General features: G+C 42.6%; 1 protein-coding gene across 1 annotated transcript; it reads right to left on the bottom strand.

The window, feature by feature from the left end:
• Positions 1–19,381: 19,381 nt before the first annotated feature.
• CFAP410 (cilia and flagella associated protein 410) lies at positions 19,382–53,347 on the bottom strand. The gene is made up of 7 exons (XM_030210413.1): positions 53,143–53,347; positions 49,288–49,306; positions 46,115–46,161; positions 33,684–33,913; positions 26,537–26,711; positions 22,244–22,340; positions 19,382–20,006 (listed from the first exon to the last, which is right to left on the bottom strand). The coding sequence occupies exons 1-7, from the start codon at positions 53,217–53,219 to the stop codon at positions 19,875–19,877; spliced, it is 777 nt and encodes a 258-aa protein (XP_030066273.1). The 5' UTR covers positions 53,220–53,347; the 3' UTR covers positions 19,382–19,874.
• Between the last annotated feature and the right edge of the window lie 18,742 nt (positions 53,348–72,089).

Genomic DNA, 72,089 nt, shown 5'->3' with positions numbered 1-72,089 from the left:
ATATGGAATTAGATCTAATTCCTTTTGTGTGATTATGTACATTGTCATCCACTGGCAAGTTTTTCTCCTCTTCCTTTTTTTCTCTAAGTTTTTTAAGTTTTTTATTTTAGTCAGATGTAGATCATATTCAAAATTCAAATAGCAGTTTTTAACCATAATATATAGATTATTGTTTTCAAAAAATGTTTTACAGTACAATATCAGGTACTTTTAATATCTATAAGAAACATTTTTATTTTAAAATGATCAATAAATAACCATTCTATATATACATGTAAGTCATTTTGTAAGATGATATATAACATCTTTATATATATTTTTATTGTGAACATGTTGTGAACATAAAAAATATATATGCACTCCGTGATCACACCCTTTGAGGTGACATCTTGTTTTTACCATTTACATTATATTTTTTTAGATTGATACCTTTAGATTAGTAAACAGTTGGCCTTTTTTATATTAATCTTATATTTTTCAAAAAATTAAATTTCCAAATAATATTATATTGTCAACCAAATATTTTAGATGTCATAAATACTTCTCTATTTTTATTATTATTTTTATTTATTTGTTTATTTTTTTATGTGCTATTATTTTGATAAGCTGACAAAAGAGAACAGACAAATTATTAGACCAACATTATTAAACAGACGAATATAGATCCAATCGTACTTTGACTCAGTCAGTCAACTCTTACTTTTTATTTTTTACTTCATCTAAATAGTCATATACTATTGTTTCATTCTTAAGGTTATCTATTAAACCAACATTATTAAACATACAAATAAAGATTCAATCGTACTTTGACTGAGTCAGCTAATTTTTACTTTCTATTTTTTATTTTCCATTTTTTATTTCATCTAAATAGCAATATACTATTGTTTCATTCTTAAGGTTAACTATTAAATTAACAATTGCTCCATTAGCAATTAACTATATATTGCTATCATTGAACGACGTCCAATATTTATGTTTATTATTTTATTCACAATTAGTCCGTTTCATCACCTATTAAACAAACAATTAAAATTCAATTGGTACTATAGCGGCACCATTGAATGACGTTCTATCTTCAAGTTTATTATATTACTTTTAATTATGAACATAATCAGTTAATTTAATTATCAATTGGATAATCAAAATTCAATGTATAATATAAGTATTCATTCAATAGTAATCATATTTAAAGTTTTAATGTGATTTCTTGATTATTTTACTTCATTTATGTTACATAAGAGAATTAATTGAAACGAATCATTTACATACATTACAATTTTTTGTGAGTATAACTGTGTGAATAGAAATAATCACTTAAATAGTTTAAGATAAAGGAAGTGACGGACATTAGCCACAGTTTACTTTTGGCGGGAGAATCTGTTTCAAACAAAACAGACATTAGCTACAGTTTACTTTTGGCGGGAGAAGCTGTTTTAAACAAAGCGGACATGACGTGGACAGTGACGTTTTTAGTAGTTTTAATATCTCTATAAAAGAAAAATGTATACGTCACTATAGTTGATTGCCAGCGAACGCAAGTATCTTTGGAACTTCCCTTGTTAAGAGATATACATATATTATCAACATCAGAGTCCTCCACAACGGTAAGACATTTAAGAATAGATTTAGAGTATACATCATTAATATCATATGAATTCACAATAACGCGTATATACTATACAAATCGGATAACCTTTAAGGAACTCAAATTTATTTGAGTTGATTTCATTTATCTGCCGAAATACTTATACAGCACAGACCACATAGACAAATATAGCAACATTGTATACCATTCAGCATCTTAGCTTCGCCGACAGACCTGTAATAGATATATTCAGCAAAAAATATCAGCGATAGTTACGAGACCCTTTTTATAGACACGTTACTCTGTCTCAGCGACTCCCGTTAGTTATATTATAAATACATTGAGTCTGACCATTACTTCCAATATCCAATGTCCCTCTATAAATAGAATTACGTAGAAGGCAGGAGACAATTGATATGAAATACATCACCTATAATAAGGAACAACAAGAATGATAGCAAAATTGAGAACATTTACCTTTATAGTCTATATCCACAGTAACGTGTATATACTATGTAAATTGGACAACTTTCGAGGAGCTAAAATTAGTTTATTTTGAGTCCATTGATCTGACCATACGAAATGTGGATACAGTATAGATCCCGCAGGCAAATACAGAAATATTCTATACCATTCACAATCTTAGCTTTACTGATAGACTTGCAATAGATATACTTAGCTGAAAAATAGTATCAGCGATGTTCACAAGACCTTTCTTAAACACATAGTATTTTGTCTTAGAGACTCTTGTTTGGTACATCATAAATACATTGTTTCCTACTATTTTTTCAATATTCAATATTCTCTTATAAATAGAGCTACGTAGAAGATAGTAGACAACTGATATGAGATATATTACTTATATTAAAGAACAACAAGAACTATAGTAAAATTGAGAACATTTATTTACATAGTTTACATATTGTTTCCTCTCTTATTATACAGAATTTTGTTCAAACTGTGCACACAGCCTTTTTAAAGGTAGAGTGTTACTGAATAAAAGCGTGTTCATTTGAATACTATAAGGACTTTTGATTGCCAGAGAAGACATATATGGTGCAACAGGTATATGGTGCAACAGGTAACAAAAATTTTTTTTAAAAAATTTTAGAATCAAAAATTACAATCATCTTCTTTTTCTGAATACGTATTACATATTAAAGTTACATATAACAATGACCATTAATCTGTATTATATCACATATATATATAATATATTTAGGATCAGTAGATAATTAGAAACTCTGTTAATTTAAATGAAATTATAAATATATATATTTTTTAAAGATTTAATTTCTTAGTGGCAATATGTAATTCATCGATAGACATAATTCAAAGTAGAGTTATTGGTACTCCTTTATTTGTTCTTTTAAAATAAGCACCTTCATATGCCCATTCTTAGCCACCTTGACAGTATATTCAGTTAGTTTTTATTTATAAAAGAATGTCTCACAAAAAGTATTGCACCAATGATTGTAGTACATACCTTTTTTATTGTAAAAATAAAAATAAATCTTTTTTCTTATTGTATATTTACATGTTAAAAATTTTTCTTATTGCACATTTACATGTTTAAATTAAAATTAATTTGTTTTATTTAGACTCCTGACGCAGGCCAGTTGGGCCGAAACACAGCTGTGTCGAGTCATATCACCTTAATAAATCCATTTATTTTTTATTCTTTTTGTGTCGTCTCCTTTTTTGATTTTTATATTTTCTATATTCTTGATTTTCATATTTTCTATATTCTTCATTTTATTTTAATCATCTTTTTTTCTTTGGTTCTCCTTTTTTGTGTCATCTTCGCTGTTTTTTGATTATTATTAGTATATATGAGTGCAACATCAAAGTATTTCAGTGACAGTCTATATGCATGGAGACAGGGGATGAGTGAAACATCAAAGCATTTCAGTGACAGTCTAACAGGATGAGGGTCGATAGGTGAGACTCAGGGAGACAAGAGTGCAAAACAATTTACAAAGGAATACAATTTTATGCTTTGTAATGGGCTCTCTTTAGTATGTACTGGTATCCCATGTAATTGGGGCGCTCATAGAGGATCCAGGGGCCACTCTCCACCTTGATGGAGTTGGAGCGGCTAAAGTAGGAACTCAAGTCAGAGCAATCAGATCTGCACTCGTAGCAGTGGGCCTGGAAATTTCTGTCCTCGTAGAAGATGATCTGTAGCGAGGAGAATATGGCAAACATGTTGGACTAAGTCAAGTTAGTGGAAAGATCAAAAGCATAGTGAATAGTTACTTTAAACCCCCACAGAGTGGAGGAGTAGCCTAGTGGTTAGTGTAGCAGACTTTGATCCTGGGGAATTGGATTCAATTCTCACTACAGCTCCTTGTGACTCTGGCCAAGTCACTTAACCCTCCATTGCCCCAGGTACAAATAAGTACCTGTATATACTATATAATCAATTTTGAATGTAGTTGCAAAAATCACAGAAAGGCAGTATATCAAGTCCCATCAGCTTATAAAAACACACATTACTAATTTGAAATAAGAATCTAATCTGAAGAAGTCATACTCTCCTGTACAATCTAAGGTCCCTGTTTTACTAGGGCACAGGCAATAGAGCTGAAAAGAACCACTATCCAAGAGCCTCTTTTACTAAACCATGCTAGCGATTCCTGGCGTGGCAAATAATATGAAGCCTATAGGAATTGACTGGGCTTCCTCTCATTTGCCACGTGGGAATCACTAGCACGGTTTAATAAAATAAACCCTAAATATGGTAAATGACACTGCAGAAATAAATGGTAAAGTACAATTTATACATACACAGGTCAATATTTAAACTCTATGGTCAACATTTCTTTTAAATGGTGACTATGGTGTTTACAAGAATGCAATAGTCCAGTAATCAAAACTAGAAACCACCAACCCAAAACAAGGGTCCTAATTAGTTTCCAAAGAGGTGATATTCTTATTTCCTTTAAAGAAATTTCAAAAACAATTTTAGTAAAATATAAACAACTCTTTATTAATCCACCAAAATATCCATATTTCAGAATTTATTTGGAGAAAATCGTAAGACTCCACAGCAAAAAAATGTCCTCCCTGGCCATTCCAAGAAAGGAATGATTGAAAAGAGAGTCTCACACAAACATTTAAAAGTGGATATTCCACAACATTCAAACTGCCATATCAGCCGCTCCAACCAGTTTCACCCTCCATGGGCTTCTTTAGGGAGAATCATAGATGTCACAAGGCAGCACCGCTCATCCCACTTACTGGGGCTGTAAATAGAGATGCTGAATATCTGCATATCCTGCCAACCACCAGTTATCCAGCTAACAGTGGAATCAGCACCACCGTCTAATAATTTTTAGCAAAGCTAGTTTTCGGCCTAAGTTATCTAGATAGTTATTTCGGATAGCAACAATGAATATCACCACTATCCAGATATTTTCCCACTCGGCCTTGGTCCGCCATGCCCCTCCCCCACCACCCTGGTGCTACCCAGATAGTGCCAGGGTAGTCTATAATGATGTCCAGAGGCATTATCTGGATAGCGGCACTGAAAATCAATGGATGGACTCGGTCAGCCATACTTATCTGGTAGCAGGTGTTGCTACTCTTGTAAGTGCTTTTGAATATCAGGATAAGCAAAACAAGGGAATCAGCAACACAGGTTAAACAACACAAAAAAGGAGTGCAGTGGTCCACCAACGGAACAGAAGAAGCAGAAACAAAGCAGAGGAAGCAAATTTTATTGAAGGACTGAAATGGCCCATATGTTGGGGAAATGCCTGCGCCGGGGGTCTATAAAATAATGAGTGGAGTGGAACGGATAGATGTGAATTGCTTGTTTACTCTTTCCAAAAATACTAGGACCAGGGAGCCATGCAATGAAACTACAAAGTAATAATTTTAAAACAAATCGGAGAAAATATTTCTTCACTCAACAAGTAATTAAACTCTGGAATTCATTGAGAGAGAATGTAGTAAAAGCAGTTAGCTTAGCAAGATTTAAAAAAGGTTTGGATAGCTTCCTAAAAGAAAAGTCCATAAGCCATTATTAAAATGGACTTGGGGAAAATTCACTGCTTATTTGTAGAATAAGCAGCATAAAATGTACTGTTTTGGGATCTTGCCAGGTACTTGTAACCTAGATTGGCCACTGTTGGAAACAGGATGCTGGGCTTGATGGACCTTCGGTCTGTCCCAGTATGACAACACTTATGTTCTTATAGTGATCTCATACACCAAGTGCTTCCTAAACCTGTCCTGAGGGACCTCACAGTCAGTCAGGTTTTCATAATATCCACAATGAATCTTCACAAGATGGAGACCCAGCATATGTAAATCTAACACATGCAAATTTATCTCATGCATATTTATTGTGGATATTCCAAAATCTGAGCAGTTGTGGGGTCTCCGGGAAGCCCTTCCATATAGTATATTGAAGAGAACTGTACCATTTGTTGAAATATCAATATTGTCACTTTGGATTTACTTTGTAGAAATGTGTGATCTTCTGTCGCTAGTGCTAATTTGGATAGTTTTCAGATTTTAGCAGCTAAAATATTAATGGATATGATGGTTCAAATCTCTACATTTAGTGTCCAGAAATATTATATGTAGATGATACTGTGGCATCGCTAGCATATATCTGTTCTATTCTGATGAACTGTCTCTTCATTTTTATATTATTTTTCAAATACACAAACTATCAAAGAAGAGAGACCAAAATGATAAAGGGGATGGAACTCCTCTCGTATGAGGAAAGGCTAAAGAGGTTGGGGCTCTTCAGCTTGGAAAAGAGATGGATGAAGGGAGATATGATTGAGGTCTACACAGTGCATTTTTTCTAGCAAAAAAGGTGCTGGTACTCAAATACTAGGCCACCTTTCGGGGGATCATTGAGGGACCCACCCCACAATAGCCAGGCCCCCTGCAACCAGTCACAGAATCTATAACAAGGCCGAATTGGTGTGCAGAACCTGAGCTCTTTCATTTTAAAACTTGGGGTCCATGGGTCAATTTTAGTAGACAATGGAAAAGGTGCCGGTACTCAGTACCCCCAAGTACCCCCTCAAAAAAAGCCCTGGGTCTACAAAATCCTGAGTGGTGTAGAATGAGTAGAAGTAAATTGATTTTTTACTTGTTCCAAATGTACAAAGACTAGGGGACACTTGATGAAGTTACATGGAAATACTTTTACAATAGGAGGAAATATTTTTTCACTCAACGGTTAAGCTCTGGAACTCTTTGCCAGAGGATGTGGTAACAGTGGTTAGCGTATCTGGGTTTAAAAAAGGTTTGGACAAATTCCTAGAGGAAAAGTCCTTAGTCTGCTATTGAGACAGACATGGGAAACATCTGCTTGCCCTGGGATTTGTTGTATGGAGTGTTGCCACGATTTGGGTTTCTGCCAGGTACTTCTGACCTGGTTTGGCCACTGTTTGGAAAACAGGATACTAGGCTAGATGGACCATTGGCTACTCTTATGTTCTTATCAGCATAGGGCTTGACATTCAGTACTCCTTAACCGTGTAGGCGAGGTTCTGGATTTTCAGCCTCATATAACCAGTGTTGTTGAAAATCTGGGCACACCACCACTGCACTGTCTGGTTACTGCTGGGATGGTCCAGGGCCAGATGTGATGTGACTTGATTCGTATAGTCCGCCAACTCTAAATTACTTCTTCAAAGCGGGTTATAAAATTAAAAACAAAATAATGAGAACAGTTTAACAGTAATATTTTTGAAATAAGTCTTCAAATTCTTATGAAAACTCATGATGTTGTCTTAAGAGGAACAGACAAGGAACACCAAAATTTGACAGCCTGATAAGAAAAAAGATAGTTCTAGTGATTTCTTATATTTAACACCGACTAAAAACTGAAAATAAAGAAGAGGATGATGGAAAAGAAAACAATCTTACCAAATAGTGGAGTGGCCTAGTGGTTAGAGAACCGGTCTTGTGAGCCAGAAGTGGCCAGTTCAAATCCCACTGCTGCTCCTTGTGATCCTAGGCAAGTCACTTAACCTTCCATTGCCTCAGGTACAAACTTGGATTATGAGCCCTCCTGGGACAGAGAAATATCCAGTGTACCTGAATGTAACTCACCTTCAGCTACTACTGAAAAAGGTGTGAGCAAAATATAAATAATCAGGACAGGAATTATCAAATAGTCTATAAATTAAGCAAGCCAACTTTAAAAGAATTCTAGCTGATATAGGAAGCCAATGTAACTGCACAAAAACATGGGGTTGCACAATCATCTCTCTTTTTCCCAAAATATTAACTTAGAAGTGGTGTTCTGCAAAATCTGTAATCTGGCAAGAGAAGTAGATGAAGCAAAACAGTATAAACCATTATAATAGTCTAAATGAGATACAATCAAAGATTGAACTAGAATAGCAAAATTTTTTACTGAAAAAATGGACCGAATCTGGGTGGAGTCAAGAATTATCCGGGTATCACTGATATTCAACAGCTGTGCCTGGAAAACTATATGATTAACTTAGGAGAAGCAAAAAGGCTGTGCTAACTTAAGAGGTCCTTTTACAAAGGCACGCTAGCGTTTTTAGCGTGTGCTAAAAATAAGCTTGTGCTAAACGCTAAAGATGCCCATATATTCCTATGGATGCGTCTAGTGTTTAGCATGCGCTGATTAACATGCACTAAAAATGCTGGCACGCCTTTGTAAAAAACCTCCTTAACCAGTTAGTTATCCAGGTACAACTCCTGAATATCAGCAGTACCCAGGTAACTCTAGGCAACCACCTTATGCTCAAATATTCAGTGCTGGAACCGACAGGGCCTGGCACTCAATATCTGGGCACAAGAATTTAAGAAAAACGCTGACTGCCACAAGCTGAATATTTCTCCCATGTAAATCATTTATAGTTAATATTTCTCTTACCTTCATCATGATGACTGGTTGTCTTTGTAATTGTGATACTTCCATGCTTTGATGGATGGAGACTGAATCCTTTGTATACATCCAACAATGTTTGCTTTACGTACAGCAAACTAACCAAAAGACTACTTTTATCTGTTTCAGACGGTAAATAGCTCTTTACTTCTACATTGTGCCTCAGCAAGTTTTTTTTTTTTTTTGCATAGTGTTATCTTTAGCTTTTGTTTATTGGATTAAACTCTGAAATTCGTTGTCAGAGAATGTGGTAAAGGCGGTTAGCTTAGCGGGTTTTTTTTTTTTTTAAGTTTGGACAGCTTCTTAAAGGAAAAGTCCATAGACCATTATTAAAATGACTTGGGGAAAATCCACTGCTTATTTCTGGGATAAGCAACATAAAATGTTTTGTACTTTTTTGGGATCTTACCAGGTATTTGTGACCTGGATTGGCCACTGTTGGAAACAGGATGCTGGGCTTGATGGACCTTTGGTCTGTCTCAGTATGGCAATACTTATGATCCAGGTTGCATTTCTGGTGTCAAAAATAAAAGATTCAGCAGGGTGTTGATCCACTGATCACTGTTGCATGGACACAAGAGAAAAAAGCTTGCAGCGATTCTAAAGCAGAGGTCAGTGAAGCTTTGAAAGCTTGTGTCCTACAACTGTTTTTTTTTTCTTGGGCCTTTCAAAGGTATCAATAAATCAGACATTTAGATCCATGTGTTTAAGAAAACCCTAGCATTTTATAAAAGGCTGGCTGAACACAAGAAGGGCAATTAATTCTATAACAGGGTGTAACTCAGGCACATAAAATTACACTAGCATGCAGGACACCTAAGCACTTTTCTGTAAGGACATAGGTAGCATAGTGATAAACACTGTTCCTGGGGGCAGCCCAAGGCAATCTACTGCCTGAGGCAAGGAAGAGATACCGCCCCACCCCCACCCGGCCACGGTCTGACATCTACCTCCTTCCCTCCTCAACCCTCTTCCCAGTGGCGTTCCGAGGGGTGCTGACACCCGGGGCGGATCGCCGATGCACCCTGCCCCCCCGTGCAGCATGACCCCCCACCCCGGTGAAAGAACCCCCCCTCGGGTGCACGCCGCTGGGGGGGGGTGCCGTGCGCAGGTCAGCGTCATTGGTTTCCATGCTCCCTCTGCCCTGGAAAAGGTTACTTCTTGTTCTGGGGCAGAGGGAGCATGGAAACCAACGACGCTGACCGGCGTGCGGCACCCCCCCAGCGGCATGCACCCGGGGTGGACGGCCCCCCCTTGGTACACCACTGCCTCTTCCCTGTGTTTCCCTTCTTTCTTTTCAAAAGGCAGCAGTGGCAGTGATTCTCATAGGCTGCCCTGCCGCCAGCACCATCCTCTTAGCTCTAGCATCCTGCCTCTGAGGAATCAGGAAGTTACATCAAGAAGTGGATTGCACTAGCGAGAAGAGGCCAGGGCCTGCAGCAGGGCAGCCTATGGGAATCACTGCTGCTGCCACCTTTTGGAAAAGAAAAATAAAGCAAACGCAAGGAAAAGGGTTGAGGAAGGAAGGGGGGAGATGCTGTTCCATGGAGAGTGCCAGCTGAGGCCCCCGCCTAAGTTGGCCTAATGGTAGGGCTGCCACTGGACTGTTCCCTGTTAGTTGATCAGGAGTCCTCCACCTACAGTCCTGCCAGTGTGTGTGGAGGTGCTGTTTTACTATCACATTTTCAATAGTGAAGGACATCAAACTTTGCAGGACTCCAGGGAACCTGCCTGTCCCTAAAGATTGAAAACACAATTTTGAAGCACCACCCCCTACTGGCAGGAATGCACTCCACTTAGAGGAACAGTGGTGGTAAATGCAAGGTGGCTGTACAAACGGGCAGAAAATGGGGAGAAATAAGGGGACATCAGGTAGGAGAAAGAAGGATGGTGTACTAGAGTCACCACCATTATTACTAATAAAGAATGGAGTGCTGTGACTCAAAAAGAATGCTAATTTCCATTTTAGCCTAGGGTCGGCTCTGAGATGCTCATGTCAGCCACTTTTTCTGTGACCTTTATTAGGGTAGGTTGTCACTCACTGGGTCAATATGCACCTTTTGTTTAACCAAGGATCTTCCGCTCAGAATGTAGTCTCTGGAGCTTTCAAGGCAAGCTGAAGGTAAAAAGCACCATGTGTAGTTGTGGGCTACTCAACACGGAGCTTCCAAGGTTTAGGCATAAAGGCAATGGAGCAGCTGCTCGGCAAGGAACTGCCGCTGTCCTGCAATCCATAATTCCTAGCGAAGTGCTGCAGGGAATGGAAAGACAAATTGTACCGAGGAACAGAGATGTTATGGGCTCTTAGAACTCTCTGCAAAGTACCTGAGGAAAGACATTTGAAACCTGCGGAGTGGGTGTTTTCAGGGGAAGCCTGTCAGTCAGTTGGAGAGAATGGCTGTGGAGAGTGGAATGTGAAGCAAGAATGTAATGTGCACATTGAAAAAAACGTTCAGAGATAAGTTCACGTTTTTTGATTTATTATTAAGTTATGTTGTAGCACTACTTAGATAGACGATAGCACATACACAAATTAAAAAGAGAGGCCCGATGAAAGAAGTGCTATGCCACTTGGCAAAGAAATGTACTTGCCTAAAATAAGTGGTTTTTGCTGAGGGCACTCTTTAATAAAAAAAAGAAGAAAAAGAAAATAGTAAAAACAGAGAAAAAGTTTTTGGCAGTATTGCTGTTAGCTAGTTTTTGTGTAGCAGCAATTAGTCTTGGTTCTAGTTCAATATATTTCTATCAGTTACCAAGGACTGTGGGATTTAATTTTGCATAGAAATATTATAGGCATCTACACGGTTAGTGCATGATAAAAACATTAGTGCACCTTTGTAAACAGAGCTCCCAGTGATTATTTGGATTGGTAAATAATCTAGGGGGTCTTTTACAAAGGTGCGCTAAGTTTTAAACACAAGAGACACCCATATGTCTCTAGCATTTAGCGCATGCTAAAAACGCTAGTGCACCTTTGTAAAAGGACCCCCTAATGAACACATAAGAGTTGTTAATAATAAATTAATCTTCTCAATCAGCTGAAGAACTAGCTCAACATTTTACTGTGAAAATATTTTAATATTAGACATTCTTTGCCACAGTCTTGTTGTGATCCATTGGATTTTATAGATAATCAGTTTTAACAGAAAGTAAAAGAGGGGACAGATCTTGGTCAACTTTAACACACCCCTCACTTTCTACAGTAAAGTCTTGTTTAGCAAGATGGTCTTCAGCTTCTTGTCAATTGGACGTTTGCGCCAGTAATTTTTTGAAAAAGGCCCCTTTAGAATACGTACTCCGTATGTGGTTAACATGTTATCCCAAGGAGTTTTCCCATGCAAGAAAGGTGACATTGTGCTTACACATATTCCTAAAAACCCAGCAGCTAAAAGGTAGCTAATATATCAACCAGTTGCCTCCACTCCCCTCCTGATTAAAGTGAGGAGGGAATAGTAATGCAGCAGCTAATGGAATTTCTTGATGGTCACAAAGTTCTCAATCAGGTTTTAGACCAAAATTCAGCATTACTGTACAGCTCGACATGTCTAGTGCTTTCAACATAGTGGACCATAATATAGTGTTACATCATGTTACATCTTCTAGACTTTATTAGTATTAACAATATGGTTTGGTTTAAAGGATTTTTGGAAAGCAGATCCTACTGCGTGAAAATGCCTGGGTCTTTTTCATTGGAGCGGAGGTCAGAATGTAGTGTTATCACAGGGCTCACCAATTTTATAATGATAGCTCCCATAGGGAAAACATTGGCTGCCCTGGGGATTCTGCCCATTCATCTACACCGACTACGTCACCATATGCATTACTTTGAAAATTACTACTACTACTAATCATTTCTATAGCGCTACTTGACATACGCAACGCTGTACATTTTGTATGCAGGTACTTTCTCTGTCCCTAGAGGGCTCACAATCTATGTTTTTGTACCTAGGGCAATGGAGGGTTAAGTGACTTGCCCAAGTTCACAGGGAGCTCAGTGGAAATAACAGGTCGCAAGATTCAAAGCCCATTACACTAACCATTAGACTGCTCCTCCACTCTAAGGAAGCAGAATTGCATTGGCCGGGAAACAAACCCAGGTCAACTGCCTGTAAGGCAGCTATGCTCACCACAATACCACCAATGACATTAGTAATATATTGGCAGTTATTAAACAGGAGCTAGAGACACTGGAATTATGGGCTGCAGTGTTTAAATTTAAACTAAATAGGGATAAACCAGAGAGACCCAAGATGGCATCGCAATAAAGATGCAGTGTGTATCTGCTCCTGCTGGCGTGTTCGTTTCGCTGTTTTTTTTTTTTTACCTATACTGAAGAGGAAAGAGAAAGTTGCTGCTTCTGCCCGGCAATATCGGACCCCCAGACTGCAACAGGTGGAGATTACCAGCTTCATGTCTGCCTCCATTCAGGGTGTTCTGGCTGGCCCAAGCAGGAAGGAAGGTTCGGGTTTCAGGACAAAAACATCATTCAGCCCGTCAAGGCTGCTACCTCTCCAACTTCCACGAGATTCTGCAGCAATGGGATAACCCAAAGACCAGAGATGCATCTCACAGGATGTTTGAGGGCATGCCAAAGGTGCCGAATCTTTCTGGTGTGGAGCTTGAGGCTGGAGACTCGGCTCAAAGATCTTTGGTTGACACTGATATTCGAGAAGGTGGAGAAGGAAGAGAGAACTGTGGAGGTGACACTGGATACAATATGGTTGGCACTGGAATCCCTTTATGTGGTATGTACTGGGACTTCAACCTCACTGAATCAGTTTTCACACACAATTGGGAAATGTGAGGAGGAATTTAAAACAACTCAGAGAAAACACATACCCTTGAATCCCAGGTTCAACAGTCCCAAACCATACAATCCAGTATGGTTCAGGACAAACTGATTATTCACCGTAAGCTGGAAAGCTTTGATAAATATGTGAGAAATCTTAATCTCAGATTCCTGAATTTTCCTAAGCTTTTAACAGCAACACCAAAGGACTTATTGTTTAGATTTTTGAAGGATAACAAGCTTCATCACCACCAGATCCTATCAAGTCAAATCAACCTCATCTGTATCATCTGTGTGGTCCTCACAATGCGGAGTCCCCCAAGGATCACCTCTATCCACGATCCTCTTCAATCTTATGATGATTCCTCTGGCTAAATCCCTATCCCTATGGAGTGGAGGAGTGGCCTAGTGGTTAGGGTGGTGGACTCTAGTCCTGGGGAACTGAGGAACTGAGTTCGATTCCCACTTCAGGCACAGGCAGCTCCTTGTGACTCTGGGCAAGTCACTTAACCCTTCATTGCCCCAGGTACAAATAAGTACCTGTATATGTAAGCCGCATTGAGCCTGCCATGAATGGGAAAGCGCGGGGTACAAATGTAACTAAAATAAAATAAATATCCAAAGCTGGTCTAAATCCCTTCATCTATGCAGATGACGTCACCATATTCATCCCTTTCCAATCCAACCTAAGAAATATCTGAAAAAATAATCACTGGCACGAACATCTTAGCCTCCTGGGCCAATGCCTTCAAAATGAAATTGAATAAAGAAAAAAACCCAATGCTTAATCCTCTCATCAAGACATTCCACTCTACTCCCAACCACCCTGATCACCCCTGACGTCACAATCCCAATATCTGACAATCTAAAAATCCTAGGAGTAACGTTAGACAACCACCTAACGCTAGAAACGCATGCAAAAGCCATGACAAAGAAGCTGTTCAACATGAAGTGGATACTGAAAAGAATAAAACCATTCCTCCCCCAAAACACTTTCCACAATCTGGTACAATCCACAGTACTCACCCACGCTGACTACCACAACAGCATCTTTATTGGTTGTAAAGCCCAAATCCTGAAAAAACACCAAACCACCCAAAACACGGCAGCCAGATTCATTTTTGGTAAATCACGATTTGAAAGTGCAACACCACTCCGTGGAAAAACTCCACTGTCTCCCTATCAAAGAACGAATAAACTTCAATGTCCACACATTGATCCACAAGATCCTCCACAGAGAATCTCCAAATTACATGACCAACCTAATTGACCTTCCAGCCAGGAACGGGTCCATATTTTCTTGAACATATCTCAATCTTCACCTTCCCAATTGCAAAGGTCTCAAATACAAAACCTACTACGCATCCAACTTCTCCGTTATAGGCAGCCAACTCTGGAACGCCATACCAAGATATATCCAAACAACCAACGAACATCTACCCTTCCGAAAGCTGCTGAAAACGTACCTCTTCAAACAAGCCTATCCAAACAACCCAACTTAATTTACGAACCTAATCCACACCATTAACATTAACATACCTGAATCCTTCCCCCCACATCTCTTCCTCTTGTTCTTCTCTATACAATTGTGTTATTCTCTGTGATACTTTGTACCCATACATCGTGTTATCTCTGTGATACTTTGTAATCACACATTGTGTTATCTCTATGACACTTTGTACCCATACATTGTATTATCTCTGTGATACTTTGTACCCGTACATTGTAAGCCGCACTGAACCTGCTATCGAGCGGGAAAGAGCAGGGTATAAATGCTACAAATAAATAAATAAATTATCTTCTTCCTGTACCTCTTCAGTGTTTAAGTTCTCCTGATGGCAATTCTGGTGTGCATGTTTCTTCTGACACTCTGAATATTACCCAGATTTTTGAATCTTAGGGGGTCTTTTACTAAAGCTTAGCTCAAGTTATCTGCAGAAGGGCCCATTTTATTCCTGTGGGCCCTGCTGCAGATAACTCGAGCTAAGCTTTAGTAAAAGACCCCCTAACTCTGATGTAGTCTCTAGGTCTATTCTTCTGGTGACTTTTGTGTTTCTACAAGATAAAGAGGCACTTTTATGCCTCTTTTTTAGACTGTCAGATACCATTTTTCTGGGGGGTGGAAAATTTCTATATTTCCTGATATTTCAAAATGGACTCAAGAAGGAAGAAGTTTTTGGCATACAGACAGCATGTTGTATCTTTGGAAGCAAAGTTTCAACTTAGATTTCCCTGTAAACGTGTAGTCCATTTAGATCAACATGTCTATGTTTTTAATGAACCTTCTCAGTTACATTTTTTTTCTGGAAGGAAGAGGGGTAACAATGTCCGTTCCATAGACTGATCTGATTTCATCTTCAGCTATAATCGGTAATAAAAAAAATTTAGGAGGAGACCCACTACTTTACTTTAGAGTATCTTGTATGATAGCTTCCTTTGGCTTTGTGAATTGGGTTCTTCCCCCACATGTTGTCTAAGTAGAGATCAATCAAGTTTATTTCTTATTATATTTGTTTTCCTATTGGTTGATTATTTACCAGAATATTGTATCTCTTGTGTTTCAAGTATTTTCTTGATGTATTATTTTCAAAATGAATAAATAAAAAAATAGGGATAAAACCAAATTCCTGATGGTAAGCAGCCATGACAGTTTTATGACTAATACTATTACCTATAAATTGGAGAGCTGCCTGAACGTTCTGGGAGTTATAATTGTTGATCATTTAACATTTGAACTTAAAGCAGCAGCCATAAGAAACTAAATATTTAGAACATTGTGAAAATTGAGGCTTACTAGGGCCTTTTCTTCTACTTAAACATTCTGTGTATTAGTTCAGGCATTAGTATTGTCTAACATCGGTTACTGTAATATACTACTACTTAACATTTCTAGAGCGCTACTAGGGTTACGCAGCGCTGTACAATTTAACAAAGAGAGACAGTCCCTGCTCAAAGAGCTTACAATCTAATAGACAAGTGAACGGTCGGTCCGATCGGGGCAGTCAAATTGGGGCAGTCTGGATTCACTGAACGGTAAGGGTTAGGTGCCGAACGCAGCATTGAAGAGGTGGGCTTTAAGCAAAGACTTGAAGATGGGCAGGGAGGGGGCTTGGCGTAAGGGCTCAGGAAGGTCGTTCCAAGCATAGGGTGAGGCGAGGCAGAATGAGCGGAGCCTGGAGTTGGCGGTGGTGGAGAAGGGTACTGAGAGGAGGGATTTATCCTGTGAACGGAGGTTACGGGCGGGAACGTAAGGGGAGATGAGGGTAGAGAGGTAGTGAGGGGCAGCAGACTGAGTGCATTTGTAGGTAAGAAGGAGAAGCTTGAATTGAATGCGGTATCTGATCGGAAGCCAGTGAAGTGACCTGAGGAGAGGGGTGATATGAATATATCGGTTCTGGCGGAATATGAGACGTGCAGCAGAGTTCTGAACAGACTGAAGGGGGGATAGATGGCTAAGTGGGAGGCCGGTGAGGAGTAAGTTGCAGTAGTCCAGGCGAGAGGTAATGAGAGCGTGGACGAGAGTTCGGGTGGTGTGTTCAGAGAGGAAAGGGCGAATTTTGCTGATGTTAAAGAGGAAGAAGCGACAGGTCTTGGCTATCTGCTGGATATGCGCAGAGAAGGAAAGAGAGGAGTCAAAGATGACTCCGAGGTTGCGGGCAGATGAGACGGGGAGGATGAGGGTGTTATCAACTGAGATAGAAAGTGGAGGAAGAGGAGAAGTGGGTTTTGGTGGAAAGACGATAAGCTCGGTCTTGGACATGTTCAGTTTCAGGTGGCGGTTGGACATCCAGGCAGCAATGTCGGATAAGCAGGCCGATACCTTTGCCTGGGTCTCCGCGGTGATGTCTGGTGTGGAGAGATACAGTTGGGTGTCATCAGCATAGAGATGATACTGGAAACCATGAGATGAGATCAGGGAGCCCAGGGAAGAGGTGTAGATTGAGAAGAGAAGGGGTCCAAGGACTGATCCCTGGGGAACACCAACAGATAAGGGGATGGGGGTGGAGGAAGATCCATGAGAGTGAACTTTGAAGGTGCGGTGGGAGAGATAGGAGGAGAACCAGGAGAGGACAGAGCCCTGGAACCCAAATGAGGACAGTGTGGCAAGAAGTAAGTCATGATTGACAGTGTCAAAAGCAGCGGATAGATCCAGGAGGATGAGGATTGAGTAGTGGCCTCTGGATTTGGCAAGGAACAGGTCATTACAGACTTTAGAAAGTGCTGTTTCTGTCGAGTGAAGAGGGCGAAAACCGGATTGAAGCGGATCAAGGATGGCATGAGAGGAGAGAAAATCAAGGCAGCGGCTGTGGACTGCGCGCTCAAGTGTCTTGGAGAGGAAGGGTAGGAGGGAGATGGGGCGGTAGTTGGAGGTACAGGTAGGGTCTAGTGATGGTTTTTTGAGGAGTGGCGTGACTACAGCATGCTTGAAGGTGTCGGGGACAGTTGCAGTGGAGAGAGAGAGGTTGAGGATATGACAGATGGAGGGGGTGATAGTAGGAGAGATGGTGTTAAGTAAGTTGGTGGGGATGGGATCAGAGGAACAAGTGGTGCATTTTGAGGAGGAAAGAAGGCGGGGCGGTTTCCTCCTCGGAGATATCAGGAAAGGAGGAGAAAGAGGTCTGGGTTGGTTGGTTGAGGGAGAGGGTTGAAGGGTGAAGAGGAGGAGGTGGCTTGGTAGTGAACTCAAGGTTGATCTTTATCTTTATCTTTATCATATATGTTGGCTGCAAAGAGGCAGTGTTAAAAGCTCCAGATAGCTGAAAACACTGTGGCACATTTAATCTTCAGAGTGTCTAGATATGAGAAAACAATATCTTTGTTGATTACATTGCATTGGCTGCAGGTTGAGGCACGGTCCATTTTTAAACTCTGTTTGCTAGTCCATCAAACTATATTTGGAGTTCCCCAACGACATGCAGGGACTAATACGTTTATCAGAACAGAATGTTAAATCACAATCTAGGAAATTTTCGATTCTTCATTTCCCTAAATGCAGTAAGATTGATTATAAGGTTATCCATTCATCCCAGTTTTCCTATCAGACTGCTAAATGGTGGAATCAATTGCCTTCAGAAAGCAGGCATCAGGAAAGTTATGTACTGTTTCATCCAGTGTTGAAAACTTTTCTGTTTCGTTAATTCCTGATGCCCCCTAGTGGGATGTTATTCTGTATTTCGTTTGTCTTTCAAGTTTTGGTTTCCTACACTTACTATTTGATTAATTGAATTCTATACATTGTATTTTCTTCTGATTGTAAGCCACATTGAACTTCATGGCTAATGCAGGATACAAGTGTTGATTAATGTAAAGTAATATGCAATCTATACATATAAAACGTTGTTATTTACACCTGGAAATGCTTTTAAAATAGAGGCCACACTGTCATATCTTCTAAAATCTCTAATGTAGCATTATTTTCTTTGAAATAGGAGAGGGAAACAAATATAAATTCTTAGAAATAACACAGTAAGATGGCTACATCATACATGAAATAACACAAGTATCTTGAATATAAGCAGACATTCCTGATCTTCATAATTTGGTTTATAGAACTGTACGTAACAGTAAATGATGTCAACTAAGCACCAGTTAAGCTTGTGCTTTTGGCCTAGTTGAGATTCATCATTTCTTTTTTCTACCATTATGTATAGTTTAACATATAATATTCATATGCAACTAATACCGGTTCCCTCATCTCTCAACCCCTTTCCGCTCTCCTGGGCAATTCAGGTTTATGAGCCTGAAGGATGATAGCAAACACTTTCTTAAAGCCAAGTAACCCAGATCCAGCATACACACTTGACTTAAAAAAACAAAGGACACCCCAAGTAATATCTTTGTCTCTCTAAGAATTAACTCACGAACCCTTGTTTGCAAGGCCAGTGCACCGATTTCCAAGCACAGAGCCTATTATGTACGGTTCCCTGTACCTAACTTTATAAGATTGCTGTTGTTGTTCATGACCATAGTAAAAACAGTGACTCTGAAGCAACACTGACAGACACACTTACTACTGCTTTTGACAAGTGCATTGGAAAGGAAAACAATATCGGACAGAATTATCAGTTTCTCCAATGTGGTGTTGCAGAAGAAATTACCAATCACATCTAACTGCAGGGGTTCTGCAACCGGAGAATAAAGTTTATTTAGAATTTTTCTTTACAACATAGATTTCATCCCCCCAAAAATGAGTGAAGTTATACCTATGACCTATTTTCCTATCAATTGCATGCATGTTGTAGCTCCAAAAATATTGCTTCCCTTTGCCTAAGTAGTCCCTATGCTCATATCTATCCTACATTTTTGTTGTGATGTTTATTTCCTTATAAGGAAGTGACCGTTTTGAGAAATTAACCATATCTGGGTTGGGTCCTGGTGTTTAATTAGCCTTAGATAGAATTGTTAAGCATGTAACTGAACCTTAGAAATATTTGAGAGAGTTGGTAAACAAAATTCAGGCAGAGCTGGCAAACAGTCACTCCCATTTATATTGGGCCTGGAGATTTAGGATTCAGTCATGAAACAAAGTTTGTCTTTTTTTTTTTTCCTTGAATTGAGTCTTGTCCGAGTGCAGAATCTGGTTTTCTTACAAGCTGCTCCAGGAGCTATTTTTTGTCTTGAAGTACTACTTCCTTCTGTAATACGTGGAGTCTGCTGGCAGTGGTCCTATGGACAATCTCCAGGCCCTCCTTGTCTAGGTCCTTGAGGAGCAGTAGAATAGCATTGATGATGTTACTCTAACAAAAAAAAAAAGTAATAAAAAACTGTTAAAGTTTACATTAAATCACACTATAGACTTATTTTTCTATTCAACCACTGAGCAGTCAGCCGGCTTCCTCTATACAATCACAGTGTATGCAAGTCAGGGTTGAGGCAGTGAAATTGAGGCAAGTCAAAGTGAATATTTGGCAATTACAGCTCCATTCAATGGACAAAACTGCAATTCCACAGCACAAGTATTTCTGAACTGTTAAGATCAGGGGTGATTTACTGAAAAGAAAATTAGAGATCCTACTGGTGAGAACAGCAGAGATGAGGAGTAGAGCTATGGACCTGAACAGTCCAAATGAAAGAGAAGGCAATTTGTCCTTGTATGGAAGGCTGGCCCCTAGAAGTATTACTGTGAGATTAATCACTAAGGGGTCGCTGCTGCCATCTGGAACCTGAAACCAGAGAGGCAGAAGCAGGAGGGGACTGCTCCTGCTCTGTCCCACTAGTCTACCAGGGAGCACACCTCCAGGTAAGCCCTGGAGGTGGCACTGAGCCCACTGAGCGATTGGAAAGGACGGGGGGTGACAAGGGATCTGTCATGTCAGTAGCTTTAAAGGCAGCTCATGGGATAGGCCTCAGCTAATCGTCAGCTGGGACCTACTTTTTGTGTAGTCCTATTTGTCCAGTTAACCTATCTGGGTCCCGTCTGAAAATCAGCTCACACTCAGATAAGTGCTAACTCTGCCCATATGCCATACCAGCATAATCCAGACTGCCTTAGCCAGTGGTTCCAAACCTGTCCTGGGAACTCCCCAGCCAGTCAGGCCTTCATAATATCCACAATGAATATTCACGAGATTTGCATGCACTTGCCTCCACAGCATGCAAATCTTTCTCATGAATATTCATTGTGGATATCTTGAGGAGTTACCAGGACAGGTTTGGGAACTACTGGCCTACACAGTCTGTACTGATATTCAGCAGTACTACCCAGTTAAGTGCCACTGACTATCACTGGATGGCCGGATGGGCATGTGGTTTGGGGAAAAATGTTAGCAGAATGATTGACTGATTAAGATGGAACTCCAATACTATCTTAGGAAGGAACTTGGGGTGTGTGTGCAGAGAATTCTATTGTGGTGAAACTTGGTGTAAGGTGGATCAGCTACTAGAACCTGAAGCTCACTGACTCTGCGAGCTGAAGTGACCACCACCAAAATCACAACTTTCCAGGTCAAATACTTCAGATGACAGGAATCAAGTGGCCCGAAAAGAGTTTAATCAGCTGGGTGAGAACAAAGTTAAGATACCATCAGACAGAGGTTTGACAAGGGGCTTTATCAATACCAAAACCTCTCATGAAGCAAACAATTAGAGGCTGTACAGAAATGGACCTACCTCCTACATGGTGATGATAAACACCAATTGCAGTTAGACAACTCTTACAGAGTTGGTTTTCAAACCAGACTCAGAAAGGTGCAAGAGGTATTCAAGCAGATTTTGTGTAGGACATGAGAGGGGATGTAAGGTCTTGCCCTCACACCAGATGGCAAACCTCCCCCACTTAAATGAATATCACCTTTTAGTGGATCCTTTCCTGGAAGCCAGCAAAATGCAGGAGACACCCTCCAGCAAATCTAAGAATTTGAATTCTATGCTCTCAACATCCAAGCCATGAGGGCCAGGGATTGGAGGTTGGAATGCAGAAGGGATCCCTCATTCTGCCTGATGAGGGTCGGAAAGGAATCCAGAGGTGATCAGAGAAACTTCTGACAGGCGAGCCCGACATCAATGCCAGACAAAATGGTTTAATGGATTTAGCTAAGGAAAGTCTTGTCTTTGGTCTGAGGCAGTCTGGCAATTCTTATGTTCGCGAGGAAGGGAGGAAAGCAACTGAGCCTCTTAGAAGAGCCATTCCATTCCCAGCGTAGTCACTTAATACTTAAGTGGCTCTCAACCTGTTTGCCTTCAGAGAATGGAAGATTTATGGTTTATCTGTGTAATGAACTTCCAATTATGTTGCTTAACCTTGCCCATTACACAGCTTACATGTTTCTGTCCCTTGTCCTGGGAAAAGATATAAACAGCAGCAAAAATCCATGTAAATCCCAAAAAACAATGGCTCATAACTTACAAAAGAGCAGGTCCCATTTTAATCGAATGAGACGTATATAATATGCCTTTAGCTGCATTAGCACATGGTAACATACTTCAGAAAATCTAGTCCTAAGAAATTTCTTTCAGTTTTTCCAAACATACTCACCCTTTTCTTCTTGCTGCCATTTACTTCTTTATATGATGAAAAGGAAGAAAACTTATCCTTAGGAAGAGGTTTCATGCCAAGCTGCTCTCGAATTTTACTGAAAAATATAGAGGGCCCCACAGGCACATTTAATACAACTCTACTTTAAGCAATGCTTTGAGAAACAAGTCATGTTCAGAAACAAGTCATGTTCAAGTATACTGTAACCCCATGTTGCTCCCTGAAACAAGTAATATAATTTTTAACCAGTTGGGTACGTTTGCTCAAGACGTCAGGCTTCTGGCCTCTGTCTGTTACTGCCTTGGGTCTATGGAGAATGCTGGACGAGCACCTCACCTTCTGCTTTCTCAAGTGTTCAGTAGCTAAGTATAAGGGCAAAAAGGATCCATGAAAAGGACTAATAGGAACCAGTGCCATGGGGGTTCTTTAGCTTGCGTGGCCAGTCTTCTGTAAATTTTTACTATTTTCCTTTCTTGATAGATCCTATCAAAGGGACTTCTATTACATTTGCATCTGATCTGTACATAGTTTGTTCTTTTTTTGTAGTTAAAGAGGTAATATTCAGACAACAGTGGTCAGCAATTTTAAGTGCGGACCATCACCGGCTAGTTAGACCTGAATATTCAATGCCAGGTCATGTCTGGGCACTGAACATCCAGGTCTGCACCTGAAGTTATGCGTGTGGGGCCAATATTCAGTGCCATACCCATATATCAAAATTTGTCAGTTCCCAATTAATTGAATTTGTAGGGGTTTAATAGCTCAAATACGCCAACAACCTAACACGCAAACTTCTCATACACTTTTCAAATACAATTTAGATATACAGAAATAGCACCGCTGTGGAGAAGCCTCGGTAGCGACTCTTTTCACAAAAGCAGGGCCGGTCTTAAGGCGAGGCGGCCGCATAGGGCCTCGCGCTCAGGGGGGCCCCGCGCAGCGCGCCTCAGGTCACCCCGCCCCGACCGCCCGAGCACCACTCTCCCTCCCTCCGAACTTCGAAGTTGAACAACGCGCGACGGCGACGTGGTGGTGGGGGCGGTCCGCCCCAGATGTCAGCGGGGGGGGGGGGGGGTGCTCCGAGTCCGCTCCCGGCGCTGCTCGTCCTGTCTTTAAATACCCAATTTGAAGCGCTGGAGTAACAGGCAGCAGCGCCTGGCGTCTGCCTTCTACTAAAAATCTCTTCGACGACGTCATTGGGCCTTCCCACATTGAGTCCCGCCCTCCTCTGAGGTAACTTCCAATTACCGCGAGGGCGGGCGGGACTCAATGTGGGAAGGCCCAATGACGTCGTCGAAGAGATTTTTAGTAGCAGGGCAGACGCATGGCGCTGCAGCCTGTTACTCCAGCGCTTCAAATTGTTTTTTTTTTTAAAGGCAGTGAGGGTGGTGGGCCTGGGCGGCAGGAGAATGGAGCTGGTAGGTGGGGAGGGACTCAGATGGGAGAAGGGTGTGGGGCTCTCAGGTGGGGGGGAGGGGGTTCTCAAATGGGAAGGAGACTGAGATGGGGAGGGGGTTCATGGATTGGAGAAGCTTAAGGGGGTGGGGAGGGGGTTCTTGGATAGTTGAAGGGGACGGGTGGGGAGGGGACTGGGGTTCTTGGATGGGAGAGACTGGGGAGGGGATTCTCGGATGGGAGAAGGGGACGGGTGGGGAGAGGACTGGGGTTCAAGGATGGGAGAAGGGGAGAGGGTTCTCAGATGGGAGAAGGGGACGGGTGGGGAGAGGACTGGGGTTCAAGGATGGGAGAAGGGGAGGGGGTTCTTGGATGCTTGAAGGGGACGGGTGGGGAGGGGACTGGGGTTTTTGGATGGGAGAGACAGGGGAGGGGGTTCTCAGATGGGAGAAGGGGACGGGTGGGGAGAGGACTGGGGTTCAAGGATGGGAGAAGGGGAGGGGGTTCTTGGATGCTTGAAGGGGACGGGTGGGGAGGGGACTGGGGTTTTGGATGGGAGAGACAGGGGGGGGGGTTCTCAGATGGGAGAAGGGGACGGGTGGGGAGGGGACTGGGGTTCAAGGATGGGAGAAGGGGAGGGGGTTCTTGGATGCTTGAAGGGGACGGGTGGGGAGGGGACTGGGGTTTTTGGATGGAAGAGACAGGGGAGGGGGTTCTCAGATGGGAGAAGGGGACGGGTGGGGAGAGGACTGGGGTTCAAGGATGGGAGAAGGGGAGGGGGTTCTTGGATGCTTGAAGGGGACGGGTGGGGAGGGGACTGGGGTTTTTGGATGGGAGAGACAGGGGAGGGGGTTCACAGATGGGAGAAGGGGACGGGTGGGGAGGAGACTGGGGTTCTTGGATGGGAGAAGGGGACTGAGGTGGAGAGGGGGTTCTTGGATGGTTGAAGGGGACGGGTGGGGAGGAGACTGGGGTTCTTGGATGGGAGAAGGGAACTGGGTCTGAGAAGGGGCAATATGGAAAAATGGGGGCCATGCCTGGGGCTGGTGGGAAATGGGGTATGCGTGGGTCAGGTGGGAGAATGGTTCTGAAAAGGGGGGGCCCTAATACAAGGCATGTGGATGAAGGGGGCTGGAACTGGGGGCTGAAAAGGAGGTTAGGTGGGATAAGAGGCTGGAGACTGAAAAGGGGCAGGGGCTGGGACTGGGGGCTGAAAAGGGGACAGGGAGAAGTGGCTGGGGCGCTGAAGCTCGGGACTGGTGGGAGAAAAGGGCTGGGGCTGAAATGGGGGACTGGTGGGATAGTGGAGCTGGAACTGGGGGCTGAAAAAAAGGGGCGGAAAGAGGGGCAGATCCTGGATGGGGGAGCAAGAGGAAGGGCAAACCCTGGATGGATGGGGAGGGAGGGCAAATGGTGGATTGAAGGAGCAGAGAGAAAGGGCAGACAGTGGATGGAAGGGACAGAAAGAGCAGACAGTGAATGGATGGGGGAGAGAGAGAGAGGGCAGACAGGGACAGATGGTGGATGGAAGGGGCAGAGATAGAGGGCAGATGTGGATGAAAGGAGCAGGAAGAGAGGGCAGACATTGGATGGAGGGGACAGCAGAGAGGGCAGACACTGGATGGCAGAGAGAGACCGAAGACAGATGCTGGATGGAAGGAAGACAGTGAAAAGAAGATGAGGAAAGCAAAAACCAGAGGCAACAAACTGTAAATAAAATATATATTTAAATTTTTTTGCTTTAGGATAAAGTAGTATTGTAGATATGTTAATAAATGTTTATAATAGAACATGCAAACAAGGTAATCTTTTTATTGGACTAATTTTAATACATTTTGGCTAACTTTCGGAGAACAAAACCCCCTTCCTCAGGTCAGGATAGGATACTGTAACAGTACTATACTGTATTGACCTGAGGAAGGATGTTTTGGCCTCTGAAAATTAAATATATTAGTTCAATAAAATGGTATTTTATTTTCTATATTTGTTTTATTTCTATTTGTTAATTTGTAAAGTGGTGATTGGTATTTGGTTTTTTTTTTTTTTCAAATTTACATCTGCTGTCTTTATATTTTGCACAGTACTAGGGGACATTTTCTGTTTCTGTGGTGTTGCATTGTATGCAGAGTCTGGCATCTTGGGGTTTCATTTTATTTTTTGTCTAAATAGAAAGTTTATGATTACTTATTCTATAGTGGATTAGGGTGTATCTGTGTTTGTCAAAAAGACATGGCTTTCAGTTGGCACTGACTGCAGGATCGACAAGCCCTGGAGCTGGGGGCCTTGGAGCTCGGAGGGAGGGGTGGCGGGCCCTGGAGCTAGGGTGGGGGCGGAGTTAGAGTGGGGGCAGGGCTAGGGTGGGGCCCCATCAAATTGGTCTGCATAGGGCCCCGCACTTGCTAAGACCGGCCCTGCACAAAAGGACTTGGCCCAGTGTTTCTTATTTATACTTTAATATTTAACTCTTCACATTGATTGTCTAGGACCTTTGCCAACATGAGCCATGATTCACAAATGCTGCACAGACTATGGTCCTAGTATTGACACTGCTGTCCTTCACTGAATATTGCTGGTGCTCACATAACTTCCGAGACTGCCCCAGCACTGGTCAAATTCCAGCTAAGCAATTAGAGGCAATATTCAGCAGCACCGCCCGGTTAAATGCTGTGAGTATCAACCCCCAAATCATTACATGCATTCTGCTCTCGTATTAACAGGTTGGAATAAAATGACAAACCTACTGAATTCAAAAATCAATCTATATACGTCTTATGGGTGGAGGGAAGAGATATTATAGTTGCTCTTTTTAAAAGCAATGGTTTAGCAATGAGATATATGTACTCAGTGGAAAGATAAATCCTACTCTAGTTCTGGGCATAACTACTAGTATGTGCTCACTTTGTCTCCTCCATGCTGAAATTCAGCAGGTCGCTGTCCATTTCTGTTGTGAGTTCAGGAGTATTGATGTTGCCATTTGATGATGGGCAGATATTATCCATGCACTTAAGGGTTGGAGGACCTGCAATCTCATCTCCATCCAGGAGGGCCTGGGACAATTCTTCCTCTGTCACTGCTGCAGGAAGAAACATTGGTAAGTTATTTGCTGGGAAATTGCTTTTAAACTTGGGAAAGGTAGATTTTAGAGTTAAACAGGTTATCTCAGTGTCTTTATTTTTAAGTTACTCTATGTATTTAGCAAAGGCAGTTTAAAGAACTTTGGGTTTTGTTTGTTTAGCATTTAAATTATCTATTACAATTTCATAGGCTAGCAATTAAGGGGCTATTCAAGAGTTTACCATAGCAGCAGTGTACAGCAGAACTGATAGTCACAGGAAACCCCAGTATAGAGTTTTAACTTTAGTTTTGCAACACAACTTGAGCCTGCAAAAGGTGGGAAAATGTGGGATACAAATGTAACAAATAATAATAATAATAACAACTTAGCCAGTTCAAATAAGGAATACAGAGGCAATAGTCACAGGAAACCCCAGTTTAGAGATTTAACTTTAGTTCTGCAGCACAGCTTAGTTTTCATAGTTTCCCCTATAATTTTAAAACTTTAAAACTTGAACTTTGTCACGCCCTACAACATTAAATGATAGACTCTAGAAGGCAGAGCAGAATTTAGTCTTCAATCCCACCCACCCCCCCAACTCCCGCCCACCCCTAACACAACTCTTCGTTTACAGTCAGTTATTTTAATTAGGATAACAAGGGAGGAGTGCTCTTTCCGAGTTTTAATTACATTTCATTACTTTCTTAGAAGAAAACACTAAATAAATCACACAATATACCATATAAGCTAAAGACTTTTTTTAAATATTAGACTAATATCCTTAATACCTTAGAAAGTTTTAGATGATTGAAAAACTCAAAAATACTAAGATGGAGACAGCAGTCCAGCAGTGAGAGGGGTGCTATCCAGTCTTTTAGATTGAGTGTCACATGTATGATTATCTCCCAGTTGGTGAGCGGTTTATATGTGTGTGCCCGAAGCAAACAGCTTCTAGCTCTCAGAGAACGGGTTCGTTCACTTGAGGCTAGAGTAGCAGACGAAGGAGCTGAGGGAGACAGAGAGGTCCATAGAGGAGACCTACAGGGATGTTGTAGAAAAGTCCCACTTCCAGTCTTGTAGCCCCTGTGCTGCCTTGGAGGAAGGAGGTCTCCTAGAAGGAAAGCATCACCCTGGTGAAGTACTCCACTAGCCAGGACCTGCCCCCACCAGGGGATGCACTATCCTCTTGCACCAAAGATATGTCTGAGAACTTTTGCCTGGTGCACCGCAGTGAAACCCTCTGGGGTGCCACGGCAAATGCCAAGCGAACCGTTACTGCAGACAGCAGCGGCAGAAAAATAAAAACAAAAAAAGCAAGCACGGGGGGGGGGGGGGGGGGGGGGCCTGTCAAGATGGCGGTGGACTCGGATGCTGAGTGAAGCGCTCCTGAGAAGCTGTTACGGGAAGACGATTTTTCTTCTTTTATAGAGATGCCACATACTAAACGAAAAGCGGTGGTGAGGACGGTTGCCCCGCCCCCCTCTACCTTTACCCCGAACATCGAGCACTTCCTCATCGCTTCCTCGACGAGAATAAGGAAGCCGGATCCCATAGCGCTGTCGACCGGAGAAGAGTAGCCAACGCTGGGAAAGGAAGTCTCCCTATCACCTCCACCGAATATACTGCCTCCATGTCCGGCGTCGACTGCGGAGTTGGGGGCGATCCAACAACCCACCGGAAGTGTGAGGAGTGAGACGCCAAGCGAGGGACCAACCCCGCAATACACGCTGTGCTCAGAGGAGATTCCCCGTTAGAAAATGGAGATAAATCTAGAACTGATTTAGCGGATGCTGAATAAAATGGACAAGACATTACAAAAGACATCAGGTGAGGTAGCTACCTTTAATTCTAAGATGGAAGAATTAAGAATGATGGTTGAGTCGGTAAAACAAGATTTGGCAACACAAGTTACTAAAGTGCAACAGGAAGTAGAAATGCTTCAAAAGTTTAGAGACGCTGTGATAAAAGATAATACAGAGTCTCGTCGAAAGATTGAACTATTAGAAAACCATAATCTACGGTTAAATATTAGATGTTTAAACTTTCCTAAAATCCCAAATTCCACTTCATTGGATCTTTTTAAAAGATACTTGATTGAAAATTTAAAATTTCCTCAAGAAGCCATACCGCCTACAAATAAGCTGTATTATATTCCTAGTGCAAAAAAGGAAGAAGGAGAGAATAAGTTATCAAAAGATTTAAACTTGGAAAATCTTTCAGACTTGTTAGAACAATCTCTAGACGAGAAATCTGAAAGAGCTACTCTTATCATCTCACTAGTATTCGAACAAGATCTTAATGCAATAATGAAAATGTACTTTAAAAACAACAAAACCCTCTTTGGAGGCAAAAAAGTTTGGATCTATCCTGACGTCACAAAACAAACTCAGCTAAGGAGGAAGACTTTTCTTGCAATGAGAAAGAGAACTGTGGAGTTGGGGGGTTCTTTTCTATTGGCTTATCCGTGTAAATGTATAATAAGGCTGAATACTAAAATCTTTTCTGGACTCGAAGCAAGTATGAATCAACAACGAACATAAATGTCGAGGAAACACCATAAAGTTTATTATATTGATTTTCCTTAATAATCTTCTCTTTTTATAACGCCCCCCCCCCCCCCCCCCAGGTTCTTGGGGTCTAAGGAAGCTTCTAAAAAACAGTATACTTATTTTTCCTCTGTATTATCTTGAAATTTGGTTTACTTGTATTTTTGTTTGTATAAGATTGTTGGAAATAAGTTTAAAATGTTTCCTTTAATTATGGCTGTATTTCTGAGACAAGAAATTCTTGTTTTTCAATTATAAATTTCAATAAATTAATAATAATTAAAAAAAGCAAGCACAGGGCTGCAGCAGCCTTCAAGTTTATGCTGTCAGTTCTGCCAGTCCTCTGCCACTGGAACTGGAAGTTGATGTCAGCAGAGGCCCAGCAGAGCCAACAGCAAATGCCTGAAGGCTGCTGTGGCCCTGCGCTTCTTTTTTTGTGTCATGGCCACTGGGCACAGGGAGCAGACGGCCTTCAAGACTCACAGAGGCGACTGCTAAGGAGGTTGGATGAAAACAGGAGATGGATGAAGTCAAAAAGTTGAAGCCAATAGGTCAGTCTCTGTTTCTCTTCTTATTCAAAACAAAGCAAGCAAACCTATGAGCTGCTGAATCCAAGTTGTCATTCTTTATTGTTGGTAGCATTTTTTATTTAATCTCATTTATATTTTTAAACATGCTGGCTTGTGCAGCATACAGATGTACAAAGAGGAAGTGTAATTACAGAATACGTTTTCATAGGTAGAGTAGTAATTTGTTATAAATTGGAATCAGTGTGTCATTTGGAGGGGCTGGTTATAGGAACACTTTAGCACTTTTATATTTGTGCAGAGAAAAAGATGTAGACCTGTGGCCGGGGGGGGGAGACCTGTGTGACCGCGGAGATGGGGGGGTGCAAAAAATTGCTCGGACACGAAGGGTGCCGTGAACTGAAAACGTTTGGGATCCACTGCCCTAATCTGTACCGTTCCCTCAGGTATTTGCAGCCCAAATGCATAACACTGCATTTTTTATTATTAAATTTAAGCTACCAAACTCCAGACCATTACTCTAGCTTCACTAAGTCCTTCCGTGTGTTATCCACACCATCAGATGTGTCTATCCCATTGTAGATTTTGGTATCATGCACAAAGAGGCAAACCTTACCAGACAACCTTTCAGCAATATTGCTTACAAAAGTGCTAAAAAGAACTGACCCAAGGCTTGAACCTTGTGGCACACCACAGGTAACACTATTTTCCTCAGAATGAGCTCCATTTACTACTACCCTCTGTCACCTTCCACTTAACCAGTTCCTAAACCAGTCAGTCACTTTCGGGCACTCAAGTTTATTTATTAGTCGTCTATGTGGAACTGTGTGAAAGGCTTTGATAAAATCTAAATAAACCACAACTAGTTCTCTTCCTCCATCTAACTCTCTGGTCGCCCACTCAAACAAATCAATCAATCAATCAGATTTGTCTGACAAGACCTGCCTCTAGTGAAACTATGTTAGCTTGGGTCCTGTAATCCATTGGATTACAAAATTTTTACTATTTTCTGTTTTAAAAGTGTTTCCATTGATTTACTTACCAGCCTGTAGTTTCCAACCTTTTCCTTACTTCTGCTGTTGTGGAAAGAGAGACCACATCAGTTCTTCTCCAGTCCTCGTCTAGGACCACTCCCAACTCTAGAGAAGCATTGAAAATGTAACTTCCCTAACATTCTTCAGTGCCTTCAGATGTATGCCATCTGGCCCCACTGCTTTGTCCACCGTTAGTATAGCTAGCTCCTCATGAACACAGTCCTCTGAAAATCGTTCAGGGACTATCACCCCTCCATTCCTATTTCTGAAGTCCTGCTTCTGGCCTTTCAGCTGTGAACACAGAACGGAAATATCTGTTAAGCAGTTCCGCCTTATCTTTATTAGTTTCTACATATTCCTCCCCTTCACCTTGGAGTCTCACAATGCCACTTTTGCACTTCCTCCTATCACTTACATATCTAAAAAATGCCTTGTCCTCCCATATTTCCCTTATCAGTGAATGGATCAGTATTTCTCATTTTAAACTGAATCGAGATAAGACCAAATTCCTTTTAGCTGGGTCTAAATTAAACACAAAATCTGGAACATTTTTTTTGATATAGACAACACAATGTACAAGCTAGAGTTCTTCTTGAAAATATTAGGGATCACATTTGACTGTAGTTTAACTGTGAAGATACAAGAACTCATTGGTAAAAAGCTGTTTTGGGATTATGCGCAAATTGAGAAAGATAACAAAATACATCCAACAGGATAAGTTTATTTTTTATTTTTGTTACATTTGTACCCCGCGCTTTCCCACTCATGGCAGGCTCAATGCGGCTTACATGGGGCAATGGAGGGTTAAGTGACTTGCCCAGAGTCACAAGGAGCTGCCTGAAGTGGGAATTGAACTCAGTTCCTCAGTTCCCCAGGACCAAAGTCCACCACCCTAACCACTAGGCCACTCCTAGTGCAATCACCGATACTGTCCAAATTGGACTATTGTAATATCCTTTATTTGGGCTGCACAAAATACCTTTGGAAAGGCTTCAAACATTGCAAAATGTTGCTGCCTGCCTAATATTTGCCCTTAATAAATATGACAGGGTGATCCCATTGTTCAATGAGCTACACTGACTCCCCGTTGAAGCTAAAAACTCTATAGCTTGACATTTAGGATTCTTCAGGGAACAGCACCTTGATATATGCCAAAGCCATATTTGTTTTTCTTGTTTCTATAAGAAATATCCCTGTTGTAACTCCATCATTTTCATCTTTCCAACCCCACAGGTATTAAGTCTATAAAAATCTTTTCTTCTTTATTCCCTTATAAAGCAGCAAAAGCTTGAACTTGCTGCCTTCTAATATAAGATCTATGGTCAGTTATGCTGTTTTTTAAAAGGGCTATTAAAACCATTTTATTTAGGGATTATGTTTTGTTCTAGAATTTGTAATAACTATCTTACTAAAAATGAGTAGCTGGACAAAAGCCTAGCTCTTGGCATTTATGGCATAAATGGAATAGAAGAGACAGGTATGTAATGTAACGGACAGGTTCCTAAAAGGAAAGTCCATAAACCAGTGGCTCCCACACCAGGTCCTGGAGGCACCCCAGCCAGTCAGGTTTTCAGGATAACCACAATGAATATTCACGAGATAGATTTGCATGCAGTGGGAACTATTGCTATAAACAATATTAACCTAGGAATGAGCAACGAGGAACATCTCTATATGATCTGCAGCACAGCAGCCTGACCCAGATTAAGCAAAATCAGACACGATGCTGACCCAGCATAGCATATTTTAGGTTCTAATGTGCTTATATACACAAAGGGAGCAATTCAACACCCGATAGGAGCCTATTCTATAAAAGGAATGTAAGTGGCTACTTTACAGAATATTAGCATATTAGCAAAATGCATACCTATAATTCAAAGGGGGTAGGGAGAGAATTGTAAACAATGGTGGAGTGAGGACATTGTCCAGTTACACCTCAATTTGATAATGTTTGTGTATTGTAGCACCATGTATGCAGCATAATTGTGTTGTAAATATCATGTTTACTGCTGTTGCAGTTGCTTGCTCTGCCTAATAAAAATGATTTAAGCATAATTTAGGTGCGAACACCTAGCCTAATGATTAGAGCAGCAGGCTGAGGCTAGGGAAACCTGGGTCAAATCCCACTGTGGTTCCTTGTGATCTTGGGCAAGTCATTTAAACTTCCATTGCCTTAGGTAAAAACTTAGGTTGTGAGCCGACTGTATATTGCTTAGTTAGTTTTCAAGCTTGCAGGAGGTATATAAGAAATTAAATAAATAAAATAAAGGGCCCTGTTTACTAAGGCGCGTTAGCGTTTTTAAGGCACCTACAATTAGTGCTAACCGTGTAGGCGCAAACACGCCTATAATGTGGCTTAGTAAACAGAGCCCTAAGTGTGTGCATCGAAGTGCTGGATATACAAGCATAAGTGCGAGTCCCATGCTCCACCCAGACACCATAAAAGATGCACACATATTTTTAGAATAGCGCTAGAATTGTACCGAACAGCATATTTTACTATTAGGCTGAATACGAATAATGGACATTGAGCTTTAACATAGCAAATAACAAAAGCAGCAACGTGAAATCAGAGATCAAATGTTTATTTCAGTAGGATTTAACATAGTAAAGCCCTGGATTATTCGTATTCGATTTTAAATCACTAATCATCCAAATATGAATAATGTATTTGGGGCTGAAACAAATCAAATATTCGATACAGCCCTAGCACACACATACATACCATTATTGTAATAACATACATGCGTACTTTATAGAATTGCCCCATAAATGACTAATATAGGGAGACAGAGAGACATTCTTTCCTTTTCTCTTGGCATGTTCTAAATGATATTCCAATTCCTGCTTTACACCTGAAACTGTCTGCTCTTGGGCACTTACTTTTGTTGTCAAGCTTTCGCAGGTTGGGAAGATTGCGAAGTACTGTCATCCTGTACCTCTGGGGGTCTTGCTCACAACAGGGGTTCTCTGCTAACCACAAAATTTTTAGGTGGGGTAGTTCTTTCAGGTAAAAGAGCTCCGCTAGGCTCTGGATGCTGTTCTTTCGCAAGTAGAGTTCACACAAGTTTTGGCACTGGCTCAAAGGTTCCAGAGTCGAAATATCATTCACGCTGGAGGGAGAGAGACATCACAATGAAAGTAGCAACAGCCTATGTATATAGTGTAGTGTAGCATCTAACTGAATACCATCTTACGAACTACAGTCTCGATTATCTGACATAAACAGGACCGAGTCAAAAGAGGGAGTAGCGTGATCAACAGGACTCTTCCAAAAATCCAAGGAGACATGATAATGGAGTAAAAGTCTTTAATCAATACTGAAATAGGACTCGACACGGCATTGTGTTTCGGCAAAATGCCTGCATCAGGAGTCTGTGTGAAGTGAATAAACGTACAAAAAAGGGGAAAAAGCAGGATCGAGTCTTTAGAAAGACTAATGATACCGATCGACCATTAGAGGTCACAGTAGCAGCTGAAGTACAACTCTGGGTAAAGCAATATTGTTCGAAGACGCTGAGAAGATGCCTCGGACAACATTGCCGTGTCGAGTCCTATTTCAGAACTGATTAAAGACTTTTACTCCATTATCATATCGGGTTGGATTTTTGGAAGAGTCCTGTTGATCACGCTACTCCCATTTTTTGACTCTGTCTCGCAGATCCTGTTTCTACACCTCAGTGGTTTGTTTGGTAAAATGGGACCGACTCATTGTTTTGGGTAAGTGAAGAATCAGATAATATGGAAAACAATGGTAACCCCTTAAAAAATGCACAGAAAACATACTTTATGCATAAAAGAACAGGTATAAGGTATGTGTATTTAAAATATTGTTTATTAACATTAATCAGCAACAATTTGTTTTTAAATTGTACAGTATAGGGCATGACTATTCATCTTGTATAGCAGGCAATTTGAGCACAAATACAGAACAGTATACTGTATTTCACAATACAGCAATTGTACAGAGGCAGTGTGAACAAAAATACAGAACCAAGCAAGGGAACCACATTTATCTACTGCATGTTCAGCCTCACTTGAGTTATCTTCTACAGCAGGCAATTCGAACAGAAATACAGAACTGAGCAGAGCATGACCTGGAGCCCCATTTCTCAAGCTGACTGCTTTGTCTTCTCCAGTCAACAACAGTATGAAGCAGACATCAAGACAGCAGAACTGAATCTGAAAACTCTCCACACTCCAAGTTCACAGGCAAAACAGATCTACGAAAGAGTAAGAATAAAGAAAGTGCTGTAAGGAATTGGTGTACATACAGTACTGCATAAAACTCATTGTGCACAAGAATCTTACCATGGTTCCATTTCTGCAAAGCATGGTCTCAGATCAAAAATGGTTCCTTGGCAGGAAAAGCAAGGGCTCAGCTCAAAATCTCTCTAAATGTTCACTTTCTTTACCATCATCCAATGCTCAAACAAGCATTGTTAGAAGCATCATCTCAGATCAAAAATGGTCCCTCGCTGCAAAAGCAGGGTCCCAGGTCCAAAAATGACTGCTCATACAGTACAGTACTGGAACACTGGAAGAGAAGCCACACACTTAATGGTAATGAGGGGTGCATGAAGGAGTATCAGCTGCAAACACGGTTCCTTTGCAGGAAAGCAATGTCTTAGATCAAATATGGCTTCCTTGCAGTATGTGAAGCCTGAAAAAAGGAAGAGAAGCCACGCACTTCTTAATGGCAACGCAATCACCGGAGGGTCTGTCGGATATGCCAGAAGGTCGGATACTAAGACTGTACTGTAGTTATGAGACAGACTTTAAAACCCTCCTCCCTTATGTGGGAGACCTTGGCCTATTCTTTCCATGGTGAACTGAAACTATTTGCACCCTTCATAACTTTTCACCTCATTTTCAGGAACTAAAGCAAGAGTTTGTCTGTAACTGAGATGCTATTCATATTTCCATTTGGATTCAAGAAGCGCTAAGAGAAAGGAGAAAAGAGTTTCGAAGAATAATCCAAACTATAACTACAAAATGATATTTTCCATCATAGGAGTCACCATCCAGGAAAAACGATCAAGGCATCACCATGGGCAATATGTTGAAATCCTTGGCTCAGTGTCCAGTTGCAAACAAAAAGAAAACAGAATTTTAGGAATTATAAAGATGACAATGGGAATAAATCAGAGAATACTGCGATACCTTTGCTTTGTTCCATGGTGCAACTACACCTTGATTACTATGAACAATTCTGTATCTCTAAAAAGATAGACCAGAACTAAAAAACGTACAGACAACAGAGCAAGCAAAATGATAAGAGAAGATGGAATGTCTCCCCTATGAAGAAAGGCTAAAGAAGTTAGGGCTCTTGGAGAAGTGACAGCTGAGGGGAGATATGAGACCTATAAAATGACTTCCATGGAATGAGTAAACTTGGTTTGTTTGTTTACTGTTTAAGAGTAAAAAGGCTAGATACTCCATAAAGTTAGTAAGTAGCACAGCTAAAACAACTAGTTTTTTTTGTTTTTTTTTAATTCATGCACAATTAAGGTCTAGAATTTAATGCCAGAGGATGCAATAAAATCAGTGTAGCAAGTTGAAAGACACACATTTATAAGTGTGGCAAAATGGTACCTTTCCTCTTTCCTCCATTTACAAATTCTCTTATGTCTTAGGAAGGGTATGGAGTCCAGGTGTGCGGATGTTATAATGCCGTTGTATCGCTCCATGGTGCGACCGCACCTGGAGTATTGTGTTCAGTACTGGTCTCCGTATCTCAAAAAAGATATAGTAGAATTGGAAAAGGTACAGCGAAGGGCGACGAAAATGATAGTGGGGATGGGACGACTTTCCTATGAAGAGAGGCTGAGAAGGCTAGGGCTTTTTAGCTTGGAGAAGAGACGGCTGAGGGGAGATATGATAGAAGTGTATAAAATAATGAGTGGAATGGATCGGGTGGATGTGAAGCGACTGTTCACGCTATCCAAAAATACTAGGACTAGAGGGCATGAGTTGAAGCTACAGTGTGGTAAATTTAAAACGAATCGGAGAAAATTTTTCTTCACCCAACGTGTAATTAGACTCTGGAATTCGTTGCCGGAGAACGTGGTACGGGCGGTTAGCTTGACGGAGTTTAAAAAGGGGTTAGATAGATTCCTAAAGGACAAGTCCATAGACCGCTATTAAATGGACTTGGAAAAATTCCGCATTTTTAGGTATAACTTGTCTGGAATGTTTTTACGTTTGGGGAGCGTGCCAGGTGCCCTTGACCTGGATTGGCCACTGTCGGTGACAGGATGCTGGGCTAGATGGACCTTTGGTCTTTCCCAGTATGGCACTACTTATGTACTTATGTACATGGAGGCGTATTTTCAAAGCACTTACAAGGTTCCATAGTAACTTACAGAACTTTGAAAGTCTAAGTGCTCTGAAAATCAGCCCCATGGTAAAGTATCTCATTAGGGTAGCAGGGGCTGTGGAGCACTTTAGTGAGTGTTTTTTCTGTGTATATCCTCCTCTAGAGTGTGTTGGGGAGGGGGAGAGAGGAGTGTGTGGGAGGGTAAGTGTTATGAGTGGGGTATGGCTGTGTGGTAGCTTCCTGCATGCTCCTTTCTTTTCCTCTGCTTTCTACTGCCAGTAGGAGATGGGGTCCTCAGAAGCAGTTTTTGACCCTGTTTAGTTATGCTGGAGGGGACTGGGTTCCACACCAGTAGCCACTGCTACTCTTTGCCCACCTCCTTTCATCTACCAACAGAATGAGGTCCCCACTGGCATGCTACTTTCTTCTTCACTTGTACCTGCCCTGTTTTCTACTGTCAACAAGAAATGGTGTCCCCCACTAGCAGGCTAATGATAGTTCCAATAAAGGGAACTCCCACAGTGGCATTAAGGGCTCCTTGCCAAATCCAAAGGTCACTACTCCATCCTCGTCCTCCTCGACCTATCCGCCGCTTTCGACACTGTCAATCATAATTTACTTCTTGACACACTGTCCTCATTGGGGTCCAAGGCTCCGTCCTCTCCTGGTTCTCCTCCTATCTCTCCCAACATACCTTCAGAGTATATTCTCATGGATCTTCCTCCACCCCCATCCCGCTTTCCATTGGTGTTCCTCAAGGATCTGTCCTTGGACCCCTTCTTTTCTCAATCTACACCTCTTCCCTAGTCTCGCTGATCTCATCTCATGGCTTCCAATACCATCTTTATGCTGACGATACCCAGCTTTATCTCTCCACACCAGACATCACGGTGGAAACCCAGTCCAAAATATCGGCCTGCCTATCAGACATCGCTGCCTGGATGTCCAACCGTCATCTGAAACTGAACATGGCAAAGACTGAGCTCATTGTCTTTCCACCCAAACCCTCTTCTCCTCTTCCTCCACTCTCCATTTCTGTTGACAACACCCTCATCCTCCCCGTTTCATCAGCCCGCAACCTCGGAGTCATCTTCGACTCCTCCCTCTCCTTCTCTGCCCATATCCAACAGACAGCCAAGACCTGTCGCTTCTTCCTCTATAATATTAGCAAAATTTGCCCGTTTCTCTCTGAACAGACCACCCGAACCCTCATCCACTCACTCGTTACCTCTCGCCTTGACTATTGCAACCTACTACTCACTGGCCTCCCACTTAACCATCTATCCCCCCTTCAATCCGTCCAGAATTCCGCCGCGCGTCTTATCTTCCGCATGGACCGATATACTCACATCACCCCCCTCCTCAAGTCACTTCACTGGCTCCCGATCAAATACCGTTTACAGTTCAAGCGTCTCCTACTAACCTACAACCTACTCAATCTGCAGCCCCTCATTACCTCTCTACCCTCATCTCCCCGTACGTTCCTACCTGTAACCGCCGCTCACAGGACAAATCCCTCTGCCCCTTCTGCCTCGCCTCACCCTAAGCTTGCAATAAACTTCCCAAGCCCATACGCCATGCGCCCTCCCCGCCCATTTTCAAATCCTTACTCAAAGCCTACCTCTTCCTGTAGCTTTCGGCACATAACCACTTACCTCTGTTCAGGAAACCTACACTGCCCCATTTGATTTGACTGCATACTTGTCCTTTAGACTATAAGCTCTTCTGAGAAGGGACTGTCCTTCCTCATTTAAAATTGTACAGCGCTGCGTAACCCTGGTAGCGTTTTAGAAATGTTAAGTAGTAGTAAGTAGTATATTGTACAGCGCTGCGTAACCCTAGTAGCGCTTTAGAAATGTTAAATAGTAGTAGCAGTAGTTCTGACCTGGTTTTACAGCCTGCCTCACTAACACAGCACTAACACAGACTACTCAACAATTACTGTGGATTCTTTTGGATTCATATTAGGTAAATTAGACTTTTATTAGAGGTTCACTTCAAACGGAGAGTCTAAGATACACTGATTAAGATATATACACAATGATTAACTGAAAAGAAACAATATCTATCTTTAGTTAAAAAGAAATAATCATTACATCACTGGTCACTACATCCAAGCAAAGCCAGGAGTTTCTATACCAGGAAAAGCAATAATAAACTAGACATAATATACATACATCACTGATCATTAATCTCTACATCCAAGCTCTTATCATCAGCTGGGGGGGGGGGGGGGGGCATTCACAGTGAAAGCCATACAAAATATGCTTCAGCATGTGGGAATGTGGTCACATGTTTCTCTGTTCAGGTGGCCAGCCTGAACTCAAAACATGCTCCACCTCCCCCCGCACATACCTTTGTCTTATCTTCTTACACATTCCAAATCATTTTCACAGAAACAGAATTATACACTTTAATGAGAAAGTGCACTGTCGGTCACTCAGAGTTGAAAAGCAATCTTTAAAATCCTTTACATGGCTGGATTCAGTAAATGGTGCTGGGAAAAAATAAATCTGTGTCAGCGCTATTCTATAAAGGGCGCTCCAGGATGAGTGGAGTGGAACAAATAGTAAACAAGTGGCTCACATCTGTTTCCCAAAATAAAAGGACTACAGGGCACACAATGAAGCTATTATGTAGTAAATTTTAAACAAATCAGAAAACATATTTCTCCATTCAACTTGTAATTCTGGAATTCATTGCTAGAGAATGTGTTAGAAGCAGTTAGCTTAGCAGGGTTAAAAAAAAAAGATTTGGACAAATTCTTACACGAAAACTCCTCCTGAAAAAAAAAAACTGAAGAGATTTCAAAAGTGACAGTTACCCAGAACTGCTGTTTGCAGACTGCTCCCTCGATGGGAATAAGGCCATAACCAACTCATATTCTACTCAGAGAATACAAATGCCTTGCCCAAGATCTTACAATATCATGAAAAACAGCAATAAGAAAAACCAAAACACATACAGATAATTGTATATAGCAAAAAGAATACCAACAAAACTACAAGCACCATATATACTATACTGGAAAAGTGATGATCCAAGGAAGCAGCACCAGCCTGGAAAGGTTTTAGCAGCAATTTAGAACTTTTAGAACAAACTGCCTCATCCTGCATATGAAATGACTGTGCATCTTCCAGCCCTCTCCCAATCTGCCATCTCTGATAACCCACCACAAAATATAGAAATGAACTAATCTTCAGGAGAAAAACCACAAAGCTCTCAAATCCTGAAGGAATGCCACTGGCTTCTCTAGAGATGCAATTTGCCAAATTAAAAGAAAGAAAACAGGAAGCTATTTAAAAAATAAATTGTGAAAGTGAAAAATGAATACAGGTGAGCCATAAAGTGAACTAAATCACAAAACCACAGACCTAACAGGCTGAATAAAACCCCTCAGGGGGACCTCTGAAAACATGCAACAGCAAGAATTTAAAACACTGAAAAGATTTAATGTTGGCCCAAGAAATCTACAGAATGTAACAATTTACAGCACAAGAAATCAAAAATAAAGAATGAATCTGAGACGGTATAAAGCCTCAAATGCAAACAGAAGAGATTGAATTACCAAACAAATAAATCTGTCTCTGGTTAGTGCGGTGGATGGAGAACCCGGGGAACTGGGTTCATTCCCACTGTAGGCTCCTTATGACCCTGGACAACTCCACTTAACCCTCCATTGCCCCAGGTAAAATGTGCACCTAGTAGGGATGGAGAAAGTACCTGCACAGAATGTGTAAACCACTTTGGCTGTACCACAGAAAGACAGTACATCAAGTCCATGAGATTAACAAACTGTCAGAAAGCAGACAGGCCGGCATAGAAGAGTTTAACTGAGATACAACATAAAATCCTGCCACAGTTATTAGACTACGTTGGGTACGAGATATGGATAGGCCCAACCTTTCTTTGGATTTCAACACACTAACCTCCTGGATCCCCACTTCAGCTGTCAGTGCAGATCTGAGAGAATGCCAGTTCGAATATTACACAAGGCATATCTCACCAAAGCTCAATTTTTTAAATGGGGAGTGCCGACACGCCTTTATGTACAAAACGTTGGCGCAGCCAAGGCTCTTTCTTTCACTCTCTCTGGGATTGTTTTTTTAGTACTGGTGTTTTGGACTGTTGTTTCAGTATTTGGAAATTTTATTAGGCTTGCGCATTCCACTCACCCCCTCTTGGAGCCCTTTTGGATAAATATGAACTTTTTGCATTGCAGGGTAGAGATGCTCAGCAATTGATCTGTAAAGCCTTTATATTGGGCAACCGTATTATTTTGAGCCTCTGGAAAAGTGATTCACCTCCAGATTATTGGTACTGGCGTAATAAATTTCATGGTGTTATGCTACTTGAGCGCCGGGGAGCATGCTTGTCTCCAAGACGTCTGAAGCATTTCCTCTGCATTTGGGGGCCTTACATACATTCTTTGTATCAGGGGCATAGCTAGGTGGGGCCATGCGGGCATGGGCCCCCATAGATTTAGCCCTGGCCCCCTGCTTTCACCCCCACCGCCGCCGTCAGGTACCTTTGCTGGCAGGGGGTCCCCAACCCCCGCAAGCCAAAGTCCTGCACGACTCACAGAAACAGAATCCAGATCAGTGAACGCGCCAGACTCAGAGACCGGCGCTGAAGGGGACTTCGGCTGGCGGGGGTTGGGGACCTCCACCAACAAATGTACCTGGCGGTGGTGGGAGAGGGTTGGCGGCGGCGGGAGGGGGGGTTGAAAGGGATGGGTCAAAAGTGGCGGGGGAGTCATCGGCGATGGTGGGGGGGTGGGCTAAAATGTGCCCCCTCACCTCGGGCTCTGGACCCCCCTCTCGCTGAAGTCTGAGTACACCCCTGCTTTGTATACACGGGGACGCAGCTTAGCGGTTAACTCTGTGTGAGGGTTTGGGTGCCCACGATATACTATAAAGCAGTTTCCTTATAAATTGATTTTCTATTCTCCTACACACAGTGTTTATCATTTTAAAGAGACTGGGTGTGGGTGGGAGAATGGGGTATATTAGTTTAGCAGTGGTAGTGATGATTAGATGGGGGATTTTAGTTGTTCCCATCTTGATAGTTTGTTCCATTGCATGTTTTGATTCGACTACTGATACTTTGTATCTCTTTCTCATTTGTGCAGTCTGCTATGTGAGTTAGAGGATAGCTACCACGAGCATTTAGTGAGATGGGGTGGGATACTTGTAATATTTGATGATGGATTATTTTTCCCTTTTCGCTTCTGCTGTATATTTCTCATGTGTATCTTTGCATATACATTAGATTGGATGTACTCTTTTTTATGGTCATCAATAAAAAAAACTGTTAAATTAAACAAACAACAACAAAAAAAATCGCACCACACAGTGCACAACCCAGCCTTAGGGCACAGAACAAAGCACACAGCAGAGCTTGCTTGAGACCCAGTAAAGCTATAAAAGAGCAGGTAACCCAGTTCGAGAGCACAGTTCACTTGGGACCCAGAGAACAAATTCTATCAGACAGCAGTTACATTCAAAGAGAAGCAGGCAGAACCAAAAGTCTATGTATGTAAGCGCATTCCACAACTGCGTACCAGCAACTGCAAATGATGACGTTCTTGTTTCTGCATAATCCCCCGGTTTCTATATAGTGAGCTTAGATTTAGGTGCCAAAATCAGTGTGGATTAACACCGCGCATAACTTAATTGGCTTAACAAGCTGAGTGCTGATAACAGCACTTAACAAGCTATAATGAGCACTAATTGGCACTGATTAGAATTTAGGCACACACTTCGTTAAGCATATTCTATAACAATGTGCGCCGAACTTCTAATGCACGCAGGCAAAAAGAAGCGTGGTTATGGGTGGGAAAATGGGTGTTTCATGGGCATTCTGAAATGCAGGCGCCTAGTTATAGAATATGGCCCAATGCATCTAAATCTACATGCCGGAATTTATGCCATATTTTAGTTGGTGTAAATGGATGCATGGAGATTTAGGCGCTGAAATATCAACTGGGCTTATTCTATAAATTGGCGCCTTAATCTAGGTGTCGATTATGATTTCAGCACTGATTTTTTTAGGCACCATATGGAATCTCCTCCAATGCATCTGCACAAGGAGGTCCAGCAACAACCAAATGCCAGTATCCAATCTTAAAGCTGCAGGCGAGCTCTCAGATTCCCAGTGTTCACATTACCCACCATCTATATACTCAGGCTTAAGTAAGTTTGATGATTTGGTTTAAATTATAGAACTAGGTCTTCACTTATTGGTAAACATGGCTCTGATGAAATTTGTCCATTTCTGTTTCCAGGTCTAAAGTGGTTGAAATTTTTCCTTTACAGCATATTTGAGGAAGAGAATCAGATGCTTCCCCAATGTGTTCTTTTCATTTCTACCTCTGTCTGTTTTAATTAATTTGTTGTTTGTAATTAAAACTTGGTTCAATGCATGTGGCAACTAAGAAATACATCTTTAAACAAGATGTGAAAAAAAAATCACTCTACAACCAATTTTATTATTTCAGAGTGCTTTCTTTATTCCATCAGACATGTTATTGAGGTAAAGAAGTACAGACTTCACTACAGGCATAACAATAGAAAGAATTTACAAGGAATTACATACGTCATGGGTAAACTGTTCAAAAGGATTTAACAGAGAAACTGTTCACCACAGATACATCGTTAAACATTTATTTCTCTTAGCACCATCCAGAAACGTAAAGCACAACGGAGTAGATTCAGTAAATGACACCCAAAGACAGGTAGCAGGATGATCACACTAAGCACGAATAATACAAAAGCAATTCTGCACAGAACTATCCTTATAGAATACTAGCTTAAGTCATTTTCTGGCTTTAGGCACGAGCATTTATGCCTGCCAATGGCGGGTGTAAATACTTGCACCTACCTAACTATTGTCAGTTAGGCGTAGAAATGGAAGTACTCTATAACTCCATGCCTAAATCCTGGGAATGCCCTTACTTCCGGATTCTATCACTTAACCCTCCATTGTCCCAAGTACACAATCAACACCTGTACGTAATATGTAAACCACTTTGATTGTACCCACAAAAAGGCGGTATATCAAATCCCATCCCCTTTCCCTTTCTCGTTCCCCAGGTCATCCAAATTTGGGTGCAGAGGGCAGGTGTGTGCAAATTAGTTAGTTAAAAAGCTGTTAATTATTGGTGTTAACAAATGTCACCAATTTGGACTTGCACGCACATCTGCCTATGCACTACATTGCTGTGCACCCAAGGGTCAATCAAAAAAGGGGGGAATGGCCCTGGGAGGGGCATGGGAGGGTCAGGAGCATTCCAAAAAATTAGGCGCAGACTTTACGGGTTGTGTTCCCAACTTGCACCCCAGGATTTACACCAGGTTTCAGCAGGTGTAAGTCCTCACACAGCACAGGAATTAGTGCCAAGTGCTATTCTGTAACAGGCACTTGGCCCTTTATAGAATACAAGTTTAGGGGCCCTTTTACAAAGCGGCGGTAAACCCAATGCAGTCTTACCACACTCTATCTGGACCTACTGCCAGCCAAATGTGGGCACCAGCGGTAGTTCCAGCCCTGGAATATGCCATTTCCCGCGCTAGGGAAAAATCAGGTGGTAATCAGGCAGCGCCCCGCACTATCTAGTTACCGCCAGGTTAGCACAGGACCCCTTACCGCCACCTTAATGGGTGGCTGTTAGTGCTCCCCCTCACATAGCCACAGAGGAAGTGCAGTCTTACCGCATGGCCATGGCTGTTTCCAGCCTTTTTTAACCCACTCTGGTAAAAAGGGCCGTTAGCACAGGGCCCTTTCTACCACAGCTTAGTAAGAGAACCTCTTAGTGTGGATCTTTCTAGCATCTAAATTTGGGCACCATTTAATGAATCTGGCCCTTAATGCCTTAAATTTAACATTAGACCAGGTAGCACAATGACTCTCGCCATAAAATTGCTCTAAACCCTTCCAAATGTAAGGCTTTCTGGGTATCCTGGCATCCTCCACTTTCTCAGCTTCCTCCTATTATTTGTTATCCCAGTTCCTCTCCATGACTGTACTGGAGTTCTTGGTTTTAAGGTTGATAATTTACTTACCTTAGAACTAAAAATACCTGCTCTAATTAAATCTCGTATCTCTGCACACTGTGTAACAGTAGTAGTTCAGCAATTCAGATCAGAAAATTCTGGATTTTGGCCTGCTAGTGACTAAGTTAGACTACTACAATTCTTTATACCATATAGTGTTCCAGATTATGCCATTTGTTGCCTGCCATTCAAAATACAGCAACCCACCTCCTTACAGGCTGTAAACATTTCAAGCATGGTTTGAGATGCCTTCTCAGTTTCCTTCTTCTGAAATCCCCTCCCCAATCCCTCCCTTTTCATTATCAGACACCTTCCTTCCCAGCATAGATTACTAAGACGTTCTTCTACTAAGCTGCGGGAAAAAGGCCCTGTGGTAGCGGCATGGTCCGTTTTTCCCGTGCGCTAGAGCCCTTTTTACCGCAGCCTGTAAAATGCCTAAAAAAATGGTCATGCGGTAAGGTAACTCTTACTGCGTGGCCATGTGGCAGGGAGAAGTTACCACCACCCACTGAGGTGACAGTAAGGGCTCCCACTGTAACCGGGCAGCACGCGGTGATGCCCGATTACCGCCAGGTTAGCACCGGGCTACAGAAAAAATTCCCAGAGCACTACAAATGGCACATGCTCCAGCTGGAACTACCACTGCCGGCCACGTTGAGCCAGCGGTAGTTCTGTTTTAGCGTGAGGTAAGCCCACGTTGGGCTTACCACTGCTTTGTAAAAGACCCCCTAAGACTCCTACACCCTACACCAGACTAAAACTGGACACATGAGAAAAGTCAGAAAAAAATTACTTGTTACTAAAGTAAAATAAAATGTATATAAAATTTGAAATTATATTATATTCATGCAAGTGTGCCCTCCTTGTCTGCGCCCATCAGTTGACTACCACTTAGGTATCTAAATATTTCTGCGCCACTAGAAATTTTTTTAATATTTTACCTTAATGTAATCACTTCAATGTTGGGCAGCTCCCGACATATTGAAATCTAGTGTAAGAAAAAGAAGGCAAAAAATAAGAAACCGATTCATTTTCCTACAAAACAAATTACCCAAGTCTCTCAAACTCATCTGCTTAAGTTGTAGAGATTTTGTGTGCATTACCACTGATGGCTACCAGACATGGGCTTTTGAATCCTTTGAGATCTGGGAGCCATGCTTCTGGTTTTCTTAGAGCAACCAAAGTATGTCCCACAACTAATGTACAAAACAAGTAGAGAGCTGTTCTGGCGTCTAAATCCTGCCAGCATCACGAGGTACTGGTTAAGTCAAAATTTCATTGCAACTTTGTTACTAGTGAAAGGACTACTGTTGGCATCTCTTTTCTAGACAAATTACCAAATATTGAAATAGCCTAATCAGTCTTTGTTAAAATACAAAAATAAATAAATAAAATATTACTTTGGGACTATAAGAACATAAGCACTACCATACTAGGACAGACCCAAGGTCCATCAAGCCCAGTATCCTGTTTTCAACAGCGGTCAATCCAGGTCACAAGTACCTGGCAAGATCCCAAAACAGATTTTATGCTGCTTATCCTAGAAAGAAGTGGATTCTCCCAAATTAATCTTAATAAATGGCTTATTGTCTTTTCGTTTAGGAAATTATCCAAACTATTTTTAAACCCTGCTAATTTAACTGCTTTTACCACATTCTCTGGTAACAAATCCCAGAGATGAATTAAACATTGAGTGAAGAAATATGTCTAAGTAGTTTTATTCTAATGATGTTGAATATGCTTTTTGAAAAATTTGTAATTTTAAAATTCTTAAAATAGATTGCTGGGGCCACAAACAGAGGGGAAGGAAAGCACCATACTTCTCTGCTAAAAATTACTAAATAGTTGCAAACTGTAATTAAACTGCTTAGGACAATGTATTTAGCTAGAAAGGCGGAATATAAGAAATACTTCGGTTAAAGAAGCCTGGAAGTAATGGGGCTCATTTTCAAAACACAAAAATGTCTCAAGAATAGCATAAAGAGGCATTTGGACATTTTAATCACGATTTTTTGAAACTCAGATTGAGACTTTTTCCCTGCAGTGCATCCAAATCACAAGGGGCATGTTGGGGGTGGGATTTGGATGATTTTCTGCTATAATGGAGCAAAGTAAAACATCCAGGACTAAAAGTAAATGGTTTGGTCTAGACCTGTTTCAATCACACCTAAGTCACAACAGGTGCCCTAAATGACGAGATAACCACTGGAGGGAAGAAGGCATTATAATGATAATAATAATAATAAAACTTTATTATAACCCACTATATCTTTAAAAGTCTAAATGGGAACAAATCATATACAAAATATAAAAAACAAAACAATAAAAATTATTTCTTTACACAACAAACTATACAAAAAACTCTACAATTCAAACATCCAGCAGATTAAAATTTACATGTATTAAATAAATGTATACATCAGACGAACCAAAAGCCTGAAGAAATAAATTAGTTTTCAATGCTTTTTTAAACTGGTCCATATTTTGTATTGAACTAAGTTAAATGGGCAAAGCATTCCATGACTTCGGACCTTTGATGTAGAAATAGATGATCTGCATTTTCTAAATAAACCACCCTTACTCCCTCAGTAGAGACTGATCCCCTCCCACCCCCCCAAAGATGTGAAAGAAACAATACATACCAGCCTCTATGACAGCACCAGATGTTATGGCCAATCCTATTACAGCAGCATAGCAGGTCCTTGGAGTAGCCTAGTGGTCGGCACAGTGGACTGTAGAGAAGAGGACCCAGGCCATATCACACTCTATTACACTTGTGGTGGAAAGTTTGAGCCCTTCAAAACCCACCACAAACCTACTGTACCTACACATAGGTGACATATGCAGGCATAAGGGCTATTGTAGTGCTGTACAGATGGGTACAGTAGGTTTTTGGAGGGCTCACTGTTCAATATAAGGAGGTAATGATGAGATGTATACCTAAGACCTTTTATGTGAAGTCCACTGCAGTAGGGTGCCCCACTGCTCTGCTGGGATGTCTGTGTGGCCAGCTTACTAAGAAGGTTGGCTCCTCCTACATCCCAATGGCTTGCTTTTGTGTGTTTTTCCCTTAGAAATTTTTTTTCAAAAATGGTCCTAAATGATAGATGCACTGAGCACAAAAACATCTAGCAAATGGCCATTTTCGAAACAAAAGGTTACGTAGTATGTTTAAGGCTGGGAATCTCAACCCACTGCCTCCATTGCATGTAAATCTCTCATGCATATTCATTGTGGAGTGGAGGAGTGGCCTAGTGGTAAGAGTTCCTTCTTGACATGCAGAGGTGGCTGGTTCAAATCCCACTGCTGCTCCTTGTGATCTTAGGCAAGTCACTTAACCCTTCATTGCCTCAGGTACAAACTTGGATTGTGAGCCCTACAGGGACAGAGAATACCCAGTGTACCTGAATGTAATGCACCTTGAGCTACTATTGAAAAATGTATGAGCAAAATCCAAATAAATAAATAGAAACAAAACCAGAGTGGCTTGGTGTGTCCCAAGGACCTGAGTTGAGAATCCCTGCTTTAAGGTATAATCTGGTCGCACACAAAGGATGAAGAACTATATTTACATATCCTTTCCATAAGGGAATTTATTGCTGAAACTACAGGGCATCAAGATGGACCAATTAGACTCATGTATTTTTGGAATCACATGGGGACGGGGACAAACTTTGTCCTAGTGTCATTCTCTCCTGCCAGGTAATTGTGACCTGGACTGGCCACTATTGGAAGCAGGATACTGGGCTAGATGGATAATTGGGTCTGACCCAGTACGGCTATTCTTATGTTCTTGCAACCTGAGGCCACATCTGAACTATGGTGAGGAAGGAGAGGGAAAGAGTAGGAAAGTAAAGGAGAGAGAAAAAGTAAATTGCCCCTCCCCCAAACATGAGCAACCATGCCCATTGCAAAATAACACAAGACAAAAAAACGACACTTGTTGAAATCTATTTTCCCTGGCTCCTAAAAATACTGGCTGTTGCTTGACTTTTCTATAGATTTTCCACCCCTGGTTATGAACGAGACATGCTCATAGTTAGAACAATACTTGAATATAAAAAAAATCACATGCAAAAAAACTAATTTTACATTGAGAGAAAATGATACTTACATCTGTCAGCCTGCATCCCCTGAAAAAGAGATTATAGCATTTTCACTTAAAACAATTTATATCTTTTTTAAATTATTGTACATCTGTGCTGTCTATAGTTTCAAGACCAGTCATTTTTTAGGCTATTAGGTCAAACTTTAGCACCCGTTTTTAACGCACCTACAATTAGCGAGCACGCTAACCATGTAGGTGCCTACAGGGATATTGTAGGCGTGTACACAGTTAACGCGCATACATGGTTAACATGCGTTAAAAATGTTAACGTGCCTATAATGCGGCTTAGTAAACATTGCCCTTAGGAGCCCCTTTACTAAGCTGTGTAAGTGTCTACATGCGCCCAACGCGTGCCAAAATGGACTTCCCACATAGCTACCGCATGGCTCTTGTGGTGATTTGGCGCGCGTAGGTCATTACTGCCCAGTTACCGTGTGAGACTTTACCACTAGGTCAATGGCTGGTGATAAGATCTCAGACCCAAAATGGATGCACGGGAATTTTCATTTTGCCGCACGTCCATTATCGGCAAAAATTTTAAAAAGGCCTTTTTTACAGGTGCATTGAAAAATGATTCTGCATGCACTCAAAACCCGCACCTACACTACCGCAGGCCATTGTTCAGCGCACTTTAGTAAAAGGACTCATTAGAGAAACAAATAAACCTCATCACCAAAAGATACTGTAGGCTTAAACACTAATTCCTAATATAGATATAACAGTGTTCCATTACATATTATTTTTTTGTTTTTCACCATGCTAACATGAACCTAAAAGCTGACGTGCTCTCCTCTATGAAAGCCAAAGTTAGATCACAGGTTTGAATTAAAAAAACCCTCTCAATGAATTTGTATATACTTACCTGATCTAATTTTCCCCCCTCTTTAAAATATCTGTTAATGAGGATTAACTCTTTAGACAGATTTCCCAAACCTTTCCCTATAACCTCAAAAACAGGTTCTCAGGATATCTGCGATAAACATTCATGACATATAGGCACCAACATTTCTAAATGACTGGAAAGCTGATTCTCATAACTTACAGCCGGAAGTAAGGCCAACTATCATGGAATAGCGAGCATATAAATCTGAACGGCATGCATAGAGGGCTTTAGTACAGGAACAATGTACGAGGCTGAGATGGCCACAAATGGCATTTAAATGTAGTCAAACGTATGTTAATGATATTGTTTGCAGTGCCTTCTCAATGCTCAGAGAACAGCGAAAACAAACCCTGCTCTTTACTCACTTAACACAAGAAAAAATGGCCTAGCGTTAGTTTTGAGAAAACAAGGCAAACAGTCTACTAGATCCAACATGGCAGTCTTAATTGGTTCATCAATACTCCCAGGATTCATATACAAGTGCTGCATCAGGAGCAAAGAAAACCGAAACTTTAAGGGCCCTGTTTATTAAGCCGCACTGTATGCATGCTAGTGTTATTACAGCACGCTAACACTAAAGACACCCTATTCCTATGGGTGTCTCTAGCATTAGCACATGCTAATTTTTAGCGCACACTAAAAACGCTAGCGCACCTTAGTAAACAGGGCCCTAAGATACATAGAGAACATCAAAATCCTTAAAAAATTTTTTTTTTGCTAATAGCATCGTAATACAATAAAAGCTCATCTTCAGTATTGGACAAGACATCTCTCAAAGCAGTTCGAAACTGAGCCTGCCTCGACACCGAGGAACAATGTCCTCGATGGCGGTGCCGAGAAGTCGACGCCCGCCTGGACTCCGGTGAAGCTTCCTCCACCGACGTCGAAGGGGAGTCGACCTGGGTGGCAGCCGAGACCGATGCCGCAGGCGGCACCGAGGTCAGGGACCTCACCACAGGCGAAGGGGCCAGATACTGCTGCAGCAGACGGTACGGAAGGCGCAAGCACCCCCGACACCGAAGCAGACTGGCGCGGTGCAGCAACCCTTGCAGAAGCTCTGGAAGCAGGGCCCTGATGCGCTCGTTGAGAGCCGCCGTCAGACAAGCTGCGGGGTCAGTAAAGGAGCTGGTGACAGAATCTGTCGAGGCTTGGGAGCAGGTACCGGATTGCTAGACCGACGAATCGGCACCTCCTGAATAGAGGGAGAGCGATCCTCTCGGCGCCGACGCTTCTCAGGTGCCGAATCCCTCGACACCCCAGAGCTCCCGGTACCATGTGTCTAAGGAGAACAATGACAGTGCTTCTTCACCTTCGCTCGACGCCCGTCATCGAGACTCCTCGGCACCGATGAGGAAGACGTGGAATCCTCACGTCTCCTCAGGGCCGGGTCCGACAAAGGTTGGTCCTGGGGGGCCCACTCGATGCCTCACTGCTCCCAGCACGAGTTGGTCATTCCGCAACCATTACCTTCGCTCACGATGTCGATGCGTCCCTCGATGTCGACGCCGACGACCTCGGTACCGAAGTCAACGTCGAAGGACCAGACTGAGCCCCAAAAACCTTCTCTTGTTGGGCTTCTCGAGACGCTTGAGTCCGTTTCTTCATGCGAAGACACAGACTACAAGCAGCTGGGCTATGGTCGGGCCCAAGGCACAGGGATACACCAGGAGTGGGTATCGGTACCTGAGATGGTCCAGTTGTACCAAGTACAATGTTTGAAGCCGCTGGGTGTCTTTGGTGACATGGAAGGAAAAATGGCTTCGGCGAAATTTTAAGACGCGATCGTGCCTGTTAAAAGAAAAAAGGGCACGAAAATAAGGGAACAACCCGACTGCGTGGCCTAAGCTGGCTGCGTCGAAAAACAAAGGAAACTTTAAAAGGGCAAAAAATAAAGAAAACTACGGGAAGTTTTTTTTTAATGTAAATTTCTATTAAAAAAATAAAAGAAATAAAGCAAAAGCCACAAAACGGATGAGAATCTTTCCCGGGCCTGAGAGGAGCAGAGAAAAAACTCGACCGCACCTCAAAGCGAGAAAAAATAACTGAGGAACGTGTTCACGCAATGGGCGGGAAATCGGTCCACGCATGCCATGGTGCACGCTGCATGCGTGGCAGAAGACTCTGGCAAGACTTTTTTTATACTTTGCTTGCAAAATGCCGGTTCCTGGGCCGACGCGTATGTCGACCCACATGTGAGAACAAGGAGCCTGCTTGTCCTCGGAGAACTTGAGCTAACTTTTAGTAAAGACCCCCTGAATTACATTGTTTTGTTTACCCTGGAACCTGACCTCTTATAATCACCAGCATGTTTTCTTGGTTTTCTCTATGCATTTATTTGCAGTGCTGTCTGACTCCAGTCATTCTTCCCAAATGCAAAAATATTTGGATTTAGCTTTTGCCTTTTCAGTAATTGCGCAATATGAGTTACATTCAGATATGCTAGGTATTTTCCTGTCCCCAAGAGAATTTACCATCTAATTTTATAGCTGAGGAAATGGAGGGTTAAGTGATTTGACTAAAGGCATAAGGAACAACAGTGGAATCTTAAGCTTGGGGTGCTTGGATCTCAGCCCACTGCTAGAAGAGTAACAGTGCCTCGGATACTTTATAATGAAGAGCTAATCCAAGTATTCGGCTATGAACTAAAAATAATTGGGCACGAGACTATTAATCTGTTTACATTAATATTAAAAACACTACTACATTTTTAAGGTGGTACCTAAGTTTCGGAAGGATGGACATTGCAGTCCCAAGGACTATAATAACACAAAACGCAAAGTGCATAGCCCTTTTTGATTACTACCTATCATCATGTTCTATTATTGTTTATTCTTACTCAATTGGCCTTGAACACGCCCCTTCATTTGAAAGATTTCCTCTCTACCACTACCCTCTTTGTACTTCATACTCTCTCTAACCAAGGATCGTAGTTTCCCCCAAATTCTCTGCCAACAGTATCCTCTCTCCCACTTTCTCACCAGCAATTCAGCTTTCGTACACACTCCAACTCTCCGGCTTTAGCCCGTGACAGAACCACTTTCCGGTTCAGCTTCATTACGAGTTTCAGCCTGAACAGGCACCAGTATCTAAAGCTAGCGGCAGTGCAACGGAGCCCCAACCAATCCCCAAATCCACAACCATCTGCGGCATAGAAACGACTCAACCTAACCCAACAACAACAAATGCATCGCGACCAAGCAAGGAGGTTAGATTGAGAACAGGAGCCGGCATGACGTCAAATGCTGAAGCAATTAGGCTAATCCTACTTTCCCTCCCCTCTGCGCAGCTGTCATCTCCATTCACCCAAAACAAAGCATGCAAAACTACGAGCATTGTCATGAACAAAGACAATGCAGTTGCAACAAACCAATAAGCAGAAGGTAAGCTTTGCAGAGTAAGCAAATTTTTGATATGCTTTATCAGTGAGTGGAGTAGGATAATATTCTCAGTAACTTTCTCTATCTTCTGCTTCTCTCTTAGGGCCCTGTTTACTAAGGTGCATTAGTGTTTTTAGTGCGCCTACACTTAGCAAGCGGACTAACTATGTAGGTTGTAGGCACGTACACAGTTAACGCATGTTAAAAATGTTAATGCGCCTATAACGGTGCTTAGTAAACAGGGCCCTTAGTCTGCTATTTAGAATAAGGCTGCCAACTGGACTAGATTTGCAGGTTCCAGTCCTGGGTTTACCCCGTTGCATGCAGGGACTTGTAGTTCTGATGTCCCCATTGCATTCCCAAAGAAAAGCAAGACTACAAGTCCCAAGGTCTGGATCAACCCTGTCCTGTGAATCTGGAGTCAGTTGGAGGCTAATTCTTATAAAGATGTGTTTAGTTTTAGGTGCCACAAATGCACCTATTTACAGCCTATTCCATAAAGAAATGTAGGTCAAATATGTGCCTATATTTTTGGCCTGAGCGTTATCACCAGATATAGAGCTAGTGTAAAAGCTTGCGCCTAGATTGTTAAAGAATGTGTGTACATGATTGTGTTCTATAATCTAAGGGCAAAATTGTGGGCCCCTGCCTATGCTACATGTAAAGTTTTACTCATGTGAAACCACTCCCACCTCTACAGTATGCACCATCAAATTTTGGTGCATCCTTACATATGCTTGTACATGACTAAATAACTGACATTTACAAGCATTCTTTGCTGCCACTACTTATAGAATTCGCCACTTGTTGCCTAGTTCCCAAAAAGTCATTCAGTACAGAATACATATTAATTATGTGTCTTTTCATTGAAAAACAAATACAAAGGGACATGTATATTGTCTGCTCTTTATTACAGAGAACATTGTCAGGTCTTTTTTTTTTTTTTTACAGACTAGGGAAGGGAGGGGCTTTCTATGGTTCATAGCAGTATCACTGTAACTGGGGGTGGGACTGCAAATCAGAAACAATTTCTCATCCAGGCAGTTACTTCTCTGTCCACTTCACAGCTTAAATTTTGTTAATACCCCAGTTTCTTCAGGGTGCATGATTGTCGGGACTCAATTTCCCTGTCGAAGGAAGCTGACATTTCTCAAGGCTGTCAATTTTTCCAAGTAATATTTGAGGTTAAATTCCTAGCAAAATAACTCCAATCAAGGGAGGCAATTTTCAGAAGCATGTCCATGGCATGCAAAGGCTGTATGATGTTAATCTGTGCAGCAGAAGGGGTTGTAGTCTCGTAAAAAGCCAGGATTGAATCTTTCTGTAATTTTCTTAAAAGGCCATCTGGTCAAAAAAAAAAAAAAAAGGCCAGTTGTGTCACGGCCCACTGCAGCACATCACAGGTCTTCTTCATATTAGCCCCATCCACAGACAAAAATGAAGAATAAAATGTACTTAATTTGGGGGAAATTTTAAAATGCATTTCTTCAGGTAAAAGTGTTTTATATACATAAATAGCCTATAATAAAGTTACCTGGGATAAATGACCATAAAATGTATAGCTTGTATATACATAAGATTCTCTGAGCTAAATGGAATCTTTCCTGGAGTGATTTTTGGAGAGGGGTTAGCATCTGCATCCAGACTTTGTACCATAAAAGAACCATGTATGAACAAACAATAAGCCAAGAAAGGTGTTCCTACTAAACATGGGCTGTAAATGTTTGCAGGGATATTGTGTGAGATAATTTTCAAAAGGGAAATTCTGCTCTTTCCTTCTCTTAGAATGCTAGTCTAACTTATGTATGTATCCGCTGCTTTCAAGCTATCTAACCTGTTATACAATTACCCTCCCTACAAGTAGGAAATGTTAATTTTTCCCCTAAGTTTTCAGATAAATATTTTCACAGCAATTTTCACCTAGGTTGTACATTTGAAAAACACTAATAAATTTCCTGAAACTTCTGCAAAAAATAATGGGCCCTGTTTTCTAAGGTGCACTAGTGTTTTTAGTGCACACTAAATGCTAGAGACACCCATATATTCCTATGGGTGTCTCTAGTGTTTAGTGTGCTCTAATTTTTAGCACACACAAAAAATGCTAGTGCGGCATAGTAAACAGGGCACAAAGATCTCAAATGAAGTGGATGAACTTGGCCTCCAACAAAATAAAGGGCCCTGTTTAAGAAGGCTCGCTAAAAATTAGTGTGCGCTAACTGTATAGACACCCATAGGAATATTATGGGCATTTACATGGTTAGTGTGCGGCGTGCGCTAATTAAACGCTAGTGTGCCTTTGTAAACAGGGCCCTTAGTAAATATGGTTTGTGTGTGTGCCAACTATTGACACTAGGGGGAGCCCAAATGCCACATTGTACTACACTACACAGATAAAAATCAGCACCATCCTAGCCCATTTACTGCAATGTGGGAGATCTTGGTTTGAATGTAACTAACTAAATCACAATTTTAAAAAAAATGTATTTAGTCCAATAAAGAAGTACTATCTTATCTTTTATTTCCATGCAAGAAAATAAAAGCTAACTATACCATCTTTCTTTTTTTTATGGGATACGAATAGAATTTAGAGAAGAAAAAGAATAGGGAGACTTAAAAGTTGTAACAACTGTTGGTCACCAAGGGGCCCTTTTACTAAGCAGCGGCAAGCCTAATGTGGGCTTACCATCGGTCCAACATGAGTGCCGGTGGCGGTTCCAGCCCCAGCACGCACCATTTCCCGTGCTAGGGAAAATAGGGCCCGAAGGAAATCGGGCTGTGCCACGCGTTACCCAGTTACCACTGGGTTAGCGTGGGAGCCCTTACTGCCACCATATGGCCATCTTACCACATGACCATGTATTTTTGCAGCCTTTTTACTTGCTGCTGTAAAAACGGCCTCGGCACGCAGCAAAAATGGCCCTTGCCGCTAGTGCAGGGCCCTTGTTACCGCAGCTTAGTAAAAGAGCCCCCAAATAACTTCAGGTCACCTAGTGCACATTGAATCATTTCTAGTTATCCCAATTAGAGGAGTGTGGTAGCCGTGTTAGTCCACTCTTAAGGTTATCAATAGAAATCAAACAAAATAAAACATCTTATTTTCTTTTCCATGTTTTATTTTGTTTGATTTCTATTGATAGTTATCCCAATGCATGTATGGAGAGATAGTCCTGCTTTTTTTCAAAAGTACTTACAGTTTCTTAATGCAGTAAGTTAAAGTTAAGCAGGGTTCAGCCTATCTAAGGCAACAGATAGCTTTTATGAGTCTCCTCTTTCAATGCTTTCAAATGCAAACAGGGAACCCCATAGAGCAATGCTTCTCAATTCTGTCCTGGGGACACACCCTGGCAGTCAGATTTTAGGATATCCACAATTAATATGCAAATTTCTCTTAAGCAAGTTCATTGTGAGTTCCCTGAAAACCTGACTGGCTAGGTCTGTGGACTGAGGACTGTGTTGAGAACTAGGGCTTTAAAGCAATGCGTCTGAAGAAAAGTGGCTGTGTGTGTAAATTTACACATTTAGAACTATTAACCACATATATTTAGTTACATGTAAAAAGTGTTGGGTTGAAACATTTTGGGGGGTAGGGTTGCATTTCAGTTAACATTTTAATCACAATTAAAGGTATGTTATTTAATTCCCCCCCTCCCCCCCTTTCAGCTCCTGACTCTGGGCAAGTCACTCAGGGCTTCTTTTACAAAGCTGTGCTACCAATTCCTGCAGGGCATAGGAATTGAATGGGCTGCCTCTCATTTGTCACATGGAGAATCGGTAGCATGGCTTTATAAACGAAGTCCTCAACCCCTAACTGCTCAGAGTCACAAGGAGCTGGAATGGGAAAAAAAGTATAACATACCTTTAATCATACAATTAATTGTGATTACAAATTTTAAGCAAAATGCAGCCCTAAAAAAATTGAAAAGTAATGGAAAAGGCAAGACATATAAAACACAAATTGAAAAATTATAAATTAAAGAATCTAAAACAGCATTCAGAAAAGAAACCTTTTTTTTTTTTTTTTAATTCTTTAGCTGGGTAACACAGTATTCAAAGTCCGGCTATTCTGTGCGCATATATTGCAACCCAAAGTATGATTATACAAACTTTGCATGGACCAGATTTTTCTCTATATAGCAACCTTCGAAAGCTAATCAAGAAATGTATTATGTCCAATAAAAAAGGTATCATCTTATTTTCTTTTCCATGTTTTATTTTGTTTGATTTCTATTGATAACCTTGAAAAAAAACAAAGCCTGACTTTTATCTGCTGCGGTAAAAGGGGGCCTCAGTGAGAGTCAAAAACATGCACCAATGCCAGCCCCCCTTTTGCTGTAGCTTCGTAAAAGGACCCCTTTGTAAATAAAAGTCAACTAAGCTGGTAACAAAGTTTGAGCATGCTGTACCATCTTTGAAGAGACTGTTAATATGTGTCCCAGCTTGAGACCTATCCACTGGAATAGTGGTGGGCCAAGTTACATAGCTTAAACAGCTGAAAAACACTGACTAGGCCTGATAACCAGCTGATGGCCTTATAGCTGAGGGCCTGCAAGAGCAGGACTGCTTGGTGAGTCTTATTGAACTTGGTACAACTGTCAAATTATGTGTAACACTTAAGATGAAGGAAATAATGACCAAAAATGGAAAAAGATTGGTTCATAAAATGGAGTCTGTCATGATAACATGGGCTCCCAGAGTCACAAGATAGAAAGACACAGATCTCTCTCAGTATTAGGAAAGAGGTTTAAAAGTGTTGAAATTGGCACTATGAGAAATCTTTGAGAGGAGGGGCAGGTGGGCACCTGACCTGCAGTTAAGTATGATTCAGAGATGAAGAAAGATTAGAAAAAAAGTCCCTCTCCAATAGACTTGTATGGGGACAAAATACTATATAAGAAATGCAAGTCTGAATTGAATTCGATTCGATCCCCACCAAATCTCAGAAGGCGAAGCTCTGGCCAGTTGAACCCAGAATCTGCCTGATGTATGTGAAGTCCTAATTGGTGAGAATAAAAGGCTATTTCTATTACTAAACTGTTCCAGTCTCTGTTTCAATCTCTGCTTTCTCCTACACCTATTTTACAGAATACTACACACGCACAAGTAAAAATTCACTCTCACTCATATAGATTTCATGTGGGAACATAGATAGCCAAAGATTCACTTAGATCCAGAGAGACAGAAAGCTGTGGTCATGGGAATTAGATTTGAACTGCGCCTTCTGTCACCCCCCCTACGCCTCGTGACCGGAGGCGCTCCTTAGAACCCCGATTCGTAACACCATGGAATGGGGTGTCGCTGGATTTAGGGAGGGGATGATCAACATGATCCTAGAAGAAACAAACCCTCTGTACACCTCCGTGGGCAAGGGTCCTGCGGGGTCTAGAGAGGGGTAGATTTTAACAGTGGTGACCCTATTTTACAGAATACTACACACGCACAAGTAAAAATTCACTCTCACTCATATAGATTTCATGTGGGAACATAGATGGCCAAAGATTCACTTAGATCCAGAGAGACAGAAAGCTGTGGTCATGGGAATTAGATTTGAACTGCGCCTTCTGTCACCCCCCCTACGCCTCCGTGACTGGAGGTGCTCCTTAGAACCCCGATTCGTAACACCATGGAATGGGGTGTCGCTGGAATTTTGGGAGGGGATGATCAACATGATCCTAGAAGAACAAACCCTCTGTACACCTCCGTGGGCAAGGGTCCTGCTGGGGTCTAGAGAGGGGTAGATTTTAACAAGACTCAGGCAGGTTTGCATTGCATTGATCCAGTGGCTTTGCCAGGACCAATAGTTGGTGGGCCTGAAGTAGCATTGCCTCCAGTTCTCCTCTCTTTGGCCTGTGTCTCTGCCTCTGACTGGGTAGGCCTAACTTCAAAGTGAGGGAGGGAGACACAGTTCATCCAAGCGTGGGATAAACATAAAGGAATCCTGTTCAGAAGGAATGGATCCTAAGGAGTTTAGCCGAGATTGGGTGGCAGAGCCGGTGGCGGGAGGCGGGGATGGTGCTGGGCAGACTTATACGGTCTGTGCAGAGCCGGTGGTGGGAGGCGGGGATAGTGCTGGGCAGACTTATACAGTCTGTGCCAGAACCGGTTGGTGGGAGGCGGGGCTGGTGGTTGGGAGGCGGGGATAGTGCTGGGCAGTACTTATACGGTCTGTGCCCTGAAAGGACAGGTACAAATCAAGGTAAGGTATACACAAAAAGTAGCACTATGAGTTTATCTTGTTGGGCAGACTGGATGGACCATGCAGGTCTTTTTCTGCCGTCATCTACTATGTTACTATGTTACTATCTGTGGCTGCACCTCTGCTTTATTTAACTTCTATATAGCACCTGCAAGCTCAAAGGCTATTGAAGTGGTGTATATTCAGCACAGTAGGTATTGATCCTGACTTACCAATGAGTTTAGACAGCCACTGAGGTTCACTGTATCACCTAGTCGACCTAACTATTAAAGAACTCCTAGATATCTAAAGAGCTGGAGACTTCCATTCCAGAGAAATCTGGGGATGCAGAATCCAGAGGTCATTGAAGGTTCTAAGATAAAGACAACTGGTAGAATAAAGTCCAAAGCAAACTGAATACATGAACTGGTTGAGTAGGGAGTCCACAACAACATAGTCCATAAACAAGAGACCAAACAAAATGGGCCGCAACTGCAGAATGCTATTGTACCACCACAGGACCCTGAAGTAGCTGGATTTAACCCATTAATGCCCAATTTCCCATATAAGCCATATGGGAACAAATTGATTTGTTCCCGTATGTCATGTCCCCTACCTCACGCAAGCGGCGTCCTTGGGCTGCGTGGGGTCCTGTCAGACATGCACACTTGACTGCACTGCCTGAGCCATGTGTGTGTAGTCCTCTCTAGGTTTGTTCAGAGAGCGGTGGTTGCAGGCTCCTTAATTGCTTTGCTTCCATGCACCTGTTTCTGCACCTCTCTCTGCCTGCTTCTAGGCTCCTTGATTGCTTTGCTTCCACCCACCTGGGTCTGCTCTTCCTCTGCCTGGCTTCTCTTGCTTCTCTCCTATTGGTCTTCCGGTTCCTCCTCCCTGCTCTTGTCCTATGGCTGTGCCCCTTCTCCTGCTGATGTCAGACGCCAGCACTTTATCAGCTGAGCTCTCCCTGGACACCGTGCTTCGGCTTCTACTTTGGTAGGTGTTTCTAACTCTGTAGTCTGCTTCTTATCTACTGGTCCTTTGTTGCTGACTTTGCCTGTACCTGGATTACCCTTCTGCCTGCCTACTGACTTTCGCCTGCATCTAGATTACTCTCTTGCCTGCCGCATGCCTACTGACTTTCGCCTGCATCTAGATTACTCTCTTGCCTGCCGCCTGCCTACTGACTTTCGCCTGCATCTAGATTACTCTCTTGCCTGCCGCATGCCTACTGACTTTTCGCCTGTACCTGGATTACTCTCTCTTGCCTGCCGCCTGCCTACTGACTTGCCTGTACCTGGATTACTCTCTTGCCTGCCGCCTACCTACTGACTGCCACTTGTACCCGGATTACTCTCTTGACCTGCTGCCTGCCTGGCCGATACATTCATCACCCCGCTTCCAGCTCCATCTTATAAGTCCTGCAGGCCTCCCACACCTAGGGGCTCAACCTCTGAGGAACGGCGGTCAACGCAGGTGAAAACCTGGGGTTGTCCAGCTGCCAAGCAGAACCTGGCACAGCAGCGCTCTACTTGGTACAAGAACTCACAAGTCTGACAGTAAGCCGAAGCCATGAGTTCGCCGGACAAACCTGACCTGTCTGAGTGGGCCCAGGTTCTTCAGCAGCAACAGGCCCAGCTAAACTGTCTGTCCGGAGTTCTACAGGAGGGTGGTTCCAAGATGTCAACCCTTCAATCCCAATGACAGCCTCCTGCTGCGTCCTCCGGATCCATGTTACCTACTCCAGGGTTGCGGCTTTCTGAGCCTTCCCGGTTTGACGGCACCCCTTCTGCTTACCGAGGTTCCTCAATCAATGTCTTATGCTGTTTGAAATGCAACCAGCAGCCTTTCTATGGATAGACTCAAGATAATCTATATTTATTTATTATTTATTGCACTTGTATCCCACATTTTCCCACCTATTTGCAGGCTCAATGTGGCTTACAAAGATCTGTTATGGCATCGCCATTCCAGGGTAGAAATACAGTTGGTGTTACAAAGAGATCGAGGATGACAAAAAATCATCTCTCTACTCTCTGGATCCGCCTTGGCTTGGGCCTCTCCTCTCTGGGAGCAATGGGACCCTTTACTCACTGATCTTGGAGAATTTGTTCGCTGCTTCTGGTTAGTTTTCGATGTGCCGGGACGGCCCTCCTCTGCAGCTGCAGAACTTCTATGAGTTCAACAAGGCAATTGTTCTGTTGGTGCTTATGCCGTTCGCTTTCAAACCCTGAAAATAAGCCTGATTCTCTCCTCAAAAGGCCTCTAAATGGATCCCGCTAAACCCCGAGCCATCCGAGATTGGCCTGTGCCCCAGGGTCTCTGGGCCTTGCAACGATTTTTGGGCTTTGCTAACTACTACCGGGCAGTTCATCCATTGATATTCCATCATCACTGCCCCTCTCACCGCGTTGACCAGGAAGGGGGCAGTTGTGAAGAACTGGACACCGGAAGCCCTAGATCCCTTCACCACTCTTAAACAAGCTTTTCTGTCCACCCCAGTACTCCGAAGTCCTGATTTTAAAAGACTGTTCGTTATGGAGGTTGATGCCTCTTCCCTCGGGGCAGGGGCTCCTTCTTTCTCAAGCCTCAAGAGTCTGGCAAACATCACCCCTGCTTTCTCTTCTCCAAAATTTTTTTTCCGGCCGAACAAAATTATACCGTCAGAGACCAGGAAACTGTTGGGCCCTTAAACTGGCTTTTCAAGAATGGCGCTACCTCCTGGAAGTGCTTTGCACCCCATCATGGTAATCACAGATCACAAGAATCTCTTATACCTTCAGGAAGCCAAATGGTTGAACCCACGGCAGGCACGCTGGTCATTATTCTTTGCCCGTTTTAACTTCCGCCTGGTGTTCCTACCAGCCGAGAAAAATACGCATGCTGATGCCCTATCCAGGGCCTTCAACCCTTCTGAAGAACCCAAAGAGTGTTACCCCATGCTCAATCCTGCCTACATTGCCTCCACAACCTTGGTCTCGCCCAAATCTACAAGAACTTCCGTGCCAACTTAATCCAGGAAGAAAGTCCTCAAATGGGGACACTCCTCCACTTTTGCTGGTCACCCTGGTTTCTGTGAGACTCATCATTTAATATCTCAGTATTATTGGTGGCCTCACATGGCTCAAGATATCTTACATTTTGTTTCTACTTGTCCCGCTTGCGCCCAGAACAAGTTCCCTCCTGGCAAGCCGTGGGGATTCCTGCAGCCTTTACCAGTTCCACAACTCCCATGGCAGGAAATATCTATGGGTTTTGTTACTAAACTCCCTGAATCCCAAGGGCACACAGTCATTTGGGTAGTGGTGGACCGATTTTCCCGGATGGCCCATTTTATCCCCATGAAGGCCCTTCCTTCTGCTGCCACCCTTGCACGGCCTTTATCCAACACATTTTCCGCTTACATGGTCTCCCTCAGCAGATCATTAGTGATTGGGGCTCTCAATTCTTCAAGGTTCTGGAGAGCCCTGTGCTCTACCCTTCAAGATTACCACTCACTTTTCATCTGCCTACCACCCACAGACTAATGGCCTCATGGAACGGGTCAGTCAAACTCTCAAGGCCTTCCTACGGATGTACACTAACAGTCGACAGATGACTAGTCCGCATTGCTCTCCTGGATAGAATTTGCCTATAACAACAGTTTTCATACTGCCCTCTCATACCTCGCCATTTTTTTACAGTGTACGATGCCATCCTCATCTGCCGCTTCCAATCCCTCAGACACAAGCCTCCGCCTCTGCTCCACCGCCTCTCACTGATATTCAGGATATCTGGGCCAAGGTCCAGCAACATCTTCAGTGAGCCTCGGCTAAGTACAAGCTCTTCTTGGATCGAAAAAGAGGAATTGCGCTAGTTTTTCAACCTGAACAGAAGGTCTGGCTCAGCACCAAATACTTGAGGCTTCGCCTACCCTCCTTCAAGTTTGCTCCCCAATTCATAGGGCCATTTCCAGTACAATCTTGGGTGGGGGCGGTCACTTACGTTCTCCAGTTACCAGCTAACCTCAAGGTTCACAACGAGCCCTGCTTAAACCATTTTTAACTTCCAGATGGCATCCAGAACCCAAGAAGATCATCATTCCTGATTCCGAGCCTGACCCTGAATTTGAGGTAGAGGAGATTCTAGACTCCAAGCGTCAGAGAGGATGACTATTTTATCTGCTATCCTGGAAACATTTTCGCCCGGTGGACAATTTCTGGGAGCCCACTGCTAGCGTCCATGCTCTTGACCTGATTCGTGATTTCCATGACCACTACCCACTGAAACCCGGACCTAGGCAGAGAGGGGTCCTTAAGGAGGGGGTACTGTCATATCCCCTACCTCAATGCAAGTGGCGTCCTCAGGCTGCGCAGGATCCCGTCGACATGCATACTTGACTGGCATGCCTGACCATGTGTGGTAGTCCTCTCTGGGTTTGTTCAGAGAGCAGTAGTTGCAGGTTCCTTAATTGCTTTGCTTCCATGCACCTGATTCTGCTCTCTCTCTCTCTCTCTCTCCCATCTCTCTCTCTCTCTGCCTGGCTTCTAGGCTCCTTGATTGCTTTGCTTCCACCCACCTGGGTCTGCTCTTCCTCTGCCTGGCTTCCTTTGCTTCTCTCCTATTGGTGTCGGTTCCTCCTTCCCCTGCTCGTCTACTTGGTACAAGAACTCACAAGTCTGACACCATATGGGAACAGTGGGCACTAATGGGTTAAGAAATGCAGCCAATTGGGGCCTTCCCTTTCTTGGTGCAGTGAGATCCTCAGGGGTCTGGTATAACTTTAAGCAAGTAGCAAAAGAGAAGGTCCAAAGGTACACAAACAGAACTGCAAAAAGAAGCACATATGAACCTTCAATAGTGGAACAATGGAGAGTCCTTTAATTCAATCAACCCGACACGGGCCCTGTTTCGGCACAAAGTGTGCCTGCCTCAGGGGTCAAATACTCTCAGCAAGGCAAATGAAATCCAAAAAGGGCATTCATAACAGCACTGTGATATAGTTGGTAGCAAAACAAAACACGTTCTTATATATCCTAGCCAGAGGCTACCATCAGCACAGCACAGGCAAAGTTCTATTAAGATGAGTCCTTGACCCTCTCCTTCTCTTTTGGGGTGTCAGCATCATGGTAGGAGATAGCAGTGGGAATGTGGGGCATTCCCACTTGGACTACTGCAACTTACTTCTCACGGGTCTTCCACTCAGTCATCTCTCTCCTCTTCAATCTGTTCAAAATTCTGCTGCACGATTAATATTTCGCCAAAGTCGCTATGCCCATATCAGCCCTCTTCTGAAGTCACTTCACTACTTCCCTATCCGTTTCCTTATACAGTTCAAGCTCCTCTTATTAACCTATAAGTGCATTCACTCTGCTGCCCCTCACTACCTCTCCACCCTCATCTCTCCCTACACTCCTTCCCAAGAACTCCGTTCACTAGGCAAATCTCTCCTAATTGTACCCTTCTCCTCCATTGCTAACTCCAGACTCCGTTCCTTTTACTCGCCGCACCTTATGCCTGGAATAGACTTCCTGAGCCATTATGTCAAGCTCCATCCCTGGCCGCCTTCAAATCTGGGCTAAAGGCCTACCTGTTTGATGCTGCTTTTAATTCCTAACTTGTCACCTGCTCGTAACCTTATCTTGTCTTCCTCTCTATGTCTTCCCTATGTGTCCTATCTGTCTCAGTCCTACCTTATCCCTTATTTGTCCTGTCTGTCTGTCCGTCCTGATTTAGATTGTAAGCTCTTTTGAGCAGGGACTGTCTTTTCTTCATGTTCAATTGTGAAGCGCTGCGTACGACTGGTAGCGCTATAGAAATGATTTGTAGTAGAAGTAGTAGTAGTATGATGCGTCCATGCATGCTGCAGACACAGCTCCTCTTCCAGGTGCCTCTCTCTTCTCTCACAGGGGAGTTGTATGGGCTCTGATTGGTTGGATCGCTGTTGTAGCCACTTCAGTGTCATGGGACTTCTCATCAAAGATGCTACCTTACACTCGACCAGATACTAGATTTCAAAATCTAAAAACTGGAGAGTTCAATCCAAATTAGACAATTAGTGATCCTAACCCTTCTTGCCATCCCTTTTGTTCTTACTCCCCCTAATTTCCCAGTTATTTTCTGCTTTTTCCTAGGTTTCTATCTCACTGTAGTGCCTCCCTGTGGGCATCCCTGGGTCTGTGGAAGACATAGCTAGAGTCTCTCCTTGAGCAGATTCTGTCAGTCCCTGATTGTTTGGCACCTGATTCCTCCACTTGAGGAAGAAGGGTTTAGCGGGTAGAATTTCCCTCCCTTCCCCAGGAATAACACAAACACAATGTGATTGTGAATCAGGCAAAGTTTATTCAGCTTATAGAACTATAGATTGTAACTTAAACAGATGAATTTAAACTCCGTGAACATAACTATTCTAAAATCTTTTTTAAATTCTTTATTTTTACTTTTACAAACAATATCACAAGAGTAAGCTTGTTACAGCAACACAGAACAAATATATATTAAGGTATAGCCAATAACTGGAAAAAATACCACCTCTTTCTTAGACCACAATAAATGGGAATGGAGACAAATAATTGAAGGAATACACAATGAAAAAAGAAAGAAAAAAGGAAGATTGACACGTAAAATACCCTCATATTATCCTAAATCACTGCATACCACATCAAACTGGAAGCAAAGATAACTTTTTAGCATCAACAAAAATTTCAACTACTGTTCGTATATTTGTCTTCTGTTTCTCCTGTGGAGAAATCACCTTCTGTAGGTGTTAACTTAATTTGTTGATCAGTATTGAAATACCTTGCAAATGTGTAATTCATTATCTTGGAGTTAAATATGTGTAGACCTCTCTTTTGTCTCAGTTCAGACATAGAGAGACGTGGAGGGGCATAATCGAATGGGGGGTGCCCATCTATAAGGGCGCCTATCTCTAATGATGCCCCGTAAAGCGGCGTCCCGACCGTATTATCGAAAAAAGATGGAGGCCATCTTTCATTTCGATAATACGGTCGGGGATGCCCAAATCTCACATTTGGCCCACCCTTAGAGATCGCCGCCCTTAGAGATGGCCACCATTGGTTTTTTGCCGATAATGGAAACTAGTGGTGGCCATCTCAAAACTGGCCAAATCCAAGGCATTTTGGTCGTGGGAGGAGCAGCATTTGTAGTGCACTGATCCCCCTCACCATGCCAGGACACCAACCGGGCACCTAGGGGGCACTGCAGTGGACTTCATAAATTGCTCCCAGGTACATAGCTCCCTTACTTTGTGTGCGAGTCCCCCCAAAAACCCACTACCCACAACTGTACACCACTCCATAGCCCTTATGGGTGAAGGGGGGGGGGCACATAGATGTGGGTACAGTTGATTTGTGGTGGTTTGAGGGCTCCCTTTTAACCACCACAAGTGTAACAGGTGAGGGGGGGGGGGAATGGGCCTTGGTCCGCCTGTCTGAAGTGCACTGCAGTACCCAATACAAACTGCTCTAGGGACCTGCATAGTGCTGTGATGGAGCTGGGTATGACATTTGAGGCTGGCAAAAAAATGTTTGTAATTTTTTTGGGGGTGGGAGGGGATTGGTGACCACTGGGGGAGTAAGGGGAGGTGATCCCCGATTCCCTCTGGTGGTCATCTGGTCAGTTCGGGCACCTTTTCAAGGCTTGGTCATGAACAAAAAAGGCCGACACGCCCCCTTGAACTTTGGCCGGCCTGCGACGTTAAGCAGTTGAAGCCGGCCAAAATCAGCTTTTGATTATGCCGATTTGGCCGGCCTTTGAAATAAGCAGGATAGTTACAAAGAAGAAGGAGAGGAAAACCTAAAATAGCAACCTCCTTACTTTTATGAGGGTTCAGCAAGACATAATTTGGTTGCAATTTTTTCTGCACTTTTTAAACTTTATTTTTATTAAGTTTAAATTAATTTACACAAGCAACAAACTTGTTATAGAAATCAAGAGATTCTAACATGAAGAATGATTCCTGTCTATCAAACTTTAAACAAGGTGACCATAGCAGTGGAAAAGTGCTTGGCCCTTATGGGTTCTTGGATGATGAGACACAAGCTCAAACTAAATGGTGACAAAACAACATTTTTGTTACTCAATAATAAACCAGATCCTCTATCTGATCATATTATTATTGATCAGACAAAATACATTTTCTCTCCAGCTATTAAGATCCTATGGGCCCTGCTGCAGATAACTCATTAAGCTTTAGTAAACAATCCCCCTAGAGGTGTATGTTGATCAGACACGATCCTTTTATTCACACAAAACAGCTTTGGTTTAAAGCTCTTTTTTTTTTTTTTTACTTAGAAAATTGAAAATTGTTAGGTGTTTCTCTGAAACAGATAAGTTTAGATGGTTGGTTAGATGGTTGATTCAGTCTTTAATACTGTCTATTTGGATTATTGTAACCTTATTTATTTAGGAGGTACCAAACAAATGTTAAAAAATCTCCAGACAATACAGAACACTGCGGTATGTCTGATTTGTTGAATTAAAAGAATGTGATAGGATTTCAGGGTATTATATAAGCTTACATTGGCTTCCTATAGAAGCCAGGATTTTATTTAAGTTTTTGTGTTTTTTATTTAAGGTTTTAGGTGGTATTAGTCCAGAATCCATGTTGGCTCATTTTCAATTTCTTCCTTGGCTATAAATAGAAGAATTATTAATAATTCTCCCTTTGCTTTTCCATCTATTAAAGTTTGTAATAGATTTAATTACATGAAAAGTTGGTTTATCAAGCTCCCAAAATTTGGCAGGAGTTTTCTGTATGTTTTCATGACGTTTACTTTTACCAGGTTTTTAGAAAGAATCTTAAGGCCTGGTTATTTAAGAAATTTGTTATAAGTTGAATTAACTCAGTTAGATGCGAGACTGTTGTTTAACCACTTCGGAGCGCCGTGGCGTTCAGTGAAAGGGTTGAAAGTATTTCTAGGAAAAACTGTCATAATAGCACAACAATGCATAATGGCCAACTGGATTACAACTAATTGTCCAACGTTGCAGGAATGAGATAACGCATGATGACTCTGATGCGAACGGAAAAGATGGCAGTAAGGGATATTTCATCAAGGAATGGGAAGAACTGGCAGCACTGTTGGTGTTTATTTCTGAATACACTCACCCCGGCGGCGAGAAGCCGACTTTTGAACAGATAACTATAAATAAGTTTGAGTCATACTGGACGGATACAAGTTGGATTACAAGCTAAAAAGGGGGGGGGGGGAAATGGGGGGGGGGGAAGAAAAAGGGGATCTACAGGGAAGGGATAGGTGGGCTGGGGAAGGGAGGAGAAAAAGGGAATTGAGAACTTGTTAGTCACATGATGTTAGCATGATTATATTTGTTCAAAGTTTAAAGTGCAGCATATGCTGGTATTAATAATGTTATGTTAATATGTAGTTCCACAGCAAAACAAAAGGGCTTAAACTAAGGTGAAGATATGCCAATTGCTGCTGGGGAGCTCGCTTATGTAATGTGGAAAGTTATAGCTGATTATATGCACTTAATAAAAATGATTGAAACATAAGTTGAATTAACTATTATTGTGTATTATTTACCTTGTATTTTGATTATAATTCTGGAGAGTATGTCCCAGTCTTTTTGGATATGTCAACTGCTTAGAGCTTTATGGTGTAGTCTTCATGATAGTCCACAAGCATGGTTCTTTTTATTTTTCTGCACCTTTTAAACTGGAGAACAAATCTGATACATCCCCTGTGGGCTTTTGTTGGAAGGAGGTCCAAAAAGAAAGAAAGTAGGGCAGGACAATAGCAAATCTACAAGGAGTCAAACAGGAAGTGCAAAACAAGAGGTTTATTGATAAAGCACCACAAATGAACAGCCCCGACACAAGTCGCCTGACTCAGTGGTTACAGAATCTTATGAAATGCTGTCAAATTTTTCAATGCTGTGCTATCAGAACAGCTCTATGTATAATTCCAAAACTTATCCACCGCAAAGCTGAAGAAAAATCTACCTTACTGAAAGTACCAAGGCTTCAAAATGCAGGAAAACATCTACGTTTTTCTCTGGTTATTACTTTCTACTTTTGTTGGTAGGAGTCAGCCTAGTGGTGAGTGCAGCAGGCTTTGATCCTGGCAACTTGGGTTCAATTCCTACTACAGTTCCTTGGGGCAGATGATCAAAAGCAAACGCCGGCGTTAGAGGCTGTTAGCACCATACTAGCGCTGGCGTTTGCTACCGCCCCATGATCAGAGCCCTCGAGCGCGTAAAACAACGTGCTCGAGGGCTCTTTGCACAAGTAGCATGCAAATGCATGCTAAACAGGGCTTAGCGCATTCATCGCCAATGATCAGCGGTCAGCGCGCCAAACTTTGGGTCACTGGCTGCGGCAAACCCTACGCCAGCTCCAAGCTGGCATTAGGGTTTGCAGATCATTGGGGAGGAATGGTGAGCCCTGTCCAGCATGCAGTTGCATGCTGGCAGGCCCCCGTTCCACCCCAAAGCAAACCTGCCAACAGGGAGCTGGAGGTCCAGCAGACCTCCGGTCCCCCCCGACGACCCCCCCCCCCCAGGTTCAGGGAGGGCTGGAGATCCGGTGGGTCTCCAGACCCCCCAAACCCCCGGAAAATGGTCCCTGGTGGTCCAGTGGCCGCTGGCCAAACCCACCCCTCTCCCATTGAGCGACGGGAGGGGGGCTGGAGGTCTGGCAGACCACCAGCCCACCCCAACTCCCCCCTCCAGCATTGTCTGCCAAATCCCTGGTGGTCCAGCATGAAAAAGAATCCCCTCCCGGCCCCCCTACCTTAGTCTGTAGCCCCACCCAGCGCATCCAAGAATGCACTGGGAGGGGTTGGGTGCCGCCATTTTGCGGCAACATCAACCCAAGGAAGAGGAGGGAGGCAGGCTACCTCCCTCCTCCAACTAAGGTAGGGGGCCGGGAGGGGATTCTTTTTCACGCTGGACCACCAGGGATTTGGCAGACAATGCTGGAGGGGGGGAGTTGGGGTGGGCTGGAGGTCTGCCAGACCTTCAGCCCCCCCCCCTTGCTCGCTGGGAGGGGGGGTTTGGCCAGCGGCCACTGGACCACCAGGGACCATTTTCTGGGGTTTGGGGAGGCTGGAGGACCCACCGGATCTCCAGCCCTCCCTGAACCTGGGGGGGGGGGAATCTTCAGGGGGACCGGAAGTCTGCCAGACCTCCAGCCCCCGTTGCTCAGGGCAGGGGTAGTCAGGGCCTGGTGGTCCCATGGACCTCCAGCCCCTGTGTTTGACAGGTTTGGGGCTTTTGACAGCCGAGACCTGTCAAACAAGTACGGGAGGATTGTGCTGAGCGCACAATTCGCCCGCACTTCTACCCCATGATCAGAGATAATTGTGCTGCTTAAATTTGCATGCATTATCTCTGATCATAAGTCTAATAGCGCCCCACGCTGTTCCAGGGCTATTTTAGAGTGCTGTTTGGAACAGCGTGGGGCTTTTGATCATCTGCCTGCTTGTGACCTTGGGCAAGTCACTTAACCCTCCATTGCCCCAGGTGCTAAAACTTAAGATTGTGAGCTCAGTGGGACAGAGAAAGCACCTGCATATAATGTGTACAGTGCTGCATATGTCTAGCAGAGCTATAGAAATGATTAGTAGGAGTCACAATATCCACTTTTGGGTTCTAGAGGACAGAGTAGGTAGAGGGAATGGGAGGTTTCAAACTGTGGAGTTTACCCTAGGCCTGTGGACAACAGACTGTCTTTGTGAACAGACTCTGTTTTGATTCTGAAGAATCCATTTTGATTATGAACAAAGCCAAAAGAGTTTGTTTGCTTGATAGATGCTTGGCTAAAGGGAAATGACTTTGCAAAGTATAACCAGTTGCATACAGAAATAGAACAGACAAGAAAGGGAAGTCTAGGGTCAGGATATAGCAAGAGTGGTTGAAGACAAAGGCCTAATATTGGCAGACAATACACAGAGATAAGCATCCCCCTCATGGTCATAAAACTTGTAGTTTTAACTGTTTGAAACTGATTGCAGATATCTGCACATAAGCTTGGCTACCAGGTCCTCCTGTGTAGGTTGGGGCTGGAGCGGTAGTGAGAGTGACACAATCCTGCAAAAGTTATGTCCATCTACCCAAAGCCCCCTCCCTTGAAACCATCATTCAAGGCAGAGCCTCAGATCCGATTATGCCGGTGTCTTCAGTGAATATAGAGGTGTGTCATGGAAGCCAGTGGCAGAAAGAACAAAACAGAAAACACCAGCAAAAAAAAAAAGTAGGAAAAACCTGAGAAAAAAAAAAAAAAAAGAATAGAAGAAATTGCTGACCATGAGGAGGATGGAGGTCAGGAGTCCCACAAAGGCTGCCTGGTACACTTCATAATCTTGGAACATTTTTGGGTGCGAAATCCATAACTACACACATTTTTTAGAGTTAGCAA

The sequence above is a fragment of the Microcaecilia unicolor genome, chromosome 7 (assembly GCF_901765095.1).
Source record: "Microcaecilia unicolor chromosome 7, aMicUni1.1, whole genome shotgun sequence".
NCBI classification, from domain to species: domain Eukaryota; kingdom Metazoa; phylum Chordata; class Amphibia; order Gymnophiona; family Siphonopidae; genus Microcaecilia; species Microcaecilia unicolor.
The sequence above is the reverse complement of the archived record's forward strand: the minus strand, read 5'-3'. Positions and strand labels throughout refer to the sequence as shown.

Coding starts and splice junctions, on each gene's coding strand:
- CFAP410 (XM_030210413.1), bottom strand. CDS start 53,219: ATGAAGCTGAACCGGAAAGTGGTTCTGTCACGGGCTAAAGCCGGAGAG. Junction 33,914..46,114: donor ATTGAAGTGATTACATTAAG/GTAAAATATTAA, acceptor CTCTCCCTCCAG/CGTGAATGATATTTCGACTC. Junction 26,712..33,683: donor GCGAAAGCTTGACAACAAAA/GTAAGTGCCCAA, acceptor TTCTTCCTGCAG/CAGTGACAGAGGAAGAATTG.